General features: G+C 47.0%; 2 protein-coding genes across 2 annotated transcripts in view; both read right to left on the bottom strand.

The window, feature by feature from the left end:
* The window catches only part of LOC139326277 (vomeronasal type-2 receptor 26-like), a gene marked incomplete at its 5' end in the record, with an annotated part of 9,472 nt that extends 9,240 nt beyond the window's left edge, over positions 1 to 232 (bottom strand). Inside the window, one exon of the mRNA XM_070956433.1 lies at positions 68 to 232. Within this exon, the coding sequence (XP_070812534.1) occupies positions 68 to 232 (165 nt within the window). The remainder of the gene's footprint in view (positions 1 to 67) is intronic.
* An 18,293-nt stretch (positions 233 to 18,525) lies between these two features.
* Positions 18,526 to 53,656, bottom strand: LOC139326272 (vomeronasal type-2 receptor 26-like). Its single transcript, XM_070956427.1, has 4 exons — positions 53,228 to 53,656; positions 22,248 to 22,374; positions 19,391 to 20,262; positions 18,526 to 18,609 (listed from the first exon to the last, which is right to left on the bottom strand). The coding sequence occupies exons 1-4, from the start codon at positions 53,654 to 53,656 to the stop codon at positions 18,526 to 18,528; spliced, it is 1,512 nt and encodes a 503-aa protein (XP_070812528.1).
* Positions 53,657 to 71,724: the final 18,068 nt, after the last annotated feature.

Genomic DNA, 71,724 nt, shown 5'->3' on the forward strand with positions numbered 1-71,724 from the left:
TGCATCTATTGCTAATCCACCACCACCCACCCCTCACTTTACCAGAGGGAGAAAAACACACACAAACCTGAGGGACTTTGTAGGTGCCTCCTAATGTTGACATCTGGTTGGAGATGTCACTTTTAGCTCCATCAAGAAGAGCCAGGAGGTTCTCCTTCCTTCCACAGCCGTAGTTGGGGACATTGGCTTCTCCAGTGGAAAGAATGTCCAGCAAGGTATCTGAAGTGCGGAAAGTGTTTGAATAGTTGTCATGGATGTTGTAGCCCAGTGTGAGGTTGTGCAGGAACTGGGAATTCTTGTTGACCAGTTGAATGTTGAAAATGTATAGTAAGCAATACAAAAATTTGTAAGAAATCCTATTGAAAAAAAAGTTATTATAATCCACCGCCACAACAAATACTTTAGTTATATATAATATATATAATCTTCCACAAGCCTACTGAGCCTTAAACCAACATTGATCTAAAAGCAATCATGAGTTACACAAGTATGGAAATGGGCAACTACAACTGATTCCACCACTACTTTAAATAAAATCCATTATTCAAGTGTTAAATTAATATTTGAACTGAGAGAGGAAAATAATTTGCAGCCCTTTCAGCTTTTTTTCAAACCCATTTTTGGATTTGAGTCTCTTTCACAATATCAGACCAAAGAGAGAAGCCATGGAAATCAAAATCATTCAGGAAATTAGACATATTCCCCAATATAGGAATAAATGAAGAAATAAAAAACAGAAAAGAAGGAGAGAGTTAGAATGGAGGGAGTGCAACTCCATCACCCTGAATGACTTACGGATCATGGAAAACAAACTGAAGAGAAGGAGCCACGTTGAAAAGCAACTTTGTATGCAATCTTTCACTTCCAGTGAGGACTATACCAATGAGATGATCTCCTGGTCTGTAGTAGCTCCATGGTTTTCCATCCTGGTTCTCCAAACTCAGCGGGCATTTCATTCTCAGCTTCCCAGAGACTGGATGGGACAAAAGCAGCATCAGAAGCAGAAGCAGGAGGTCCATAATTCATGGCGTGAATCAATGAATCCCTTTCCTGTTTCTAAAAAAGAATTAGAAGAATTCAAAGGACTCTCACAAGGTGGAATATGATCCAGTTGCTTTTTCTCATCACAGAGAAACACTCAGCTTCACCTGGAAAGGAGAGAGACATATATTCAAGAGCACAGACTCTGCCTGTCCCAAAACTCCATATTTCTCTGCCCAAAGTCTCCCCTGGAGGATTCGGCCAAACAGCAGAGCTGAAACTTTTATCATAATTCTCCCTCTCAGGAGGGATCCCTGGATCATTCAAGTAGTTCTTGCAGTCAAAGATTGTTGGGAAATTCTCTGGAGAGAAATGAAAGGGAAATAATCCCCATGTGATTCAAAATAACAGGAGCAGAAATGGAATTAAATCCGTCATCTAGAATTGAGAGTTTTGGAAGCTCCATGCAGGGAATACATGGTACATGTGGCTGAAATAACAAATAAATCTGATATTTATTTGTGTAGTGATGAAAGACAAAACTGGGGGGGGGGGAGTTAATGCTAGAGCCTGCCACAGAGCTGAAATAGCTGCCAGCTGAGTTGGAGCCAAATTTTACTTTATTTAAAAAGCTAATGCTCAAGGGCATGGCAGAAAAGGGCTGATGCAATAGTGCAACCTCTCTTTAAGAAGAAAATCAACTTTAGTGAAAAAATAGTTTTTCGAACTTTGCGGAGTTAAAATAAAATCACAGGGAGAGGGAGAGGGAAAGAGAGAGGGGGAAAGGGGGAGGGAGGGACGGAGGGAGGGAGGGAGAGAGAGAGAGAGAGAGAGAGAGAGAGAGAGAGAGAGAGAGAGAGAGAGAGAGAGAATTTAGAGAAAGCCAAGTGAAAAGAGATGGAGAAATCAAGGCTGCCTCTCTCCCCATGTGGGGAGGGAGGGAGGGACGAAAGGAGGGAAGGGGAGCTCAGGATCCTTGTGTTGCAGATGGAAAGCTGATCTGCAAAATCCAACTTCCATCTTCTGAGTCCTGGGAAGGGGGGAAACCATATCCCATGTTGCTCAGCCACCTCTTTCCACGCATGGGGCACTCAGGGGGGGGGGAAGCAAAGGCCAGACCCCAAAGCCAAGGATGGCCAGGAGGAGGAGGGGATCTGTAACATATATATTGTGCTTTTGTATCACATATATTATTCCTTTCTATTTGTATCTCCTGTTACAAACATATTGTCATTAGGAAAATGTATGTATCTCTGAAATGTATCTGGTATTTGTCAAATGTATTTCCCTGCCATTTGACCTGAACTCATATCAATCTAAAAGCATGGTACGACTAGCCATCAACAAAGGAATAAACTATACCTCAGTCCTAATTTATGCCTGATCTGGATAAGATCTGGTCTTCCAGAGCCAGGGGCTAAGTAGCCAATTAAGTAAACAAAGAAATGCTTAAGATAAGACTAATTGGAAGTTTAGATTCCTTTGCAGGGCAACAAAGAATACACAAACATAAATTAAGGGGCCAGAGTTGGGGATCTAACTGGTGCTTTAAAGGTATAAAAAGAGGTTACATCTTCTCTGAAGGTGTGAACCCTCCCATATACATATCTCTTTGTATGTGTTTGGAATGGTTTTACCCAGCCTTTTGTCTTTGATCAAAGATTAAATGTTGATTCTTATTCAAGCCTCCGTTTATTTATTTATTTATTTATTTATTTATTTATTTATTTATTTATTTATTTATTTATTATTTCAATTTGTATACCGCCCTACTCCCGAAGGACTCAGGGTGGTGAACAGCCATAAAATAAAACATATGAATACAAAATTTAAAATAAAGTAAAACGAATTAAATAATTTGGCTGAAAATTTAAAACCCCAATAATTTAAAACCGAATTTAAAATTTCCATTTAAAAAGGGGAAAAACTTAGGTCAGGCCAGCCTGATGAAATAAGAACGCCTTGAGCGCGCGATGGAAGGTACGCAGATCCGGGATCCTCCGTATCTCCAGGGGGAGCTCGTTCCAGACAGTAGGTGCCCCCACAGAGAAGGCTCTCCCTCTGGGGGCCGCCAGTCGACATTGTTTGGCCGACAGCACCCGAAGGATCCCCTCTCTATGGGAGCGTACTGGCCAGTGGGAGGCTATTGGTGGTAGCAGGCGGTCCCGCAAATAACCAGGTCCTAAGCCATGGAGCGCTCTAAAGGTGCTAACCAAGACCTTGAAGCGCACTCGGAAGATCACCGGGAGCCAGTGTAGCTCGCGCAGGAGAGGTGTTACATGGGAGCGCCACCTCGCTCCCATTACCACCCGCGCGGCCGCACTCTGCGCCAGTTGGAGCCTCCGAGTGCTCCTCAAGGGGAGCCCCATGTAGAGAGCATTACAATAGTCCAGACGGGAGATGATGAGGGCATGAGTGACCATGCGTAAGGAGTCCCGATCTAGAAAGGGACGCAACTGGCTGATCAGGTGAACCTGATGAAAAATCCTCCCGGTCACGGCCGTCAAGTGCTCTTCTAAAGACAGCTGTGAATCCAGGAGGACACCCAAGTTGCGAGCCCTTTCCGTGGGGGCCAATGATTTGCCCCCAATAGTCAGCGATAGCACCAGCTGACTATATCGGGACGTCGGAAACCACAGCCACTTTAAGTCTTTCTTTTTGGTTCACTGAGAGCTTAAGCGTATAGTTGGACCTTACAAGACTAATCTGGTTTATGGGTCCCAGGGTTGCATGATGGGGGGGACGCAGCCCCCCGGGGTTTCTCCAGCCTCGCTTGGGCTCCGTGTCTTTCCAGGAGAGGCTCCTGTGGGGGAGAAGCCATGCAGGGCTGGGTCTTCCAAGGGGGATCCGGACTTGCCCTGGAGGAAAAGGAGGTCGGCCTCACCCTGGAGGGGACCCTCCATGACTCTGAGGAAGATGGAGGTCCCCTGTGGCCCCTTCAGAGCCCCCAGCTGAGGAGATCCTCTTCATTGCAGCCTTTTCTGGGGAAGGGGCTTAAGCCCCCCCTCCCTCTGCAATGCTGGGAGCTTTTGCCCTTTTCTCTTCCCCCTCAAAGCTTTGAAATTTGCTCTTTATTTGACTCCCCTCCCCTTTGGCTTGGCTTCTTCAGCCTCTTCTCCATCAGGCTGAGGGCAGAGAAGCTCCCAGGCAACTGGCTCTTCCCCCTCTTTGATTGGCTACAGGGTTGTCATGACGAAGGGGGCGGGCCAGGAATAGAAGCAGCCAGTAGAGAGAAAGAGAGACGGGACTTTTGTCGTCCCTGAGAACTGGAGGATTTGAATGCAATATCTGCTTTCTTTTACAAAACCATTTATATTATTATGGAAAAGTAAAAAGTTGAGATTCGATTTTAATGCTTTATTTTACTGCAACAGAGGAAGTCTGAAGTCAGCACTTTTTTTTCTCCCTCCCCCCACTTCTCTTTCTCCTCCCCCCATTTCTCCCTCTGCTTGGTTTTTTTTTTTTTGTATTTTATTCTATAATCTAATAAAATGTTTAAAAAAAAAAAAAAAGAACTGGAGGATTTGAATGGGAAATCTGCTTTCTTCTTTTCAGATGCAGCCCAGAATCAGAAGGAGGGAAGGGTCAGAGAAAATGAAGGAATATTTAAAAATATATTTAAAAAAACAAAGGAAAACTTAGACTTTGACAGAAGAAAAATAAAAAGGGAACACCAAAAAAAGATAAATTATCAAACTCTGTAGAAAAAGTTCTTTAGCTCTGTAGAGTGTGATCTGTGAGATATACAGAAATTAAAAGCAAAGAATGATAAAAGTCAGCCTTAAGCAAATCTATTGGAGAGGCAGAGCAGAAAGATCGGAAGATGAAGTGAAATTGGACGTTTAAAAAAATAGTGTCGTCAAACAGCTTATAGAAAATAGCTAAAATAGTTACAGCGTTAACTTTGCTTTCTGCATAGGTTGAAAGGATGTAGAATTTAGAATTTTTCTTTATTTTGATAAAAAAATGTGTAAGCTTTCCTATTTCTGAAATAAAACTCTCACCCCAGCCATTGAAGGGAGAGACAAAAAAACCCAAATCAAATTTAAGTTTCTAGTTTGTGAGTATGGAGTATGGATCAATCTGTTCTTTGGTGGTTTATATATATATATATATATATATATATATATATATATATGGAAAAGAGCCTCGGCTGTCGGAGGGAGAGAATTTGGTGCAGGGAGATCTCATCCCCTCCAGGCAACGGCCTCCCAAATACCCGGAGCTTCTCCTGGGCCTTCCGAGATGGGAGAGGCTGAAGAGGGAGCTCTTCCAGGCCAGGAGACCATCTCATGGGGAGAATCCTCAGTTGAACAAGAAGATTGCATACAACAAGGACTTCCAACCAGGCCCCTCCTTGTCAGTTTCATTCCTGAGTCATTCCCTGTGCTGGAGTTTCCTTTCCTCTCTTTGCATTCCTAACACTTTCCTCCTTTTCTCTTTATTTCACTTACTCCTGTATTGACGGACCTGTCTAATTTCCTGAATGGTCTGGATTTCCAAAGCTTCTCTCTTTTTCTCTTATTTTCTGGAAGTCGCTGGAATCCAAAGATGGGATGGAATAAAAACCGTAACAACTCCAGATTATTTTCCTCTCTCCATCCAAACTTGAGTTCATCACCTGAATGCTAACTTTTGTTTAAAGCAGTGATTAAAACAGTTGTAATGGCCCCTGCCCAGCCCAGTCCCATATTTTTATAACTGCTGATTGATACACAATTCCTGATCCTTAGAAATAGAATAGGATAGAATAGAGTAGGAACAGGAATGGAATGGAATGGAATGGAATGGAATGGAATGAAATGGAATAGAATAGAATAGAATAGAATAGAATAGAATAGAATAGAATAGAATAGAATAGAATAGAATAGAATAGAATAGAATAGAATAAGAAATATTCTAGAAAGAAAAAAATTCTTTTTTTATTCCACAGACTTTGCCTGAGACCTCCCAGGATCTCTACCTGGGCTTGCAACCCCTTCCTTCTGGAAGGCCCAGAGCTGCCCAAGGGGCACCCCTGGCCTCTCCCCACAGCTGGGCCAAAGGTTGTGACATCGTAGCCCGTGTCATAGAAGGTCTCCTGGGCTGCTCTGGGTCACCCAAAGGGTTGAGTGCTGAAGGAAAGAGCATTTCCTCTGTGACAATGGCAGGCAATTTCCTACAACGGATGAGAATGAAGAGGAAATTCTCAAATAGAGGTAGGATGAAATTAAAAAGAGACTTATTATAACACTTGACTTTAGCAGTTAGAATAGTAATTACCCAACCCTGTAATGAAAAGGAAGGGAAAGTCTACAAATAGAGGTAGAATACAATTAGAAAACAACATTTTCTCCTTAACTTGAGCAGGAAGCGTGAAGAGTTTAGATGCCAGAAGTATCAGCTGGCTCCTAATATTGGGGAATAAAGAACCCAGATCAAACTGTGGCTGAAAAAATGAATGTCTTTAATCGCAGTCAATAAGTTTGTGTTTTTAAAGAAGTCTATTTTTTTCCCCAGTGGTACCAGAAGAGACATTGGATTTGGGCTTATGGAGGCACACGGGGGTATATAATATATAGTTCCAACCCATCTATAGGACCCAGGGTGCCTGTGTTAACTGGGCTTGGGGGTCTCCCTCGTGTCCAGGCCCAACCTCCTCATGACCTCCATGGCTTTTCAGCAGAAGGCTTCAGGTGCCACCAGCTGCCCCCCATCCAAAAAGGGCCTCCTCCTCAGCAGTCCATCACCCCCGCCCCCCTCAGGTAAGCAGTCTAAATCTTCTGGGGATGGTTTAAGTGTCCATTACTAAGGATGGCAAATTTTCACATTATCCTTTTATTATGTGAACGAATCAGGCTGAGACAGTGGTGAAATCCAAATTTTTTTACTACCAGTTCTGTGGGCGTGGCTTTGGTGGGCGTGGTGTGGCTCGGTGGGCGTGGCTCGGTGGGCGTGGCAGGGGAAGGATACTGCAAAATCCCCATTCCCTCCTCACTCCTGGGGCCAGCCAGAGGTGATATTTGCTGGTTCTCCGAACTGCTCAAAATTTCCGCTACCGGTTCTCCAGAACCTGTTAGATTTCACCCCTGGGCTGAGAGATCAATTCTCTCACGTAACAAATAACCTTGTGAAAACCCCATTTTTCTTTAACCAGGAGAGGTTATACCTGAAAAATTGTTCATGTCATAATAAGATGTGAGGGTTGGGGATAGCGGAGGGTGAGTGAGCTGATTTATAAGTATATTCCACACCTGTTATTTATTTTAACTTTTCCAGGCTCCTACAACATCCGGGGGGGAACCGCTGAGGAGTGCGAGGGAGAAGAATGCCAGGTAAGTCTACATTGCATCTCAAAAATATAAAATATAAAATTCTGGATCAGCGTGATCTGCTTCCACAGGTTGCAGAGTTATCTGTGCAGGGCTGAAAGGCAGGAGAACAGGGGCGAAATCGAAACATCTTCCCTACGGGTTCTGTGGGCGTGGCTTATTTTGTGGGCGTGTTTTCTGGGTCAGCGGCTGCTTCTTTCCCCTGCTGCTCTTGCTGGGAATGGGAAAGAGTCTTTTGCAGCACAGCGAAATTTAGCTTTGGGTCCGACTTCACTCCCAACAGGAAAGCTCTGCTGCCTGCAGCGTTTTCTGGACTGGGAGGACCCAAAGCGGCAACTCCTGGCTGTGCGCTTTCCCTGGGCCCTGAGGGCTGCCTTCCCGGAGCACCACTGCCACCGCTCTGGAGCTCTCCTTCCGCCACCGCTGCCGTGGCTGGAGCTCACCATCAGGATCAGGATCGGTAAGTTCTTGCTTTGCTCCCTGGGAAGGGCTTCATCATGGAGGGCTGTGTGCCCAGACCAGGCGCTTTCTCTCGGGCCTCCCACCTCGCATGTCTCGGGTGGGTCTCTCTTTCCTAGCCTTTGAAGGAGGAAGGAGGGAGGGAAGGGAGGGGGGAGAGAGAGAGAGAGAGAATGAAGAAAGAGAGAGAGAGAGAGAGACAAGAAAGAAAGAGAAAGAAAGAAAGAAGAAAAAGAGAGAAAGAAAGAAAGAAAGAAAGAGAAAGAGACAAAGAATGAATGTGAAAGAAAGAAAAAAAGGAAAAAGAGAAAGAAAGAGGAAGGAAGGGAGAGAGAGAGAGAGAAGAGGAAGGAAGGACCATAAACCGTGGCACTAGAAGTGGCTTCAGAAGACGCATTGAAACAGGACAGCAATCTAGGACTGGAAGGGACCTTAGAGGCCATCTAGTCCAACCCCCTGCTGCACCAGGAAACCTTACATCGTCTGGATTATTTGGGTGCCTCTAACAGAGAGGAAAAGTGCCAGAAAGGAGAAGGAGTTTACTTCCTCCTGCAGAGGAAGGCAGAGATAGTCCTTGATGTACGATTACAATTGAGCCCAAAATTTTGGTTGCTAAGCAAGAGCGTTGTTAAGTGAGTTTCACCCCATTTTACTCCCGCCATGACATCACCTGGCTCTAACAGTCAGGCTAGGGAAGAAGATCTGAAGGTGTCTGGAATGTTCTCATGTACAGAAGTTACAGTTAAATGGGTGGCAGAAAGTGGACTCTGGGTGGGTTTCCCCAAATGCAGTAAGTGAGGCTGAATGTGTATCGTTTTAGAAGAGCTGTGTGTGTGTGTGTGTGTGTCTGTGTGTGTGTACATACACATACAGTCTATATAGTAGATAATGAATCTTTTTGTGTGCCTATACACACTCTATACTATGTAATATGTATGTACACATATGGCATATGTACATAGGATTACATAGTATATTTTGGATGTTCAGTAGTAGGAAATAAATAGACAGGGAAATTGTATCTCGTTGAGGCCTTTGAGGCGAGGAGAGGCCAGGCAGCCTAACCCTAACCCTAACCCTTGACGTGAGTGATGTCAGGTTAGCCACGCCCACTCAGTCATGTGCCCAACCAGCCACACCCACCAATCAAGCCACGCCCACAGAATTTTGAATCCCACCACTGCACACAGGCATGGACAGATACACATTTCCCTCACTTTTCTGGGCTCTAATGTTAAAATTTAGAGGGACTCAGCTCAAAACTCAAACCTCCCTTTACTACCCTGTTCCAAAGGGCCAAGCTCCAGAAAAAATCCACCCAGAGACTCAATGGGTCCGTCCAGCAAGGGAGGATTACCCGGGGAAGGTCCGTTGGTCAGGTTAGCTTGGAATCCCATCTTGGGGAGCCAAATTGTTGGAAGAAATATCCATCTGGCTCAGTTCCATGCCGGGAGGAAGGCCCTGGAGACAAAATGGAGGCTGGGAGCTGATCGGAAAGAGGGTCCCTTTACTGATGAAGCAGAACCACGTGGTGGTTTGTGATTCTGGGCAGCTGACCACGTAGAGTGGGGAGTCAGGGATATTGATACCTTCTCTTGGGCTTTGAACTTGAGCTTCCTGTTCCTGTGCAGGAACATGTATTCTATTGGCTGTTGCCAGATTCCAATTGGGCCATGTGGGGTCATGTTTGTCTGAGATAAGTTTGGTTGAAGTTTGCCAGGTGATGCTATGTCCATAGGAGATTTTGCAATGCAGGGAGGTCTGCTACTGGATAATCCTATTATGTCCTGGAGGGTCATGTCTTAATCCCCTCACCCTGGAGCTGAAGGTCTTTTGGCTTGTAGATAGGAGGACCCAGTCTTTCTTCATGGGCACCAAACATCTGCTGGGGAGAGGGAGCTAGTTTCTGTCTTTAGAAACATGTTTCTCCTTTAAAGAAATATAATATTCTGACTTTTTAAATATTTCTCAAAAGATTTCATTCTTCTAGGAGGGTTGACTTCCCTCAAGCGTATATGGAATGTCTACACACCTCTGACAAAATGCCCAGATTTTGACAAGTAAAACAAATCACCCCAAGATAAATCTCTTCGTTTTCCCCCCACCTTTAATATAACACATAAGCTGTACAATTCAATTGAAAAACGGAAATCTTTTAGGAGGAAAAATGAGAATACAAAACTTACAGGAATGTGGCTGCACAAAGAGGCCTCCTTTAAAAGAATCCTTTGTTGAAACTCCTTTGGATTTTACGAGATCATCCAGTCTTTCGGCCTTAGAGCCGATCTGCATGGCACATCCTGCCTTGGAAATCTTTGCCCACTCTTCCTTGCAAAAGGGCTCCAAAATTGTCAGATTCTCCTGTGCCCAGCCCTCTTCCGGTCCCCTCCCCAGGTCTCCACTTGGATTCGGGTCCAGGGCTCTGCCAGGGCCATTCCGAAACTTTGATCTCCTTGTAGGGAAGCCATTGTTGTGTTGACTTGGAGGCCTGGTTTGGGTCCCTGTGGCATCGAAAGGGGGAAATTCCTCTTCATCTTCAGCATTTTAGCAGAAGCCGGAAGGTTTTGTGCCGAAATTGACTGATACTTGGAACTGTTCATAATTCCCTCTCCTTGGCTGGAGCCCCAGTTCCAGCGGAAGAAAAGCAGCCCCAGAGCAGGATGCTGCCCCCCCCACCCCCAATGCTTCCCTGTGAGCCTGGTGACTTTGGTGGCTTAGAAGAGGTGGAGACCAAGGCTGTTGCTGTAAGAGGCACCTGAAGAAATGTCAGAAACCCCCTACTCAACAGCTGAACTCGATGGGGGCTTGAGCAGAGTCCCCTTAATGGATTTTTCACATATTTAATGACTACTATTTAACATCAGTTTTTTCCCTTCAAAGATTTCTGTTGTGGAGGTTTTATAGACCGCAGACTTATCTGCTTACAAATGCACCAAACAGGCGAGCCAGAAGAGTTTTAAAAAAACTAGTTTAATAAAAGCAAAGAAAACAAAAAAACAAAGAACATCAGCAGCCATCTCCCTCTCAGCCATGTCCATTCAGCTCTCTTTGCAGTTGCTCCATGCGGTTGGAGCCCAGGATCTTCCTTCCTGAGAAGGAGGCTAAGTGACTGCAGCTCTTGTGTGGGACCCGGGAGAGTAGTAAGAAAGCAATGTGCAATGTGCAATGTGTGCTCTCAGCAGCCAGAGCAGCTCCTTATAGACCGAGTGAGTGTCAGTTACAAAGCCCGGGAAACTCAACACCTGCGCTCTGATTGGCTCATTCAAACAGTCAAACCAGAAACCAATCAAAGCCAATCAATAGGCACAGCAAACCATGAGAGAAGTTTTCTCTCACAACTTCAGTTTGTTTTTCGACTTGAATTGTACATCTTATATGTTATGTTAAAGGAGGAAGTACTCTGAAGGGATTTATCTTGGTCTGATTTTTTTTATTTTACATTTCCAAAACCTGGCCTTTTAATAGGGGTGTATAGACTTTCTTTGCTAAATACTGAAGTAAAAATGTAAGTAATCCAACTCTTATAAACAACTCTTATCAACACATTAAACCTTAATATTTAAGTCACTAATAAAATCCCTTAAGACTACCCTGGAGGTGCATCTAAAGTCCCTCAAACTGTACCCATTGGCCATTTTTACGGAGGCTTTCTAAAAGACCCAATAAATGGTGAAAGGATTGTTGGTAGAAATAGCAACACTGAATTTATACACCGACACAAACATAAGGGTATTTTTAATATTTTTCAATGGAAGAAAATGTTTGATGAGTCAAGTAAAAAACTTAAGGGTCTAATTTCTCTCTGGTTTTCCTATTTACAGCAACAGAAAGCAGAAGTCGTTCTCCCTGAATGAGGAGCTCCTGCGTCAAAATGCCCAGCTTTCGGAGAAGAACGCAGAACTCTGCAGGGAGATGGAGGAGAAACTGCAGAGGTGAGAAACCCTGACTTTCTCTTCCAGGATTTCCTATTCAATTCTCCTTAGCTCCCTACCCTGGACACACATTACACAACGTTCTGCGTTGAATTACGTTGCCTGGATGGGTAGGAGACATCATGAATCTCTTGACGGGGACTTTTCCTGGCCAAATCCTCTGAATTTAGGAGGTCCCTGCTTTGATCTCCTCCTCTGCTGCTCACTGACCTCAGTTCTTGGCTCCCCCTCGGCTCTCACCAGTTCAGTCTTCTCCCCCTTCTGTCCCCATTAGAAAGTTTGGAAATTGTTTTGAATTGGTTGGTGCCTTTTCTGGTATGAAAGCCAAAAAAGAAAAAAAAAAGGTTTTAAGATCTGAAGATTCCTTTGTGGTACTTGTAAATTATGTAATGCTAAATACTGAAAGTAAAAATTCATTCATTTGCACTTAAATAATGTTGTGAAGACTGAAGAAGCGAATCAAATCCCTTCAGAATATGGTGGAGTTGTAGACAAATCTACCGATTTGTCAGTTTTCCTGAGCATTTCTGAAGTGCCTAATAAATCATTGAAATCCTTCCTGCTTTGGTTCCTGTGAGAAGAACTTGGCACTGCAGCTGTGGTAACAGAAATGGAAAAACTCAAGTAATTAAAAAGTAAGGCTGGGTAAAACAAAGGAAGTGCCAGGCATTTTAGTTAGTTTTCATTTTAAAAGGGTTTGATGATTCGGGTGAAGACCTGAGGGGGCTCATTTCCCTCTTGTCTTCCTATTTTACAGAATCCAGATGTTGGAACTCCAAAACCTCCATCTCCACTGCAGGGTTCTGACGGAAGCTGGAGCGAAGCAGGAGCTCCTCGGGGAGAACCAAGAATTGCGGGAACAACTGGACAGGTAAGAAATACCCTGTTTCCCCGAAAATACAACCTTCCCCAAAAATAAGTCCTAGCCTGATTTTTTGGGGTGGGCCTAATATAAGTGAAGGGGTGGGTGTGGCCAGCACAGGAGGCAGCCCTTCCCTTCCCCGGTCACTTCATGGAGGCTCGGCCCCTTAATTGCAGCCCGTGAATCAGCTGAGCCAGCGAGGGCTGGGCAACTCAGCCCAGATCTTTGGAGCACCTCCCCAGCCGCCGGCCTGCCAGGGCTCCCTTCGCCAGCAGTCGCGGTCTCCTGCATGAGCTCCATGGCAGCCCTGCAGCGAAATGGAGGAGGGAGATCATCCCTTCTTCCTTTGCACCCCAAAACCCCATCTTCCCTGGCCACCAAGCCCCCTGCATGCCCCCACTCTCACTGGAGCAGGACATGCAATTCAATACCGGTATTACCCATGGAGCCTCCCAAGTGCAACGCTCTGCTGTTGCTTCGGAGCAAACCTCCTCCTTCCCTGCACAGAAAAATCCCCCCCCCATTTTCCTACCAATCGTTCTTTCCTTGGGACCAGAGGACGTCCCCAAAATGTTCCATCCGAAGGCTTCAGCTTTTGGGAGAGGCCTCTGTGCTGCGATCCCAAATAAAGGACAGTGTGTGTGTGTATGAGAGAGAGAGAGAGAGAGAGAGATTCAACCTCGGAGAATTATCCAGGACTGGCAGCAATGTGCTCTCTCTCTCCCTCTCTCTCACACGCACACACACAAACACACACACACAAACACACACATACACACACAAACAGGGGTCCCTCAGCCCCCCCCACTCCCACCCCCAAGGCAGCCTCATCCCTTCACTAACCTGCTTTCCAGCTCCGTTCTCCGCTGCACATGCAGGGAAAGGACAGAAGTCTCGGACTCCAGTAAAAGAAATAGTTGAGACCTTCAAACTTTGCGAGATTTTTTTTTTTTTTTTTTTGCATGAAAAGTTGGAAGGTCTCAATTATGGTGGGTTTTTTTACCAGAGTCCCACAGACTTCTTGCCCCACATGCTCAGCGGAGAACGGAGCTGGAAAGCAGGTTAGTGAGGGGATGTCGCTGCCATGGGGGGATGGGGGGGTGAGAGACCAGTGTGTGTGTGTGTGTGTGTGTGTGTGTGTGTGTGTGTGAGAGAGAGAGAGAGAGAGAGAGAGAGAGAGAGAGAGAGAGAGAGAGAGAGAGAACATCACCACCAGCCCTCCAAGGTTGGATCGGATCTCTCTCTCTCCCTCTCTCCTTCTCTCTTGCAGTGGCAGAGCTTCAGTGGCTGGCCGGTGGGGCGCTTCTCACTCACCCTGCCTGGGGCATGCCGCAGCCGAGAAGTGCCCAGCAGTAGCTGGGTCAGTAGGCAGGGTGAGTGAGAAGCTCCAGGGCCTGATGCTGGGTGGCTGGGAGGCTTTCAGCTCAGCTGGCAGTCCTGCAGTGACTGTTAAGGTGGGGGTAAGGGAGGGGCTTCCCCTGGTAAGGGTGGGGCTCGCATGACTCTCCTGGCACACTGGGTGGCAAGTCAAGGGAAGGGAGGGGAAGAGTCTCTTTTCTTTCTCAAATGGGTAAAAGGCCCCCATTCCTCCATTCCAGCTATGGGGAGAGAGTGTCAGCAAAGTTCTGCCATGTGCTGGTCACTCAGGAGTGCCAACATCACTTCTGAAGAAGCCCACTTGGCTGGTGACCTCTCTGTGGAGATCTTCTCTGACTTTCCCCAAACGCCTGTCCTGCAGCTCTGATTCTTGGATGGCCATTCTGACCTGGTTCACTCCTTCTCTGTTGTCCTCCAGAGTTTTCTGCTGGTCTTCCATTGTGGCCTGGTAAACACAGCTCTGCTGCTGATGCCGATTGTTGAGGTGCTTCTTCTCATTTCCCCTCACATTCTGAAGAGGGGGGACTTTCTGCCTCAGTTAGCTGGAGGGGCTTTTCTCCACAAAGTGGAACTTTTGTCCTTCTCAGCCAGTTCATGCTGAAGACTCTAGAGGTGCTCCTTAAGTTCTTAAGAAGGTTCCAGACCTCTTTGAGGAGTTTTTCAGAGGTTCTAAGGGAGCCTTCTCAAGTCTGAGGAAGCCACTTGGCTAGTAACCTCAGACATTTCTTTCTGGAGTTCTTCAGTGTGTTTCACCAAAGATATCTTCTCTACTTCTAACTGATGGATCATCGTGTTGGCATGGTCCAACCTTCCTTTGTTTTCCAGCAGAGTTTTCTGCAGGTCTTCTGTTGTGGTCTGAAGTTGATCCAATGTCTGTTTGAGACAACTGTGCTGCTCTTCCATCCGTTGTTTGTCCTTCTTGAATTCCTGGATCTGAAAGTCAAAGGAATCTCTCAGCTGGTTAATCTAGAGATGGAGGCCATCACTGCTCGCTGAGAGATACCCCAAGGATCTTCCCTCAAGGAGCTTTTCTTCCCTGGTGCTGACCTGTTTGAAAAATGGAGAGACACGGTCACTTCCTCTCTCAGTTCAGGGGACATTTTGCTAACTGGCCTTAAGTCCACAGATGCCTTCAAGGGGCCCAGTTTGAGAAACACTGACAGAATCCATCACAACTGGTCTCCCTTCAAACTGTCCTGACTTCCCATTTGATTCTGGCTCCAATTCGAGGCATCTCATCTATCAAAACTCTCCAAAGGAGTCAGAATCAGCGACCGATCAATTCGGCCATCTCTGGCACTGTTAGGGGGCTTCTGATCACAGGGAAAGGGGGAGGTGACCATTCGGATTGGGAAAGAGCCCCCCCTCCAAGAACTTACCAGTCCCATCCAAGGCACGAAAGCCTGGAGGGTCACCTTGGGCCAGTCCCTCCCTCTCAGCCGTAGCCTACCTCACAAGCTTGTTGTGAGGGCAAAGGCGTCTTCAGTATGTTCATGCCTTGAGCTATTTAGAGAAACAATAAAGGTGGATAAAAATCTGAATAGTAAAAAATGAAAATATATAAATAAATAAATCTCCAGGCCAAGTCTGCTTGGGAAATAACTACATCTGGCCAACGGAATCTCTTTTTAGGTTAATTTCCCCAGGTCAGTTTCCAGCTTTGGGGTCTCAATGCCTCTCCAACTGGGACATCCTGAAGCCAATTTTTTCCCTAGTTCATATCTCTGCCCCCCATCCGCCCGGCCCCAGCCCCTTTCCCGAGACAAGGACCTTCGAGATGGTGGATGAGGAGTTTGGTGACAGGTATGGAGGCTGCAGACACGGCAGGTATCAGCACATCTCTCGTGTTTGGTTGAACCCCATTTCACTCATCTCCCCCCCCCTTAATTCTGCCTTAAAGGGGAGGATCTCTCCCTCCTGAGGAGCCCAGGCGAGGGAGGCCCTGCGATGCCCCCAGTGCTGCCATCCAATCCAGCCACTTTCCAGGGATGCTGAGCAGAGCCTCCATGATGTGGTCCAGACTCCCCAAGGATGCTGGTGGTTGCCATGGTGAGCTCCAGCCAATGAGCTCAGGAGGAGCCTCTGTCGTCACAAGCCAAGGCTCTGATTGGCCTGGGCCTGAGATTTGAAAAATGACCACCAAACAGCTGCCTTCACCTGGGGGCGGGGCTTATCCACTGAATCTTAAAGGGCTCTTACAAGGAAGCCCTGAATCGCGTCAACCAGAGCTCGTCCATCTGAACAGACAGCTGTCAGTTGTCTGGAGAGCTGGGAAGCCACAGGTTGTTCCCCTTGTTTGGGGGTGCAGTCCAAATTGAAACGTTGTCCCTTGTATCTGGAGTCCGGCATTAGAGAGCCAGGGAATCCAGGTTTTCCTCTCCAGGCCCAGCTGAAGAGGAGTTGGAAGAGAAATGGGAGGAAGGATCAGGGATCATTCAGCTGAAGAAGAGATGGTGAGAAGGTGGCTGAAGAAACGCAGGGATTCAATTTCACACAGTCCCTAATCAAGGACCCCATAGTCGTCTTCTGCTTACAACCAGGAAAGTCCCAGGTTCTGATGGCCCTGAAAAAAGGGATTTATGACGGGTCCTCGCAAGTATGACTGAAAGCAGCATCCCCATGGTCACGTGCTCCTGACAACGGCATGGAAATACGACAAGCAACATCAAAGGTCGAAGCTGAACTTGCTTAATGACCACCTGATTCACTAAACAATGCAGCGATTTGCTTAATAAGCATGGCAGAAACATTGCAAAACTGAGAGCAACTCACTTAACGACCACCCAGCTTAGCAATTGCAATACTGGTCGTAAGTCAAGGACTATCTTAAGGATGCAGCAGCGGACGGATCTGGAAAAGCTGAAGCAGGCTTGGATTTAAACAGGGTTGGGAGACCACCAGGAGATGCCAGGGTTCGGTTGAGAAGGGAGCCGGAAGCTTTTTCTCCCTTTTCCCTCCCCCGTTTTCCCTCCCATTTTCTCCTGCATTTCTGCATTTTATATTATAAACTGAGAAAAAAATGAAAAAGCAGAGAGAGAGAAAAAGGCAGAGGCCGACCTCTCATGCTCTCAAGAAAACCGCCTGGATGCAGCCATCCTATTCATGGGGCTGATCCCACCACACCAAAGGCAGGTGGGCTTTCATTCCTCTGGGACCTGCAGAGTGACCAGCCGAAATACTCACTTAATGACAATGACTATTGCAAGGACCCACCTCCAGAACCCAAGGCGTTGGGGGGGGGCTCTCTCTGTGTCCTGGAGTTTCTCTCCTTTGCTCTCGGATGGGGCTGCTCTACCCCAGAAAGACCCAGGGGGGAGGGGGGACTTGGGGTCCTGCTGGAAGACGAGGTGGCAGTGGGGACCAGCAGGGCCTTTGCCCAATATCCGCCCTGCCTTAACAGTGACAATGGTTAAGGCATCAGTCCAAGTTGTAAGAGATCCTGAGTTCAAGTCCTGCCTTAGCCCTGAAAGCCTGTTTGCTGACCTTGGGACAGACGCTCTCTTTCAGACAAGCCCACCTCACAGGGCGATTGTTGTGGGGAAAAGAGGATGAGGAAGAGTTGGACATGTTCACCTCCTTTAGTTATTTGAAAAAATAATAAAACACTGGGGAAAAATCTAACAAAAATAAAAACTGACTTTCCTGCTTCTGCTTGCATGGAATCTGTCACAGCCTTGTACAGATACAGGAATTTCTCTTCTCACAAGGAGGAAGAGTTTTTTTTTTAATCATCCCTTCCAATTTCACTCACTTCCTTTTTGCACAGCCTGTGGGGGCACCAGTGGGGGCACCAGACCCCCTCCCAGCCCTGGGACACAGAAGGTTTCCCTGTTTCTTTGGGAAGGATTCCTTCCCCAATGAGAGTCTCTGTCAACTCGCGAAGCCTTCCCGACCTGCTCTCGAGTTGCCATAGGCAGGGGGTTGGGTAATTGAGCCTCGCAGCTGTATTGAGGTATTTGCACCTCAGTCAAAACAAAGCACATTCCAGCCAGCAAATGTCAAGGCCATCTCCATAGAGATGCAGAGTAGCTGGAGGGAGTGACTTCTACAGCCCATGAAACTGCTTCATTGGGGAATGAGACTGATGACACACCTTGGGGGGAGGGGGAAACAGAGCCAAGACACAATTAAATGAGGTCAGAGTTGGCTTCACTTGGTCCGTGCCTACATGAAGCTCCTAATCAATACCTGGATTTCTTTTGAAACTCGGCTTGAGGCTCATGATTTAATTAGGGCATCGGTTGGAACCCTGCCTGAGCCCCATCATCCACTTCCCTCCCTGCCTGCCTGGGATCAGCTGAATTCCTCCATTCAGACAACAGGAAAAAGGGTGTTTGAACCAAGTCTCTGGGTCAGCCTCCATTCTTCCACACAGAGGGTCCCACTCACTCCACAAACCCAAATTTCTGGACACCTCCGGCCATCACTCAGTTGAGGTTGCAGCCAGGACAGGGCGGCTGAGAATTGGGATGGAAGGGACCACAAACACCCCACAAACCTCCCAGCCACAAGAGACTCTTAGACACAGACGGTGGCGTCCCACACACACTCCTAAACGGTGCCTTTAGGTGGCAGTGGGAAGGGTTATGGGATCAATATGGGATCAACACTCATCCTGTAGGGCTGCTCCATCTCTTGTCCCTGGTGACAGATCAAAGATTGTGAATCTCACTCCTGACACCAGTTTCTGCAGAAAGAAACACAGGATCCAAAAAACCCTCAAATAATCCAGGCTCACTGCAGTTATTATTTATTCAGTGTCCACTGGAGGAATTTCTCGCCAGAAAATAGTGGGAGGAAATCCTACAGACAAAAGGATGCACTCATATTTATACATTCCAGGAAAGGAGGAGAAAAGGACAATCATACATATGCATATTTCATTTAATAGATGATGTAAGCACGAATACTCAGAATTAGCAAGACTCAAGTTATCTCCCCACCCTTCTATTGTTGCTACCTCAAGAAAGAGTTATTGTGTAAACAAAAAGAAATGTCTCAGTTGCATTGCCACAGCTGTTTGGGTGAAATGTACTGAGAAATGAGGGCATCAACGTTGCTCCATACATTCCTTCTATATTTCTGTCTTGCTAACATGCTCCCATTTCTCCAAGAAATTTGTCTCCTTACAATCTTCCACACACCCTTTACTTATTTCAAGAAAAATAGTTGTCCCACTCATGCATGCAGAAGAGCTTGGACCATTTTCTATGTTTGGACTGTGGAAAATGTTAAAAGTTGAAACTCCTCAGTCTCACATTTACACATTTCTTCTGGCTGTAAGCTGTGAAGAATTCAATAATTTCCAAATTTGAAACATATACATATGATTTTCATTGACTCCTGCATACTATCTAAATGGAAAGAATATCTCCTTTCAAATAAAAGAACTGTTAACAATTCTTCCAATATCACATTTGTGTTATATCTCATGTTTTTACATTTGTTCTGCCCGTAAGATGCTCCTTTGTGTTGAGGTCTGGCCTCACAAGGATAATGTAGCACTTGGGGATGAAGATGCAGCCCAGCAGACCAGCACTGGAGGCCAGGATGGAGAAGACCTGCACAGCCACCATGGATTTCCCTTTGGTGCTCAGGTAGGTGGGCACAAAAGTCACCCAGACACTGCAGAAGACCAGCATGCTGAAGGTGATCAGCTTGGCTTCGTTGAAGGCCCCAGGCAGGTTCCTGGCCAGGAAAGCCACCATGAAGCAGATGGCAGCCAGGAAGCCCATGTAGCTGAGGGTGACGTAGAACATGACAACGGCCCCTTCGTTGCATTGCAGGATGATCTCTCCAGGCTGGGAGTGGAGGTCAGAGTCAGGGAAGGGGGGAGAAACTCCCAGCCAGGTGGAGCAGATGAGAATTTGGACAGCAGAAGAAGAAAAGATGATGGAGTTGGCCAAGCTCTTCCCCAACCATCTCTTCGCTCGGTTTCCTGGTTTTGTGGCCAAGAAAGCCAGCACCACCGTGATGGTTTTGGCCAAGAGAGAAGAAACGGCAACTGAGAAGATGATGCTGAAAACTGTTTGCCGGAGAAGGCAGGTGGCTTTCCTTGGTTGACCAATGAAGAGAGAAGAAGACAAGAAGCAAAGCAGGAGGGAGACCAGGAGGATGTAGGAGAGGTCCCGGTTGTTGGCTTTGACAAGGGGAGTTTCTCGGTATTTAATGAAGATGATTAAAACAAGGTCTGTGATTAAGAACAAGATTAGGGCAAAAGCGACCAGGATGATTCCCAAAAATTCTTCATAAGACAGGAAGGTTATAATTTTGGGGATACATTGGACTCTGGCCTCATTTGGATATTTATCATCTGGACACTTGGTGCATTTTTCTGTATCTGAGAAAGCAAAAAAGCAATATTTCTTTAATATACTGGTTTTTTTACATTTCAAGAAATACCTTTTTTGGATGACAGCTGTTACCATGGGCATTTTTCAAGAAGTATTTCTTAGCTATTTCATTAAAAAGAGCATAAGAAGGATATTTTTTTAATTAAAAAATGTAGCTAGGTATATGAAGTTGAGGGAGGTTCTAGGATGTTACTTATTTCTGGTGTAATGAGTAGAATCTTCATAGGAACCTACATTATTAGAGGTAAATAATGAATCATATACCGTATTTTCCGGTGTATAAGACGACTGGGCGTATAAGACGACCCCCGAATTTTCCTGTTAAAATATATTTAGGCTATACTCGCCGTATAAGACTACACCTCTTCCAGCACACACCAAATAAAAATTAAAAAACATCAACTGGCTCACCCACAATGTAAAAGCAGCTGTGCTAGACCCAAAATGGCCCCTGCAACAAGCAGGAACCTCACACAGCCACAAAAAGCCCAAAACCCAACTTTCACACTTTACACACACAAAATTCCACATACAGCTTTGTGAGATTTTGTGTGTTTGTGTAGTGAGAGTGAAACACTACAAAAACATACTAAATCTCAGAAAGCTGCACAAATATTATTTTATTTTATTTTATTTTTATTTTTATATGAAAGCTAAATTTAAAACTTCCTAAACTTTAAATGGCTAGGTCTAAGAAAGAACAACTAAAAAAAAAACCCAATTAACTATTTTTTTTTAAAGCTCCCAAAGGGGAAAAAAACTTACCCAATAGAACAGGGGTCTCCAACCTTGGCAACTTTAAGACTTGTAGACTTCAACTCCCAGAATTCCTCAGCCAACTTTGTTTTGCTGGCTGAGGAATTCTGGGAGTTGAAGTCCACAACTCCCTGCCTGCTTGATTGCAGGCAGGGAGTTGCTTGCTGATGGAATGGATTCAGGCAAGTGAAGCAAGGCAAGCAGCTAAGGTAAGCAAGCTGGAGGGGGGAAACTTTTGCCCTTCTCCATGGCTCTGGCGATCCCAATTGAGTTGCCTGATTAGCAGATCGTCAGGGCTTGGATCGTCAGAGACATTTAAGGCTCGTCAGAGCATTTCGGGCTGGTCTGCCTGGTTACAGGAGAACGACACCCGGCGTATAAGACGACCCCCGACTTTTGAGAAGATTTTCATGTGTTAAAAAGTCGTCTTATACACCAGAAAATACGGTAATCTTTTTAGGAAAACATCCTGAGTCCTGCCACTTGGCAGTTAATGTCCTGGATTTGGAAAATACCTACAGCATCTTGTAACATCTGGAAGCAACCTGGAATTAAGGAGAAACTTCCTATCACTGAGAGCAATTAACCAGTGGAACAGCTGGCCTCCAGAAGTTGTGGGTGCTTCAATATTGGAGGGTTTTAAGAAGAGACTGGACTGTCACTTGTCTGAAATGGTATAGGGTGGATTAAGAGACTCCAAGGTCCCTTCCAGCTCTGTTCTATTCTGATTGATCGATCGATCGATCGATCTACATGACTGGCAGAATATCTCTGTAATGAGTTCCCCCCATAATGATCCACAGCACAAGATTATGGACCAGTGACACCTTCTCAATGATCCTCAAGGGGAGGATCCAATATACAGTGGATTGCAAGGTCTTTCAGAAGGTGGACCTAAAACAATTCATCTAGTTTCAAAGATCTCAGATGTTCCTAGAAAGGTAAACTTAGCAGCACATATCCAAACTAAAAAGCAGAAGAGATATTTCCTCTGCCATTAGTAAAACCTACCCAGTCTGCCACTCCCTCCTCCCATCTCTTCCCAGCCTCTCCTTCCAAGTCTTTTTGGTTTACTTCCATTTAGATAAGAAATTGTGCAGATTAAAAAAAACAATGACAGGTGAGCTTCAATGTGTCTTTTAACTTGCACTTTCATTAAAATGTTCTGGATGGATCCAGTTCCACAAAGCCTCCCATTTTCCTCAGTGTGACCCACCTTCCTGAGTGGAGAAGGTCCCCCCCGGACAAGGAAGGCAGTCATAACAGCAAACTGGCTCTCCTTCTCGAGCCCTCTTGACAAATCCAGGATGACAACTTTCCACACATTTGGACTGAGGCAGGGACTGAGAAGAAGAAAAGAAATGCCAAAGAAAATACCTTAGGATCTCCGTCCATGGAAAATGGAGGCAGAAATGGATGGAGACAAGTAGTCTCTGGTCTTTACTGAGGTGAATATGAAACCTCTGACTCCTTCTAAACAGATGCAGGAGGTAAAACAACTGGCAGATTCTTCATTTAGTTCCTCCCTTTTGCTTTCAGAATTTAACATTACAATAAAATACTTTTCTATTTAATGTAGTCTAAAGGGATGGAATTGAAAAAAGATTTATGTATGATGATATATTCTTATTAAAACTGAGAAGAAAGTTTACTGTAAAATATTTAGGAAACTTTTATTCCATTAGATTTTTTAATATGAAATTAAACTGTCGTGAAGAAAGAAACCTCTGACCAGTAAGATCTTGAAAGGTTTCCATAAAACATGGCAAAGCCACTGCACTTACCGCATTTTTCGGAGTATAAGACGCAGCTTCGTTTTTAGGGAGGAAAATAGGGGGGGAAATCTGCCTACCAGGTATTCTTCAGGCTAGCGTCCTTAGTCTGGTCAGCTCAGCACATTAGTTTGCTGGTTTTTTATTCCCTGCTTGGGGATGAAAAACAGCTTCTAAGGCACAGCTGAGAGGAAGCAGCAATGAGAAAAGCAGGCAAAGCACGGGGGGAGATCGCTTCACTCGGCTGGGGCCTCATTAGGGCTGAAAAAAAAATCTTCAAAAAAGCTACATTTGGAGTATAAGACGCACCCAAATTTTCAGCCTCTTTTAGGGGGGGGGAAATGGTGCATCTTATACTCCGAAAAATACCGTAGGTCCCATCTTTTGAAGAACTTCCATTAGATGACACCAACTGGCATGGGAGGCCAACCACCCTGGAGACTCTGGGCTTTGCCCACTGGAAATGGGACCTCAGGCTTTGGAAAACAGAGAAAAGACATTAAAATTTGTCCCACCTTATTGACCAACTTTATCTGTGAAAGAGCACCTTCTCTGATAGTAAATCTCTGTCTTTTAAAATACGCCACAGTCTCTTCTCTGGGAGACTCCTTGGGGAGAACCAATAAGCTGTCAATTCTCAGATCTGCTTTTATCTCTCCATTTTGGTCCAAGTACAGTTTTCTTCGAGAAATATTCCAAAATTCATTCTTCTCCAGAAAGGGATGAAACTAGAATGGGAACATCCAGGAATTTGAAAAACAGAAAACTTTGTTTCTTATCCCACATTGAATCTTTCTTCCACAATTGTCTAATCTCCAAATATGGTTAAATAGGATACAAATACGGCCATTATCTTCATAAGTGAATGAAAAGGCTTGAGAAAGATTTGTCCATCATATACTGACAAAGCATAGAGAAAATATCATTGACACAATTGGTCAATTATAGGGAACATTCTAGAGCAGATGACAAATAAAATGAACAGACAACAAAAAAGGTGATTCATAAATTCTTTGAAAACAAGAGGTTGATTCCCAGAAAGCATGGGTTGATCAAGAAGAAAGTTGTCAGGCTAATCTTCTCCCTGGTCATCCTGATGGAAAACAAATCCAGATGTGCTAATTCTAATTGATTGTAATGCAACATTAACAAAATGTTGCAGATCTGAAAGGACAAATCTCCCACCAACTCTTTTCTCAGCCTGAAAAGTTAACCAGGATCCTTTCGAGTTTCTTTCTCTCCCATTATGCAGCTGCAGGATTCTCCCCTCTTCTCTGATCCTTCCCTAGGCAGCCTCTCTTCCCCTCATCCCAAAAGTCATTCTCACCCATCATCACACTTCCTAAATAGATTATGGGAACTCTGGTGACATAACTGCATTTCAGTAAAGGACTCACAAACAATTTTGTGGTATGATTAGAAACCTGACTGTATGGTCTGAAGCCAGACTCCCTTTTCTCTCAGCCTTTGGAGGAGACGGAAGCAGCCAGTTTGACCAAGACACATGGTCATCCGGAGGCCTCCGTCCCTCACACGGAGCATAGTTCCAACTGCTTCTTTGTTGGCTGTTAGTTAATGCTGCCTTTCTACTATTTATATTTATATTTTCACTCTTTGCACTTCCTCAGTTTCTCCGTGCCCTTTTCTCCCAATGAAACACCCAGATCCACCCCAGGCTCCCTTTCACTGGAGGAGAAGAGGGGGGTTTAGCTGCCTGTTGAGCTGCACACAGACCCACCTGCAGTGGGGACGGAACAAAGGGGAAATTCCACCATGCTCATCACAAATACGGGAATTCATTTAAGAAAGAATACAACATTTTCAAATGAGCAGAGTTTAATATTAAAATGCCATGGTATCTACTCTTTGGAACCATTATTCCCTGAGTAATTGATTTGGCCAGATCTGTTGAGTTGGTTCCCCTCCTTCTCCTCTGGATTCCTCCTCCAAAGGATCTAAGATTAATGGATCCATATTGGGACCCCATACCTGCCACGGCTGCAGCCTTGGAGACCCCAAGATCTTTTCTCCCTCCTTCCTTCTCCTCCTCGATCTGGAGGAATAAGCGGCATTCAAGGCCTGGGCCAGAGTCTTCATCATACTGTAATATTGATCGTGATTTCTGAACCTTCCTCTGTTCTCTTTCTCCTGGGACTCCAGTGGGGTTTTCTGGGTGCATCTTCTGCGGCCTTTGAGAGAAAAGACATTCTTTGAAAGAGAACAGCGGAAATAAGGATCTTGAAACTTTTCTTCCACAAAGAAATTGGGTTCAAAGGCAGAATCCTTTGGCCTTTTTTTTGCCAGATAACCAAAGTTCCAAATACTATGGATATATTTGAAAAGTCTACGCTTGTTCATCCTATACCCTACAAAACTTGTGAGGATCCAGACTTTCCCTTCAATGGGTCCTGGCAGACGCCTAAGTGTTAAATGGAAAGGAAGAATTCTATCCCAAATGGAATCAAATTCTATGAAGTGAACAAAGACGTTGATTTGTCTCCACTTAGAGAGGGAATCCCTGAGAGCTACTTTATGTTCTATTTGTGAAAATTGTTGTGATATAACAACACAAATTCCATTCCTGACAAGCACAGGAGGAAAAATCCTCATGAAATTCTCTCCATTTTCTGTGCCTGAAGCAAAGAGGCCAATCAGGGTCCATCTGAAATGGAGGAGCAGCTGGACAATTGCTGGGTACTGGAATCCTTCTTTGGGATTCATCCGGTGGAAAAAGGGGAATTTCCTTTTATTACTCAGAGCCTCTGAAGTAATCGTACGACTGATCTGAAAAAGCAATGGAGAATGCTGTGTTACATTTGGGATCAGATCAAGTCCAAAATATTAGATTTTAATAAATCCAACCTGGTTCTCATGAATGTATTAGAATAGTTTGTTAATTAGACATTGTTTAAAATATTAAAGACAGAATATTAACAAAATTGTATCATAATAATGGAAAATAATAAACAAATTAAAAAACTATAAATAATGTAAATCATATTACTGTATCACCCCTACAATTTATCACAATTAAATTAACACGTGCAAATTTCTATTCCAATAAAGGGTCTATAATAATTTTTGAGAATTGCTGCATCTTTTTCTGCTTCTATATCCCAGAATCTTTCTGGAGGAAATTTTTTAACTTCTTTCTCCAGTTGTACAAGAATCAGGCAGACCTCAAAGCCTAATAAGATGTGTTAGTTGCTTTACTAATTGTCAAAAGAAAAACACCTCAATTAGCTGTTGTTGTGTGAAATATTTTTTTATGTTTTTAATGTAATAAAAGTTTAATAAAGTGATTATATATAAAAAAGATTTGTTAGTTCCATAATCCAAGTTTGGTCTTTAATTGAAGTTTTGTCCGTTCCAACAGCCACAATTGTCAGAGTCTGTCACTTTCTATAGATTAAATTTTATGCCAATGCCCATATTTTCTGAATTTAGGCAAAGCAGAAATTGTGTAAATTCCCAAATCAGCTCTGAGGGCAGCAGCTGGAGTCCTTTTGCCCACCCCAAGATATTCCTCAGAGGCTGAGATTGGGTTGGTTCTGCTGGTGGTTTCTCTCTGGAGCCCCAAACATCAGATTGATGTAAGAACATGGGGGAAAACTGGGCCTCCGATACTTTAATAATTGGAGCTGAGGAAGCTGGAGAGCTGTGAGGTTTTCATTTAAGCACCACTTTCACTCCTGCCCTTTCTCTAACGGAGCTCCTTGGATGATGAGGGAGCCAAGATTCAGCCTCAGAGAAAACAACCCCAGGTAAGGAAAGGTGTTACTTGCTCTAATGGCTGACCATCTATGGCTATGATGTCATTTCCCAAAGACCATAACTTTTGAACTTGCTTTATAAATTATCAGATAATTATTAAGACAAAACAATCCAATGTCTAAGTTTGATAATATGACATTATCTGTATAAATCAGTGTATTCCAATATAAATTTAGCAGGCTAAACATGTGTACCTATAACAGAATTTATAACAAAATAAAAGGGTTGGAAGGGACCTTGGAGGTCTTCTAGTCCAACCCCCTGTTCAAGCAGGAAACCAGGCATAATAGCAGTAACTGTGAGAGGGATCCTGGAGTCTTAGTGGACAACCAATTAAATATGAGTCAAGAGTGTGCAGTGGTAGCCAAAAAAGCCAATGTAATCCTAAATTGCATTAACAGAGGGATACAATCAAGATCAAGAGAGGTACTATTACCACCCTATAAAGCCTTAGTAAGACCACACCTAGAATCCTGCATCCAGTTTTGGTCACCACACTATAGAAAAGATGTTGAGACTGTTAGGGTGTGTGTAAAAAGTATTTGTTGCTTGTGCAACGAGCAGAGCAGAAACACACAGGGAAGGAGATAAACGTCCAGCTCGTGTGAGAAAAATACTTTATAGATAACAAGCAGTCTCAGTGTAAAACAGTCCAAGGTCATAAACAGTAATATCAGTCCAGTAAGTATCTTCCCTTACCAAAGCAAACAGACTTTAGTAACTCTTGGTATTCAGTACCATATAACAGACGCAGTAAGCAACAGGATACAATCAGGTATCAATCCGGAAGAAGCAGGAAGAAGGAACGCTTCTCTGTGCTGCTTATTTATGCACTGTAGCCTAATTGCAGGGTTCAGCAAACCCTGATTACGTGGCTCAGTTGTTTCTTAAAGAAACAGATATATTGCCTGACCAACAAGTTAGGAGTAAGCTGCAAGCTGAACCTAACATTCTCCCCATTGGGCAGGACAATATACACAATAGATACAGAAACAAAAATACACATCCAAATCATACATTGTACAGTGGTATCAGTTACATTTCAGATTCTTAATCCAAATCTTTCACAACAATTGGTGTGTTTAATGGCACCTTGCGCTTTAGTAAAATTATCGGCAATATTGTCCTCTGATGCGCAATATTCCAATGTAATCATGTTATCCTTAACACATTGCCGAACATTCAGATAACGTATATCAGTGTATTTAGTCCTTGTCTTTACAGCAAGATTCGTTGCCATTTTAATGGCTGCCTGGTTATCCTCATAAACCATAATAGGATAGTCCATTTTGAATCCAATATCTTCCATCAACTGTTTATAATAAATCAGTTCAGTACATGTAAGTGATAGACAAGAAAACTCCGCTTCCATGGTAGACAAACTTATGTGTTTCTGGCGAATTGATTTCCATCCAATCAGGCAGTTATCCAACATGATTGCTATTCCAGACGTAGATTTTCTGGCAAAACTGGCATCAGCATATGCCTTTAATATCATATTGGCATTTGGTTCTAAATACATAGCAAAATGTAATGTTCTTTTAAGATACCTAAGAACACGTTTAGCAGCCTGCCAATGCCTATCAGTAGGCTCTGAACTATATTGTGCTAGTTGATTAACACTAAAAGCTATATCAGGCCGTGTCCAGTTACTCAAATACGACAAACTGCCTATTAATGATTGATACAGTTCTTTACTGAACTGTGGACTCTGCAAACTATCATGGTGGAATTCCTGTGCCATAGGAGTCTTGGCAGGTTTACATAATTCCATCCCATATTTTTTCAACAATTTGCAGATCTTATTAGATTGTGAAATTTTAAATCCTCTAGATGTTTTCAGGATATCCAGCCCTAGATAATGCCGTATATGTCCTAGATTTCTAAGTTTAAATTTTGTTTGCAACTGACTGATAATCTCTCTGGCCTCAGCGTCAGTTCTGGTAATTATGGCAATGTCGTCTGTAAAGAGTAACAAGAATGAAACACATCCATCCTGTTCTTTTTTAAACAGACATTTATCTGCTACGCCCTCATAGAACCCAATGTTATGTAATTCCTGCACTATACATTGGTTCCACTCGTAACCTGATTGCCTTAAACCATATAGGCTTTTTTGTAGCCTCCAACACTCAGTTCTATCCTGTGTATCATAACCAGGAGGTTTCTTCATATATATTGTATGCCTCAACGGAGCGTTCAAGTAAGCTGTCTCGACATCTAAATGAGTAATAGAGCATTTATTTCTAGCTGCCCAAACAAGCATCGTTCTCAAAGTGCTCGCTCGTAAACTTGGAGCAAAAACTTCATCATAGTCTCTATCTGTCTGTGAGAACCCTTGTGCAACAAGCCGAGCTTTATGGGTTACTACCCCATCTACACTTTTCTTTACCTTATAGACCCACCTACAGCCTATAAGTTTCTCATTTGGTGGTATTCTTACAACTTCATAGACACCAAGCCTCTTCAAAGAATCAATTTCTCTATCCATTGCCTCTTGCCAGGCTTTTTGCTCCTTTTCTGGATATAATCTTATATCATGATAACTGGATGGTTCGATATCTACTTGGCAAACCACTGTGGCTTTATAGCAATCTGGTGGATGCCGGTCCCTGGAAGATCGTCTAGGCATAACAGGACTAACATCAGGTATATTGGGTTCATCCTCCCCTAACCCTGATTCCTGTTCCTGTTCTTCCACCTTAATAGATGGTTTATCATCCATCTCAGATGAACTATCATCAGGAATATGGTCTATCTTAACATCCACATCTGTAAAACCATAGTCTGCTTTTTCTAACCTATCCCAGCCTTCATGTTCTAGGAATTTAGCACTTGTGCTACACAAAACTTTTGTTGTACCTTTTTCCCAGAACCTATAGGACCTATGGTTAGCCTCATAGCCAACAAAAATCATTTTCTTTGCTCTCTGTTGGTCCTTCCTTCTCTGACTAACCGGTATATGCACCCAGGCTGGTGCACCAAAAGTATGTATATAACTTAAATCAGGCTTCCTCCCGTGCCATAAAGTAAAAGGAATTTTTCCTGTAGAGGAGTGCACCACATTATTTAAAATATGATTGGCACATAGTATTGCTTCTCCCCACAATTTATCAGGTAAACAAGCATCAGCCAGCATAGTCCTAGTCATAGCTTGTAGGGTCTGGCCTCTTCTTTCAATAAATGCATTATGTTCTGGCCGAAAAGGGGCAGAACGTTTATGCTGTATCCCAGCATCCTTCAAAAACTTAGCCAACTGATGGTTAGTAAACTCAGTTCCATTGTCAGTAACAATGCATTTCACCTTAAACCTCTGCTTCCTTTCTACAAAACGAAGCCAGTTTGTGATACATTGGAACGTATCACTTTTGGACTTCATAAGGTAGCAAAAACCATATCTGGTAAACTGATCAACTATACTCAAAATATAGCATGCTCCCCCTAAACTGGGTTTCTTTGGCCCTATTAAGTCTAAAAAGACTACCTCCAAAGGTTTAGTTGTTTTAAACCCATTGCAGCGGTTTGCAGGTGTAACTTTACTCTTATGCTGGTTACAAGTATTACAGTTCAGGTATTTGCTGCAAGCCCTTAACTTGATGCCTTTAGACTGCTTAACAGTTGAATTCAACAACCTGAAATTCAGATGACCAAGCCTTCTATGTAATAAATGTACGCATTCATCATGAGGCTTTACATTTCCAAATTTAGCTTTTGACTGAACTAACAGTAATGACTTATCCCTAATGACAAATAAGTCGTTTTCTAATTCTGCAGTAACTACAGTGCCTTCACATTCCAGCAAACATTTGTTGTTTTTAAAAGTTACTGTAAACCCAGAATGTAGTAATGACTTTACAGATAAAAGGTTATATTTCAAACTAGGGATATAAAGCATGGGTAAAGGATGCTTACTGATAGAACATTGAACAAGTCCCTCCCCAGCTACAGTCACATTCCAGCCATTAGCTAATTTGACCTTTTTAGTACTTTTCTTCATGTTTAGAAACAGTTTTCTGTTTTTTGTTATTGATTGAGAGGCACCGCTATCAATCACCCACCAATCATCTTTTATATTATTAGATGAACTGGTTGCTAAATTACACCCTTTCCTGGGTTTAGCAAAGTTTCTAGCAGACACTTTCTTATTATTACAATATTTTGCAATGTGCCCCTTAGCCCCACATGCATAACAGTGTTTAACAATATTGACATTCTCATATACAGCTTCCACTTTTGGTTGCTGTTGCATCCTTAACTGGTCTCGTTCTTGCCTACGTTTGGCCTCATCCAGTAACCTACCAGTTATACTGGCCAATGTTAGTTCATCTCTAGACAATACTTCTAATGATGAAACAAAAGAGTCATAACTGTCATCCAACGATGAAAGAATAATATAAACTTGCTGCAGTTCAGTAAACACAAGGTCTTTCTCATGTAGCTCCTGGAAAAGCCCTGTCATGGAGTCCAGGTGAGCCATCATGTCTCCTCCTTTCTGAAGATGTAAGCGAAATAATTTCCGTGTCAGGTAGATATGGACACCCACAGAGTCACGAACGTAGAGCTTCTTTAGCTTTGACCAACACCTCGCAGCAAACTCTTCGCCCCGGAAATGGACAAGTTGCTGGTCTCCCAGTGTCAGGCCAATGATGCATAAAGCACGCTCGTTGTCCCTGTGAAACTTCGCTATCTTTTTGGCATCTTCTTCGTCAGCAGCATTCAATGCAGTTATGTCCGGTGGATTATTAACCATGTCCCACAGTCCTTCTTTTCGCAAAAGTAGACAGCATTTTGTGGACCAGGTAACATAGTTTGTTCCATCCAACCGGGTTATAGTAGAATAACTGGTACCTTGCTCAAAAGCCATCATCTTGACTACTACACCCACTGCCTGCACTTCTCACTTCCACAAAAACAAATTAAAGAGCCCTGGAACGTTCTGGGCCCATAACCAATGTTAGGGTGTGTGTAAAAAGTATTTGTTGCTTGTGCAACGAGCAGAGCAGAAACACACAGGGAAGGAGATAAACGTCCAGCTCGTGTGAGAAAAATACTTTATAGATAACAAGCAGTCTCAGTGTAAAACAGTCCAAGGTCATAAACAGTAATATCAGTCCAGTAAGTATCTTCCCTTACCAAAGCAAACAGACTTTAGTAACTCTTGGTATTCAGTACCATATAACAGACGCAGTAAGCAACAGGATACAATCAGGTATCAATCCGGAAGAAGCAGGAAGAAGGAACGCTTCTCTGTGCTGCTTATTTATGCACTGTAGCCTAATTGCAGGGTTCAGCAAACCCTGATTACGTGGCTCAGTTGTTTCTTAAAGAAACAGATATATTGCCTGACCAACAAGTTAGGAGTAAGCTGCAAGCTGAACCTAACAGAGACTCTAGAAAAAGTGCAGAGAAGAGCAACCAAGAGGATTAGGGGATTGGAGGATAAAACATACAATGAAAGGTTGCAGGAACTGGGCATGGCTGGTCTAGTGAAGAGAAGGACCATGGGAGACATCATAGCAGTCTTCCAATATTTGAGGGGCTGCCATAGAGAGGAGCGGGTCAAGCTATTTTCCAAAGCACCCAAAGGCCAGACAAGGAATAATGGATGGTAGCTGACCAAGGAGAGATTCAACCTGGAAATAAGGAGAAATTTTCTGACAGTGAGAGCAATCAACCGATGGAACAGAAGCTGCCTTCAGAAGTTGTGGGACCTTCATCACTGGAAGCTTTCAAGAAGAGATTGGACTGTCATCTGTCAGAAATGGTGTAGGGTCTGCTTGGACTAGATGACCTACAAGGTCCCTTCCAACTCTGTTAATCTGACTTTGTATAAATAAACAAAAGTATGAAGGCTATTGCTTAATGCATTGTAAGCCGCCCTGAGTCTCCGGAGAAGGGCGGCATATAAATCAAATAAAATTTAAAAAAAATCTGTATCTATCTATACTACTCCGGACAAGTGGCTGTCCAGTCTCTTCTTAAAAGCCTCCAGTGATGGACCACCCACAACTTCTGAAGGGTAGACGTTGCATTCCTCACCATTAGGAAATTTCTCCTTAGTTCTAGGTTGTTTCTCTCCTTGATTAGTTTCCACCCATTGTTTCTTGTCTTGCCTTCTAGTACTTTGGAAAATAGGTGGACCTCCTCTTCTCTGTGGCAGCCCTCAAATATTGGTACATTGCTATGATGTCACCCCTCATCCTTTTCACTAGAGTAGATATACCCAATTCCTGCAACTGTTCCTCATATGTTTTAGTCTCCAGGCCCATAATCATGTAAGTTCCTCTTTTCTGCACTCTTTCCAGAGTCTCTACATCTTTTTTATAATATGGAGACTAAAACTGGATGCACAATTCCAAGTCTTGTCTTGCCAAGGCATTAAAAAGCAGTACCAATAATTCATGTGATCTTGATTTTATCCCTCTGTTAATGCAATCTAGGACTGAATTGACTTTTTTGGCTGCTGCCACAGACTGACTCCATGTAGGGGTGATGATGTCAATTCAATTCAATTTTATTTATTGATTAGCCCTTTGGGCCATATCAAGTGCAGAATTACAAAGACAAATCATTACAAAGGTTTGGTAAAACAAATTAAGTAAGATTGGAATAACTCGCAATTAAAATACAATTAGAATAAAATACGATCTAAAATAAAATCGGGATAAAATACAATAATTTAAAATACCATTTAAATATAATTAAATTTATATTATAATGTCGCCCCTGCATCTACCCAATCAGTGTTAACTGCTATTAAAATTACATTGTTAGATCAAGTGATCATTCTTACAATCTACCGCATTTTGCTGCACCAACTTTGTCCTCCTTCCCATCAACTTTACCACAAATTTAGCAATCCATTTTACCAACTGCAAGTTGGAACCTAACAAACAATATCGCAAAAAGTGCTCTTTAGACTTAGGGGTGCTGGTATAAAAGATCCTGCCCAGTTGATGTTCCCTCAGGTCTGAATATAGGGGGCAATCAAACATTACGTGGGACGTTGTTTCGACTTCCCCCGTCCCACATAGAGAGACCCTTTCCCTTACAGGAATACCCTTATATCTACCCCAGAGCATATTTGTTCCAAGTTGGTCCAACCTCAGTTTTGTAAAGAATCTTCTCAGGACGGGAAACAAAGGCACAGCTAAATATTTTTCTATTTTGAAAATTTGTTTATTGGCTGATAACCAGGGGCAAACTTTTACTGCTGTCACCTGTGCAATATCCGATTGGGCACTTATGTCCTTAAATCTCTGTGCAATCCAATTTCGGATCTGCCTATAGTCGTACTGCTGCCAATTTAAAGGAATACCAGAGCTAGATACCTGCTTCAGAACTCTTGATAACCAGTTATTTTTATTACTTGAGATAATCTGATCCATTAACGCTAATTTTGGTAACCTCCCTTCCTCCATCTCGATTATTCTCAACCAATAATAAACAGTCTTCAACAAGGCCCTAGTGCCAGTCGCATGGACTCCCGTTTCTGCCCTTACTACACATGCTGGGGTTCCAGGGGACACTGCCAGAATTCTCCTCAGGAACTTATTTTGAGGGGTTTCCAGCCCAGGCAGCTTAACTGACCCCCATATTTCTGCCCCATAGGTAAGTACTGGTTCAATTTTCGCCTGGAAGACCTTTAGCACTGGGATTAATGAAGATGGAGTTTTCTCTAAAATAAGTTTGTTTAATTGAGCCATCCGAGCCATGGCCTTCCGAGCTCCGGCTTTTACCTGCTTATTCCATTTGCCATTTGTCTGAAATACTAGCCCTAAATAGGTAAATGACTGAACTTGTTCTATTCTTCTCTCATTTAAAACCCAACTCCTCATATTTTGTTGCCTGCTAAATATCATTACCTTTGATTTCTCTATGTTAATTGTCAAGCGATTTTTTTATACAATATGCTGCCAACCTCCCGAGTGACCTTCGTAGCCCCACCTGTGAGGCCCACAGCAAAATTATATCATCGGCATATAACAAGTAATTGACCTGTCTTGTTCCTATACTAGGCCCATGGAGTGATGTATCTCCCAAACATTTTGGAAGGTCATTTAAATATAAGTTGAAAAGTGTTGGGCTAAGATGCAACCTTCTCTGACGCCCTTCTTTATTGGGATTGCATTTGTTACCGATCCTGTCCTATTCACTCGAACTCTTACCTGGGTTTCCGTGTATAACAATCTAATTAGATATAACAATCTAATCTTCTTTTCAATTCCCATGGCCTCTAATTTATCCCATAAAATTTGTCTATCAATTGTGTTGAAGGCTGCCTTCAAGTCTATGAATGCCACGTACAGAGGTTTTTTCCAAAACTTAAACTTTGTTATTAAATGGTCCAGCACAAAACAATTATCCATAGTAGATCTTCCGCTCCTGAAACCTGACTGTTCTTCAGCTAGAATGTTATTTCTCATTATCCAGGCCTCTAATTTATGAAGCAAATGCTTAGCATAAATTTTTGCTGAAATATCGATTAGACTAATTAATCGGAAATTATCCGGGTTATTTCTAGAGCCTTTTTAATGTAAGGGGATAATTACTGATGAATGCCAACTGGCAGGAATTTGCCCTGTTCTATTGATAAAAGTAAAGAGACCGTCCAGGACAGGCGCCCACCAGGCTGTGTTGTCTTTAAATAAGGATGCTGGGAGCGCATCCTGTCCTGGAGCTTTGTTTCTCTTCAGGGAGGAGATTAAACGTGATTGACACTTCTTCCCACTGGGGTAAGGCTTCATATTCCGGTATCAAGCTCGGAGAGGATATAGCCTCATCAGAGCTTTCCGCTACTGCTGGAGTGGCCAAATGCTTCTCCCAACTTTCTGCACTAATGTTTGGGTCACTTATTAGTTTTCTATCTCTAATAATTTTTGAGACCTCCAACCAGAATAGTGTGGGTGAGGCCAGCTTTCCTGCCTGTTCTAGGCCAGCCCATAAATTGTCAATATAAGAGGCCTTTTTTCTCTTCAATAGCTGCTTATATTTCTGCCTTATGGTAATATACTCCTTCTGTAATTCCATGAGAGGATCCTGGAGTCTTAGTGGACAACCAATTAAATATGAGTCAAGAGTGTGCAGTGTTAGCCAAAAAAGCCAATGCAATCCTAAATTGCATTAACAGAGGGATACAATCAAGATCCAGTGAGGTACTAATACCACTTTATAAAGCCTTAGTAAGACCACACCTAGAATCCTGCATCCAGTTTTGGTCACCACACTATAAAAAAGATGTTGAGACTCTAGAAAAAGTGCAGAGAAGAGCAACCAAGAGGATTAGGGGACTGGAGGCTAAAACATAGAATGAACGGTTGCAGGAACTGGGCATGGCTGGTCTAGTGAAGAGAAGGACCAGGGGAGACATGATAGCAGTCTTCCAATATTTGACGTGCTGCCACAGAGAGGAGGGGGTCAAGCTGTTTTCCAAAGCACCCAAAGGCTGGACAAGGAATAATGGATGGAAACTGAACAAGGAGAGATTCAACCTGGAAATAAAGAGATAAAGTTGCCTTCAGAAGTTGTGGGAGCTTCATCACTGGAAGCTTTCAAGAAGAGGCTGGACCATCATCTGTCAGAAATGGTGTAGGGTCTGCTTGGACTAGATGACCTACAAGGTCCCTTCCAACTCTCTTAATCTGTATCTATCTATACTATTCCAGACAAGTGGCTGTCCAGTCTCTTCTTAGAAGCCTCCAGTGATCAATTTCTGAAGGATAGATGTTCCATTCCTCAATATTAGGAAATTTCTCCTTAGTTCCAGGTTGTTTCTCTCCTTCATTAGTTTCCATTCATTGTTTCTTGTCTTGCCTTCTTGTACTTTGGAAAATAGGTGGACCTCCTCTTCTCTGTGGCAGCCCCCCAAATATTGGTACATTGCTATGATGTCACCCTTAGTCCTTTTCACTAGACTAGACATACTGAATTCCTGCAACTGTTCCTCATATGTTTTAGTCTCCAGGCCCTTAATCATCTTTTCTGCACTCTTTCCAGAACCTCAACATCTTTTTTATAATATGGAGACTAAAACTGGATGCACGATTCCAAGTGTGGTCTTGCCAAGGCATTATAAAGCGGCACTAATACTTCATGCGATCTTGATTTTATCCCTCTGTTAATGCAACCTAGAATTGCAATGGCTTCTTTGGCTGCTGCCACAGATTGCTGGCTCATATTTAAGTGATTGTCCACTAGGACTCCAAGATCCCTGTCACAGTTACTGCTATGGAGCAAGGTTTTACCTAATCTCTAAGTGTACATTTGGTTTTTCTAGCCTAAGTATAAAACCTTACTTTTCTCTACAATGAATTTCATTTTGTTAGATAGGCCCAGGGTTCAAGTCTATCTAGATCTATCTGGATCTTCAGCCTATCTTCTGGGGTGTTGGCTATTCCTGCCACTTCAGTGTTGTTTTCAAATTTGATGATTTCCCCATTTCTCCCCTCATCCAAATCATTGATGAAGATGTTGAAGAGAACTGGGCCTCAAATGGAACCTTGGGGTCCCCCACTTCTTGTTTTCCTCCATTCAGACGTAGTTCCATTGAGGACCACAGGCTGAGCCCATCTGGGGGTGATGCTGTCTATCCCACATATTTTCAGGTTACCGAGAAATTGGTTGTGGTTTCCTTTGTCAAAGCCTTTCTGAAATCCAAGTACTGTATACTACATGCACTGCATTTCATTGGTCCACTAATTTAGTCAGTTTTGTCAAAGAATGAAATAACATTTATTTATGATCTGTTTTTTGACCCTGCATTAGTCCTAGTAAGTCATTCATATCTAGACTGAAGAACAAGGGTTCAAATATGCATCTTTCCCTTCCCCCTTGGTAAGCATAGATCCTTCTTCTCAAGGCTCCATTGAGCCCAAACCTCCCTCTCAAACAAGGGCTTGGATCAGGGCCAACAGGCTGAGCTCCCTTTTGTGGGCAAACATTTTCTCCATGTTTCTCTGTTTATTGAGTCAAATGCTGCACTAACATCTAGAAAGCAGCAAATCTTGTTTTACCTCGCTGATATAGATTACTTTACTTTTACTTTTACTTTTATTTGATTTGTATACCACCCTACTCCCGAAGGACTCAGGGCAGTGAACAGCCAACAATAAAATACATAAATACAAAATTTAAAAAGCAGAAATAAAATCGAATTAAATAGTTTGGCCCAGACAGATTAAAACCCCAGTCAATTTAAAACAAATTTAAATTTGAGGATTAAAAATATTAAACATATTAAAATATTAAAATTATTTGTTGCCAATATTAGAATATTTGTTGCCAATATTAGATTATTAATCTATTCATTATTTCTTATAAAATCTATATAGCATTTAACTCTACCTAAAACATTCTGGTTCTTCCACAAGGAATGCATTTTTCTCAAGTTTAACTAAGAGGATCATTGCATAAATTTTAGCCACAATATCTGCTTGTCTATTTGGTCTATAATTGCTAGAGTAATTTTTATTCCATATTTTAGATGGATAAAATGCTACTATTGCCAACTTCAATCTGACTGGATAGGGCAGGCAACATTTATGTGTGAAAATGAAGATGCCAATAGAGGCCCCAACAACCAGGGATATTTTTTGATCAGTCAAATAGTTGTTAGAGTATCTTCTCCAGAGAATGTAGTGCTTGCATTTCAGGCCTTTTATGATTAATCTCAACATGAACATAATGGGGTAAAATATTGACATTTTTGCTAATATGGAGAAAAGCAGCTCTTGAATTCCATGGAGAAGACATGATTGCATCTATTGCTCACCCACCACCACCCACCCCTCAGTTTACCAGAAGGAGAAACACATACACAAACCTGAGGGACTTTATAGGTGCCTCCTAATGTTGACATCTGGATGGAAGTGGCCCTACTAGCTCCATCAAGAAGAGCCAGGAGGTTCTCCTTCCTTCCACAGCTGTAGTTGGGGACATTGGCTTCTCCAGTGGAGAGCATGTCCAGCAAGGCATCTGAAGTGTGGAAAGTGCTCCAATAGTTGTCATGGATGTTGTAGCCAAGTGTGAGATTGTGCAAGAGATGGGAATTCTTGTTGGCCAGTTGAATGTTGAAAATGAATAGTAAGCAATGAAAAAATTCGTAAGAAGTCCTATTGAAAAAAAAATTATTATAATCAACAGCCACAACAAATACTTTTGTTATATGTAATATATATAATCCTCCACAAGCCTACTGAGCCTTAAACCAACATTGATCCAAAAGCAAAGATCAGTTACACAAATAAGGAAATGGGCTGAGATACAGCAACTACAACTGATTCCATCACTACTTTAAATAAAATTCATTATTCAAGTGATAAATTAAGGATTGAACAGGGAGAGGAAAATAATCTGCAGCCCTTTCCGCTTTTTTTCAGACCCCTTTTTGAGTCTCTTTCACAAAATTCTGAATTCCTGAATGATGTTGATTTCCATGGCTTCTCTCTTCAGACAGAAGAGAGAAGCCATGGAAATCAACATCATTCAGGAAATTAGACATATCCCCCAATATAGGAATAAATGAAAAATAAAAAACTGAAAAGAAGGAGAGTGTTAGAATAGAGAGACTGCAACTCCATCACCCTGAATGACTTACGGATCATGGAAAACAAACTGAAGAGAAGGAGCCACATTGAAAAGCAACTTTGTATGCAACCTTTCCTCTCCACTGCTGACTATTATACTGATTAGATGGTCTCCTGGGCTGTAAAAGCTCTGAGGTTGTTTTCCATCCTGGTTCTCCAAACTCAGCGGGCATTTCATTCTCAGCTTCCCAGAGACTGAATGGGACAAAAGCAGCATCAGAAGCAGAAGCAGGAGGTCCATAATTCATGGCGTGAATCAATGAATCCCTTTCCTGTTTCTAAAGAAGATTTAGAAGAATTCAAAGGACTCTCACAAGATGGAATATGATCCAGTTGCTTTCCTTCTTCAAACACAGAGAAACACTCAGCTTCATCTGGAAAGGAGAGAGACGTACATTCAAGAGCACAGACTCTGCCTGTGCCAAACCTCCATATTTCTCTGCCCAAAGTCTCCCCTGGAGGATTCAACCAAAGAGCAGAGCTGAAACTTTTATCATAATTTTCCCTCTCAGGAGGGATTCCTGGATAATTCAACTAGTTCTTGCAGTCAAAGATTGTTGGGAAATTCTCTGGAGAGAAATGAAAGGGAAATAATCCCCATGTGACTCATAATAATAGGGGCAGAGATGAAATTAAATCAATCAACTAGAATTGAGAGGTTTGGGAGCTCCATGCTTGAAAGTGGCCCCGGAGGGAATACACGACACCTGTGGCTGAAGAAACACATAAATCTGATATTTGTTTGCATAGTGATGAAAGACAAAACTCCGGGGGCCAGTTAATGCTGGAGCATGTCACAGATCTGAAATAGCTGCCAGCTGAGTTGGAATTAAAATTTACTTTATTTTGAAAGCTAATGCTCAAGGGCATCACAGAAAAGGGCTGATGCAATAGTGCGGCCAGACTCCTAGAACAAAATCAACTTTAGTGAAAAACTAGTTTTTCAAACTTTGCAGAGTTAAAAAAAAAAAACAGAGGGAGACAGAGAGGGAGGGGGGGACATTAGAAAAAAAACAAGTGAAAAGAGATGGAGAAATCAAGGCTGCCTCTCACCCCATGTGGGGAGGGGAGGGAGGGAGGGAAGGAGGGGAGGGAACTCAGGACCCTCGTGTTGCAGATGGAAAGCTGATCTTCAAAATCCAACTTCCATCTTCAGAGACCTGGGAATGCAGAAGCCCATGTCCCATGTTCCCCTGCCACCTTTTCCCATGCACAGGCCAGGCAAGGGGGCTCTTGCAGGGATGCCAGACAGACCTCTGCCCGGCTGAGTGGGGAGCCCCTCTTGGGAGAAGGAAGCTGGGGAGCCTCATAGTGGGGAAGGGAAGCAGATGTGCAAAATCTCCCTCCAGGTTCCATCTTCTGAATCCTGGAAACGGGGATACTATATCCCATATTGCTCAATCACCTCTTTCCATGCATAGGACACTCAGGGGAAAGCAAAGCCCAGACCCAGGGAGAAAGCCCAGGATGGCCAGTAAGGAGGAGGGGATCTGGGCCATTCCTGGGAAGAGACTAACCTGGTTCATGGGTCCCAGGGTTGAATGTTGGGGGAGGGAAATGCAGCCCCTGGGGATTCTCCAGCTTTGCTTGGGCTCCGTGTCTTTCCAGGAGAGGCTCCGGTGGCAAGAATTTTGCTCTTTATTTGACCTCCCCCCCTTTTGACTTGGCTTCTTCAGCCTCTTCTCCATCTGTAATGATTGCCTCTCCTTCCAACTTAAGAAAGTAAAGACTCTTGAAACGTGATAGTTCAAAAGGATCTTTTTATTAAGCAGAAGTGATAGCAACCCGGTTAAGGATAGAGATGAATATCCTTAGGCAAGACACGTAGGATTAAAGCAGTAGAGACCCTCCCTTTAAATCAGAATGCAGATTTTAGTCAATACACAAGTGTGAAGATGTTTTCTTTACTAGTTTCCCTGAGAACCCGAACAAACATGCATTCCCACCGTTATCCTTTAAAGTGAAACAACCCACATGGCTATCATAAACATCCCTCCATGTTAAGAGGCTCTCAGGGCTCTTTGGCGCCAGGATATAGGTTGTAAAATATCTGTTGACCCAGGCAATTCTAGAAAATCGAATCCAAGTCTCCCCCTTCTCCCAATTGATTGGCAGTATCACTTTTAGGGATCTGACAGGTGATTTAAATTCATTGGTTCACGCTACAGGTGGGAAATTCAAGAGATCTCAGTGGCTGAGCTGTCAGACAGCTCCCTTTAAAAGAGGGAAGTGAGCTGTGACATTCACTCACTCACTTCTTGTACCGGTCTACCAAATAAACGAGCTCTTGTCTTAGCCGAGAGTCCTGCCTCTTCACTCAACCCACACTTAACACTTTCCACACTCTGTGCATGGATCTGGTTTCCTCTTGAGGGGATCCTTTGATGGAAAGGGAGGGATCTCTGTGACAGAATCCATGGATCAGACCCAATAACAGGCACGAGTCAATCATTTGAATAAGTCTCTTTTATTTACAGGTTCATCATTACATTGCATGCTGCATCTGGAAGTGAGGCTCGGGGAAGGATGTGTCTACCTTTTATGCATGTGGGCGGAGATTCAGGTAAGGAGTGGTCAGTGGGTGGTACTGACCAAGTGAGCATTGTAATTAACCCCTGCACTTCTGTGTCCCTGCTAACCCCTGGCATGGGTAAGGCATTTATTCCTGACAATCTCCTCTTCCTGAGACTCTTTCCACCTTTCAAGGGTTGAAATGGCTTCTCCTGGGTGTGTTCGGTGGTGTGTGTCTCATGTGTCATGTTCTCCTCGCTCTCTGTCTCTCCCTCATTCACCTGTTCTTCCCCATCTTTGTTCTGGTCAGTGTCCTTTGTGCATTCTGAGTTGGTGTATATGCTGGGTGTGTTACTCTCATGGAATGTTATGTATGGTAGCCCTTGCTTGACTGTCACTCTACCTACACTTTCTCTACCCTTGCTAACGTGAGCCTTCCCTTCTGCGAAGGTTATCTTGATCCCTGATTCTTCACTGAGTTTTAACACGGCCAATATGTTGTGGGGTATCTCCAGGACCAGTAGTACCCCCTCTATTTTCCCTATGCCTGGCAGTGTAACCATTCCCCTGCCTGTTACCTTAACCTCGCTTTGGTTTGCGACCTTGATTGAAAAATTCTCCTCCGTGAATGAGGAGAGCAGACTTTGGTTATAGGTCATGTGATTGGAGGCCCCAGAGTCCAGGAGCCATGAGTTGGTCTCCCCATCCTGACATGTCATGTGAGTGCACTCCCCTATCCCATATAATGATCCTGTTCTGCTGTCCCGTGAACTATCTGTCAAGTATGGGGGAACATTTGGCAACGCTTAAAGCCATGAGGGATGAGCTTATACAGAGGGGGGAGCCTGTTTCTGAATCCACTTTAATTAGTGTGATGTTGAACTCCCTAGACAAATCCTGGAGTCCCTTTATTATTTCTCTAGAAGGGGTTTCTAGGGAACAAAGAAATATAGAATACTTTTCTGGCCGCTTTATTGAGGAAGATTTAAGGCGCATATCACAGGCCTAGGCCTCAGAGGAGGCGCCAGGACACAAGTGAAAGGATTAATACCCTTCCCACCTGCTTTGACTGTGGCATACAAGGTCACTTTAAAAGGGAGTGCCCTCGCTCTAGGGCCAACACGGCTGGACTTAAGCACAATAAAAATAAAAGAGGCCGTGGAAGAGGGGGAGGTGGTCATAAAGGATACCAATACTGTAGTGTCACTAGTGACAATCACACCTCCCAGGTAAAGGATGCTGAGGGGCTGTGGCTCCTTGATTCAGGTGCATCAACGCATATAGCCAACACGAAGCAACGATTTAAGGTTTTACACCCACTCAAGTCCTCAGTAAAAGTTGCCACTGGGGACAAGGCAGAGGTAACTGGGGAAGGCGTGATCAATGTGCCTGGTATAGGAGATGTCACAGAGGCACTGTATGTTCCCTCAATCAAGAACAACCTTTTAAGCATCTTAAAATTGACTGAGGATAAAAATGTAAAACTGGTTTTTGAGAAGGGTGGAGGTTATGTTTCCGAAAATGGGAGTGTTGTTGGCGATATTGTAAAAATCAACAATTTGCCTTATTTTTCCCCAAAAGCACAGGTCAAAAGGCACAAGAAACCTAACAAGAGGGCTCAGGGAGCTAACGCCCAGATAGAGCAGAAAGCTTCTGTGCCAGCCCCCAGGTTGTCCAAACTCAAGGACCCTGGACCTAAAACCAATGAAGCTTTTAAACCAGCTCCTAGGACATCCAAAGCCATTAAGGCTGAGCCCATTAAGGTCACAACTCCTCAGCCAATCCTGAGGAACTCTAAGGTGACCATTAATCCAGTGCCTACTCTCATTACTGAACAGACCAAGGCTTGTAATGGTAAGATACATAAGGTTGACAAAGTATGCATGGGTAAACCTTTACATTTGGATTGTGCTCATATATTACACCGCAGGCTAGGCCATGCCAGCTTCCCGGTTATTAAGAAAATGCAAGATTTTTCTGATGGGCTTAAGATAAAGAATTGTAATACCTATTTGGAATGTGCCATCTGTAAGGCAGCAAAATCTAAAACTGCTGCTATACCTAAGGTCTCTTCCCATCGTGCAAGGTACCCTTATCAGCTGGTACACATGGATTTGGTTGGTCCTTTTAGACCCTCCCTTGGTAGGGGGCGTTATTTTTTAACGGTAGTAGATGATTACTCTCGTTATGGCCATGTATTTATTTTAAAGGACAAAACTGAAGTCTTTACCAACTTCAAATATCTTTACAACCAGATCCAAACGCAACACAAGGTGTGCATCGCTCAGGTGCAGAGTGATAGGGGGACTGAGTTTACATCCAAGATTTTTGAAAAGTGGATGAAGGAGAGAGGTATCCTCCATTTTAAATCATCCCCTCGAACTCCGTCCGAGAATGGTATTTCAGAAAGGAGAAATGGAGTGCTGCAGAATGTCATGAACTGCCTACTTGCAGATGCTGACATGAGCCAAGTTTTTTGGGCAGAAGCGGTCAAAATGGCTAATTATCTAGTCAACAGGACATGGAGTAGTGCCATTAACCAAACCCCATACTTCCTGGTCCATGGAAGGAAACCTAGTCTCTCACACTTGAGAATTTTTGGTTCCTATGCCTGGGTCCATATTCCCAAGCACCTCAGAAGAAAGGGGGGCAAGGCATCAAGGAGGCTCAGATTTATAGGTTATGCAACCGGCAGCAAGGCCTCTAGGTTTGTAGACAAAAATAACCTTGTCATTGTCTCTAGATCAGCTTCCTTTGAGGAGGGGTCAAATTGGTCAAAAATTCATTCCAATGAACCCGGTTATTCCCCTATTAGAAGCGACACTGAACAAGCAGCACCACCTGAAGAGGATGAACCAACAAACTCCAAGCAACTGACCAGCGAAGATCCAGATGGTGATGAATCCCTACCTGACTCTGACGATTCAGACAAGGAATCCCTGGGTGACTTCACACCTCCTGCCTCACCTAAACGACCATATCTTCGCAGCGCCTGGGACAGAGGCCCGCCCCATTTTGATTGGAAAGATACCTCCGGCAGCTCCAATTCTGACACCGATGCTCCGGATGACAATGATGATGGTGAGTGGCAATTTCCCAGACGATCAAAACGCTCCAATAAAGGGGTGCCACCCAAAAGATTGGACATTGGCTGTGTTGCCTCGGTCAACAGCGTTACCATGGCCCCTAAAACGTACTCAGATGTCCTCCAACTTCCCGAGGAAGAACAGCGCAGGTGGAGGGTGGCAATGGAGCGGGAAATGGACAGTCTCAAAAAATTGAAAGTCTTCATCCCCATGGAAGTCCCCAAAAAGAGGAAAGCAATTGGCACCCGTTGGGTCTACAAGGTCAAGCCAATGCCCAACAACAAACTCCTCTATAAGGCCCGGCTGGTAGCACAAGGCTACGCACAGCGCTTCTTGCAGGACTTTGATGAAACATACTCCCCCACCGTGAGAGCGGAAAGTGTGAGGGCTGCTTTGGTCACCGCAGCAGCACATGGGGAACACATTTTTCAATTTGATGTGCAAACTACTTATTTACACGCACATCTAAAACAAGAAATTTACGTCAGAGGTGCCCCCGGATTTCAACGGCAGGAAGGCCACACCTGGCTTCTGAAGAAAAGTTTGTACGGCCTCAAACAATCAGGCAGACTGTGGTACAAATGCCTGACTAAAACTCTCAAATCACTGGGTTTCCATCCATCTCCAGCTGATAAATGTACCTTCACAAGGGATACCAAAGGGGGGCTGGAGAAAGTCCTAGTGTATGTCGATGATCTTTTATATATAGGGCCTGACAAGGGGGGAAGTATTATATTTGCCAGGACCCTACAAAAAAAGTTCACTCTAAAGTCTTTAGGATATGTGGACAAGTACCTAGGCGTACAAATCATCACTACACCAAAAGGTTTTGCTCTCTCACAAAAGGAAAAGATAGAGGAACTCTTGGTGAAATGTAAAATGGAAGATAGCAAGCCAACGGCTATCCCAATGCAGACCGACTATTATGGGTTGGCACACAAGGATAGCCCAGAGTTCCAAAATAATACTCTATTTAGGTCAGTGATTGGCTCATTACTATATATAAGTAACTGGAGCCGTCCAGATATTGCCCTGGCCGTAAACCTGCTATCTAGACAAGTGGAACATCCTACCCAGTTCCACTGGTTAGCCATTAAAAAGCTATTAAGGTATCTCAAGACCACAGCAGATTACATGCTTCGCTTGGAACCTGAGAATAGAGACAAGGCCCAATTAAAATGCTTCGCAGATGCGGACTGGGCCGGAGATACCAAGACACGTAGGAGTACTTCAGGCTTCTTGGTACTATTAAATGAGGCACCCATCCATTGGCATGTGGGGCAACAGAAATTTGTTTCGTGCTCCACCGCTGAGGCCGAATATGCATGCTTATCAGAGGCAGGGAACGATCTGATATGGTTTGATGCCTTAATTTCTAGCATCTGGACACCACCGACTTTGCCCATCCAAATTATAGAAGACAACACCGGGGCCATAGGCATTGCCAAAGCCTATGCGGTGGGAAAAAGGTCCAGACATATTGATATCCGCTATCAAAATGTTAGGCAACTAGTAGAGATGGGGTTTATATCTTTATCACATTGTCAGACCAAATATCAAACAGCTGATATTTTCACAAAACCTCTACCAGCAGATAGGCACAAAGATCTGTGTAAAAAGTTATGTCTCACAGGGTAAAATCTGTTGTGCATTGCATTTGTATGTTTGCATGCCATTGGCTCGCAAGGAAGGGAACTGTCAAGTATTTGCAAGTCATTGGCTCATATATCATACAGACACTAGTGGAGGCAGGAAGTGCCCCCACCCCTGTGTGGAGAGGAGGGGCTTACACTGAGTATAAAACCCCCTCTAACCTTTCCACCTCGCTCTCTCTTTACGTTTGTTCTCCGTGAGACATGATCTTTGATAGGGGTAGTCACGCACGCTGTGTGCCCCCTACCCTAATGGATATTAAGACAGCCTTTGTATATAGTTAATATGTTTTGTTATATGAATAAATACATTTATCACATTTATTCATGCATCTGCCTTTGGACTCTTCTATGCTCCTGGGTGTTTTCTACGATCCCAATTTCCACACTATCCCTGTTTCCCCTCCTGTCTCTGGGGTTGGGAGAGTCCCTGCGTCTGTACCTCTCCTCAGAAGTGTGTCTCTCTGTCTGTCTGAACCTATGTTCTGGTCTACTTCTCTCTCTGTAGTTCTTGGGGCAGTCTCTCTTGAGATGTCCCCTTGATCCGCAGCTATAGCACTCTGTTATACTATGCTGCCTGTCTTGGAAGGCTACTTTCTTTTCGTGTTTATGTTCCCTGGAGGAGCCAGAGCGGCTCCTCTTCAAATTGTCTTCAGCGATCAGTTTGTTAGACAGCTTCTCAACGGATAGGAGGCCTAGTGTTATGTCCTTATAAGGACATCCGCCCTGATTGGCTGCCAGCCATCGGGCGGGAGATTTGAATCCCTGTCTAGGGGCGGTGCGTCTGCCGGGAGCGAATATAAGGAGAGCTCTGGCAGCGCGCCAGCAGTCTTCTTTTACTTGTTACATTGTAAATAAAGCTGTTACATGTATAGAGCTGGTCACATCTTCTGTTCCTGCGCCTGATCTAACACTGGCGACGAAGGACTAGAGAAGAGAACCTGAGAAAGACTCAAGGCACGATCGCCCAACGAGCTGAAGTCACTACACCACAGCGACTTCCAGAATGGCTACCCCGCAAGCCCCGATGACCGCGCTGAACCCGTTCGACCCATCCCGGGAGAAGTGGAGGTCATACATGGTCCGATTCCGGCAGTTCCTGCGAGGAAATGGATACCAGAACCTCGACGATGAGAGGAAAAGAGCCCTCTTTCTGGCTCATTGCGGATCGGACGTCCTGGAGATGGCGATTGACCTCGTGGCACCCAGGGACATCGAGGAGATGTCCTGGAACGACCTACAGGAAGTCCTACAGGAGCACTATGCACCTACAGGCACCCCCATCGCAAACAGGTTCACCTTCCAGCAAAGAAACCAGCGGGAAGGTGAACCCATCAAGGAATTCATGGCAGCGCTTCGCCAAATCGCTGCCAACTGTGAGTTCGACAATGTGGACAATGCCATCCGGGACCGCATTGTTTTTGGAATGCGAGATGTGGGGCTGCAAAAGAAATTCCTCAGCCGGAAGAGGATCCCGCTTAAAGACGTCCTCGACGAGGCAACAGCGGCTGAAACGTCTGAGCAAGCAGCCGCCGCAATGGTAAAAGCAAGAGGGATCCATAAGATCCATAAGTCGGGCCCGACCTCATCAGACGAGGCAACCACTCAATCCGAGTCTGATGAGGAAATGGCCATCCACAAGGTGTCCCGCCCCCCCAGGCGGGAAAACCCACAGCATGGCGACCGGGGAGAGCGATGCGGCAGCTGCAGAGGCGACCACCCCAGGGCAAACTGCAGATGGAGGGACGCGACCTGCCGCCGATGCCTGAAGAGGGGCCACATCGCCGAGGCCTGCAGAGCCACAGACCCAGCCCCGGAACCGCCCAGACCACGATTCCGGGAAAATCGCAAAGATAACCAGAGGACATCCAAACGGTCCTCAAACCAGTCTCGGCGCGGGGAGGAGGAATATCCCCGAAACAAAACGGTGCACCAGACCACCACCATTGCTCACACAAGCGACGAGGGGACCACCAAGTTCCACGTGACGCTGCTAGCAGAGGGGTCTCCATGCAAGATGGAGGTAGACTCCGGATCCGCCTTCTCCATCATGGACTGGCAGCACCTACAACAGCTGAAACCGGCATACAAAAGGACCCAGCTGAAAGCCCCGAAAGACAAACTTGTGGACTTCAACGGAAACCCCATTGAAATCCTAGGCAGAGCCACCATCCACGTGAAGTACAACGACTTTGACGGAAAGCTACCCATCACCATCGTGCAGCACAGCCGACCGAACCTGTTGGGCGTGGAGTGGTTCAAGCCGCTAGGACTTTCACTTCAGGGCATCCACGAGATCCGCAGGGACGAACTCGACTCCATCATCGAAGAGTTCAAAGAAGTCTTCGATGGTAAGCTGGGGAAATTTGTGGGGAGGCCAATCTCTTTTAATCTGGACAAGGGAATCACCCCAATCAGGCTCAAGCCCCGCCGAGTTCCATTTGCCCTGCGGCCTAAAGTAGATGAACAGCTGGATAAGCTGATCGCCCAGGGCGTCCTGGAACCGATCGATCATGCCTCATGGGAGACCCCCATTGTGACCCCACTGAAGCATGATGGGTCTGTGCGCATCTGTGCTGACTACCGTTGTACCATCAACAAGGCGTTGGCACAGAGCGCATACCCAGTCCCAGTGGTGCAACATCTGCTGCATTCCCTGGGATCTGGATCAATTTTCGCGAAACTGGACCTGGCCCAGGCTTACCAGCAACTGCCAGTGGATGACAAAACGGCGGAGGCTCAAACAATTGTCACGCACAGAGGGGCATTTAAATGTAACCGCCTCCAATTTGGAGTCAGCGCTGCCCCTGGTATCTTCCAATCCATGATGGAACGCCTTCTCCAAGGCGTTCCAGGGGTGGTGCCTTACTTCGATGATGTGCTCATCTCCGGTGACTCAAGAGCCCAACTCCTTGAAAGGCTCAGGCTTGTCCTGCAGCGGTTCAAGGCCAAGGGTTTGAGGGTCAGGCGGGACAAGTGCATCATAGGAGTACAGGAAGTCGAGTTCGTGGGCTTCCTCATTGATAGCACAGGCATACACCCCACCAAATCAAAAGTGGAAGCAATCCATGAAGCTCCAAGCCCAAAAAACAAAACAGAGCTTCAGGCTTTCCTTGGGTTGCTCAACTTCTATGCCATTTTCTTAAAACAGAAAGCCACAGTTGCTGAGCCACTCCACCGCCTGCTGGGGAAATCGGCTTCCTGGAAGTGGGGCCAGGAAGAGGAAGCGGCATTCCGGGCCATCAAAGGACTATTGACTTCCAAAAGCGTCCTCATCCAATACAGCGAGACGCTCCCCATCAGACTGACCTGCGACGCGTCGCCTTACGGGGTGGGGGCAGTTCTCAGCCACGAACTGCCCAATGGCTCGGAAGCCCCAATAGCGTACTTCTCAAAGACTATGTCCGGCGCAGAACGAAACTATAGCCAGCTGGACAAAGAAGCCCTGGCCATCGTGGCTGGAGTGAAGTGCTTCCACGAATACCTCTACGGAAGACGTTTCACCATAGTCACAGACCACAAGCCTCTCCTGGGACTCCTCGCAGGCGACCAACCAACCCCGACCTTCATGTCCCCAAGAATGACGAGATGGGCCATCTTCCTAGCTGGCTACTCCTATAGGCTCGTGCACCAGCCAGGCACAGCCATAGGGAACGCTGACGCCCTCAGCAGATGCCCGTCGAAGAAGCCGGTCGAGGACCCAGCCCCCACGCTCCACCTACTTCACATTGATGACGACGCCAGCTGCCCGGTGTCATCCGCAGATGTGGCCGTCCACACCCAAAAGGACCCCACACTCCGCCAAGTGAAGTCCTGGATCCTCAGAGGGTGGCCAGCGGAAAAGCCAGAGGAAAGGTTCAGCCCGTTCGCCAGGAAACAGGAGGAGCTGTCCACCATAAAGGGCTGCCTGCTATGGGGAGACAGGGTGCTGATTCCAAGCACTCTGCAACGGCGGACGTTAGAGACCCTGCACAAGGGGCATCCGGGCATCGTCCGCATGAAGGCCCTGGCACGGAGTTATGTCTGGTGGCCCTCCGTGGACAGAGACATTGAACAATGGGTCTCCAGATGCGACCCGTGCCAAGAAGTTCGCCCAGCGCCGCCGCAATCCGAAGTCGCGAAGTGGGAGACCCCCAGCAACCCCGGTCGAGGATCCACATCGACTTCGCGGGTCCGATGCAAGGGCGACACCTCCTCATCGTGGTAGATGCCTTCTCCAAATGGCTCGAGGTGGTGCCCATGGCATCTACCACGACAGAGGTGGTGCCCATGGCATCTGCAACGATCCGAGCCCTGCGCCGCCTTTTTGCCACACATGGTCTACCGGATGTGCTGGTCTCAGACAATGGCCCCCAGCTCACATCCCTGGCCATGGAGTCCTTCCTGGCAGGACTGGGCATCCGCCACGCCCTGTCCGCCCCCTACAGGCCGGCCGGAAACGGACAAGCCGAACGCATGGTCCGACTGACCAAAGAGGCCCTCACCAAGATGGGCCCGGGGAACTGGCAAGAGCACATAGACAACTTCCTCCTCACCCAGCACATCACGCCACACGCCACCACCCACAAGAGCCCAGCCGAACTGTTGATGGGCAGAAGGTTGAGGTCACCCTTGGACCGGCTGCACCCCCAATACAGCCCGGAAGTGACCGCAACCGCCAGCCGCTCGCTTCGCGCCTTCAGCAACGGAGATTCAATCTTCGCGCTAAATTTCAGCGGCTCCCCTAAATGGCTGAAAGGAAAGATTGCCAGCACAACCGGCAAAATCCTACAACCCCAAATCCTACATCGTCGAGTTGGAAGATGGACAGTTCACGAGACGCCACATCGACCAACTCCGAAAAAGGTGGGGGGGAGCACATGAAAACCAGCCTGACAAGGGAGGCCTACAACACCCCAACGAGGTAGGCCTCCAACACCCTGGCGAGGTAGACCTACCACACCCAGACCAGGTAGGCCTACAACACCCCGACGAGGTAGGCCTACCACACCCCTGCGAGGCAGAGCAGCACCACCCCGACAAGGTCGGCCCAGCCCACTACCAGATGCTGTCACGTCGACAGCCCAGCGAGGTAGACCTGGGCCAACCGCACGGGGGATGGCACCACCAACCCAGCCAGGTGGGCACCGGGCACAACAGGGCCAGGGACCACCAACCCAGCCCGCAAGTAGACCGGTACCTGCCCAGAGGCGGAGCGGCGCACCCCACCAGTGACAGCAGCCTACGCCAGCCCAGCCAAGGAGACCACGGGTCCAGGCGAGTAGACCGGGACCCATCCAAGACGGGCACCCCCCGACCCATGGGCAAGGGTGGCACACGACTCCCCGGCGAGAGGGACCCCCGCCCATCACAAGAGGCAGCCAGGAAACAACACCCCGATCCGGATGACCCCAGGCACCACCCGACGGTAGACCAGGGACTAGGGGGAAGGGAAAGCCGACAACAACCCGGCCAGGTAGACCTGCACCACCCCGGCAGGGGAGACCTCCGCCGCCCCGCAGAGGTAGTGCCGCAACAACAGCCCGACCAGGTCGACCACCACCGACCAGACGGGGTAGACCAACGCCAGCCCGACCTAGCAGACCAATGCCACCCCTGCGAGGTCGGACAACGCAACACAAGCCAGCACCACCCGCAGCCGGCGGGCCGGTCCAGAGGGCACCAAACAGAACCACCACCCACCCGGCACCAGGCCGAACCGCAACCGAACCGCAGCGCCCGGGAGACCAGGGAGGAGCAAACGATGGACTTACCGAGACTCAGACGCTCTTCCCGGGTCGGAACCGAGCCACCGAGACGAGGCGACAGATCCACAGGCCAGGAAGAAGACCATCAGAACCAGCCATCCAAGGTCTGCGGTCCGGCCGGAGGCGCTGAGGGTGACCCCGCTCACTCGACAGCCGAACCAAGCCCGGTTCCGGAGAGGGAGCCGGGAGACGACAGAGCCCCGTCCATCCAGGTCGGAGACGGAGAACAAGTGAGACTGCGCAGGTCAGCTAGGGTGCCGAGGCGTCCTACGTACCTGCGTGATTACGTGACTTTTGTGAACGAGATTTGACAGTCCAGACTAAGGGGGGAGGAGTGTTATGTCCTTATAAGGACATCCGCCCTGATTGGCTGCCAGCCATCGGGCGGGAGATTTGAATCCCTGTCTAGGGGCGGTGCGTCTGCCGGGAGCGAATATAAGGAGAGCTCTGGCAGCGCGCCAGCAGTCTTCTTTTATTTGTTACATTGTAAATAAAGCTGTTACATGTATCGAGCTGGTCACGTCTTCTGTTCCTGCGCCTGATCTAACACCTAGACTAACAGTATCTAAGTGTGCTAAGAAGCTGTCCCATGAGTGATCTAAAGAGTTAATTATTACACTCTTCATGATCTGTTCTGATATGACTTCCCCCCTAAGGTGTAGTTCTGCCCTGGTAGCGTTTAGGGACACCAGATGCTCACTTACGGGGGTCCCCGGTTTGACTCTGGCAGAGAAGAAGTCTTTGGAAATCTGGGTACTGGTTGCCACACTTTCACTGTAAAATAACCCAAACATTTTTTGTATGATTTCTGACACAGTAAGATTGTGACCAATGCTATGGTAAATAGTGGGAGATATGCTGGCAATTAAAAGGTAAAATGCCCTATGGTGCATACAGTCCAACTCTAAAGTCCATGGTCTCTCTGGGGGGTCATTAATAAAATGTGACATGTTTTCTTTTAGGAACACCACCTGAAGCTGCTTTGACCACTCTAGGATATTGCCCCCATCCATCCTCAACTTGGGAAAGTCACTTGATAAGTTCCCAGCATTATTTGTAAAATTACTTACTGCAGGCTGCTGTCCATGGTTCTTTATGTGCCTATAGCAGCAAAACGGCATGGGAACGCTTGCCGGCAGTTTAAAAGTCCCGCTTTGCAATTTTTTTCTTTTTTCTTCCTCTAGGCGAAAGAGCGCATGCGCGAAGTCCATTTCAGCTCTGCCGTCGTCGTAGAAGGACCTGTCCATTGCGGCTCCGGCGTAGAGGCCTCTGTCGGTCGGGTAGGCCTCGGCTTTGGTCTTGGGGGTCCAGATGTGCTCCGGAAGGTGTCGTCCCGCAGCGGCTTCTCCGATGTGAAGGTCCTGGTGGCGCTGGGGTCCCGGCGACGAATGCAGGTAGCTGCCCCAGTCCCTGCGTTCCGGGGTGCGCGGCCTGGGCGATCGGAGGCGCGGTGTTCTTGGGGTGCGTAGGGGGGTTGGCGCGCTGGTGTGGGCATCCATGGCCCTCGGGTGGGTGTTCCGGTGCCCCTCTCCTCATCTCCCCTTTCGATTGGGCCTCTCTGGTCTCCCTTTTGCGATTTTGAGGCCTGGGCCGAAGGCGGCGGCAAGGGTCTTCATGGCCTTATCGACTTGCCGCTCGGTCGGGGTGTAACTGGGGCCTGAATTGGATTCTGTCCCCTCTCCCCGGTCGCTTTCTTCATCGCTTATGGTCGGGCATTTTTCGCGCGCCGGCCATTTTGAATTCTGGCTGCCGATTGGATGGGGGTCAGCCATCTTGTCCGACCACGTGGTCAAAGATGGCCGCCGTTTCAAATTTTGAGCGGGGCTTCGGGGCTCGGTGACTGTTGAGGGGTCCTTTTGGGGCGATCCACTCACCGAGTCCAGCTCCTCGCGCTCCGGATCCGAGTCTTCCTCGCTCCTCGCCACCTCGCGGTCCATTATGAAGCTCCGCAGGTCTGCGAGGAGGTTCTTGTCGCTGGCTCGCTCCTTTAGTAAACATAGGACGTCAAGCCGCAGCCTTTCTTCCTCCCGGTCATCATGGTCTGCTACTTTTCCTTTCTTGATCTCCCCCTTTTCTTCCATTGCGGTGGCTTTGGGGGTGATTGAGGTTTCTACCTTCCCTGGCGATCCCGTTGGGTTGCTCTCTCGTTGCTTTGGAGGTGTCGCCATCTCGCAGGTAGTGAAGTGTCCTCGTTGCGTGATCTGGAGTTATTGGGTCATAAAACCATCCTCTGCTACCATATTGTGACAGAATCCATGGATCAGACCCAATAACAGGCATGAGTCAATCATTTGAATAAGTCTCTTTTATTTACAGGTTCATCATTACATTGCATGCTGCATCTGGAAGTGAGGCTCGGGGAAGGATGTGTCTACCTTTTATGCTTGTGGGCGGAGATTCAGGTAAGGAGTGGTCAGTGGGTGGTACTGACCAAGTGAGCATTGTAATTAACCCCTGCACTTCTGTGTCCCTGCTAACCCCTGGCATGGGTAAGGCATTTATTCCTGACAATCTCCTCTTCCTGAGACTCTTTCCACCTTTCAAGGGTTGAAATGGCTTCTCCTCTTGGCTCTCTGGCTGCTTTTCCTCCAGCCTTTTGAGGTCCTCACTGAGATGGAGGGGAATCTCCTCCCGGGTTACATCCTGTTCCTGGCAAGATTTGGCTCCTCCACTCCTAGACACAAATAAAGAAACTCCCATTAAAATACAAGAAGAGATCCGTCTACCTACTTTGTGTGTCTTCTTTTACACCACCAATATATTTTTTCCCTCTGCTTATAATTGGAGGACCCTGAGGTTGTTTTCCTTCTGACTCTGTCCCAGACAATTTAAGGCCTCCTTGCTGGGCCTTTCCTGTTGGTCACAAGAGAAACTGATTTGTCTCTATTCCTAAGTGGGTCCCACTTCCGTTAGACTCAGAGAATGAGGGAGTGGCAGGAAAGACCGGACTAAAGAGGAAAAAGTCACCTCTAAGAAACCATAAACCTTTTTTCCATCTCCTGCAGAGGGGAGTGAAATGTGGCCTGAAGGAGCTTTTCCTCCAGGAGCCCCTCCTGCTTCTCTAAAGCCCCCTCCTCCCTGAGCTGGTGGCCTCATCCTTGTTTCTGCCCCTCCACAAGGGGAGACTTTGCTTCTTGGAGCACCCACAACTTTCCTTTTCTCTCTTTGGGAAGGCAAAGGGGTCCCGGGAAGAGAGACCAGGGTCCTTGTCCAGTCACCTGAAGGTCTCAGCGCTTTGGATGGGGACAAAACCTTTAGCTGAACCTGGCAGGAGTGAAGGGTCTCCTGAGTTGTTTTCTCCTTTTGGTTCTGGGATTTATCATCTCTGAGGATGGATGGGGGGCACCAGCCCAGACCTCCGCCCCCCGGGACTGATCCAGGGGTGAAATGCTCCCGGTTCGGACCGGCTCGGGCGAGTAGGTAGCAATGATGGCCAGTGGTTCGGAGAACTGGTAGCAATGGCAACCTGAGGCTCCGCCCAGTCGCCATTACTTCCTGCTTTTACTTCCAGAGAACCGGTAGTAAAAAAATGCTTAAAAAGTTTTAAAAAAAGTTCCGACGATCAGCTGAGCGATGCGTGATCGTGGGAACTTTTTTTTTTTTTTTTTTTTTACTTTTTAAACATTTTTTTCTACCAGTTCTGGAGAAACAAAGTATCTGGATCTGTTCCAGTCGGGCTTCAGGCCTGGGTACAGCACAGAAACGGCATTGGTCGTGTTGGCTGATGGTCTCTGGAGGGCTCGGGACAGGGGTTGCTCCTCTGTCCTGGTCCTATTAGACCTCTCAGCGGCTTTTGATACCATCGACTATGGTATCATGCTGCACCGGTTGGAAGAGTTAGGGGTGGGGGGCACTGTATTACGGAGGTTCTCCTCCTTTCTCTCCGACCGGTTGCAGTCTGTGTTGGCAGGGGGGCAGAGGTCGACCCCGAGGCCCCTCATATGTGGGGTGCCACAAGGGTCGGTCCTCTTGTCCCTTTTGTTCAACATTTATGTAAAGCCTCTGGGTGAGATCATCCGTGGTTTCGGGGTGAAGTACCACCAGTATGCTGACGATACCCAGCTGTACATCTCCACCTCGGACCACCCCAACGATGCCCTTGAAGTGATGCCCGGTGTCTGGAGGCCATGCGGATCTGGATGGGGAGGAACAGGCTCAGGCTCAACCCATCCAAGACCGAGTGGCTGTGGTTTCCGACGTCCTGATATAGTCAGTTGATGCCTTCGCTGACTATTGGGGGCAAATCGCTGGCCCCCACAGAGAGGGCTCGCAACTTGGATGTCCTCCTGGATTCATGGCTGTCTTTAGAAGAGCGCTTGACGGCAGTGATCAGGAGGATTTTTGATCAGGTTCGCTTGATTCGCCAGTTGCGTCCCTTTCTGGATCGGGACTCCCTACACACAATCACTCATGCCCTCGTCATTTCCCTCCTGGACTACTGCAACGCTGTCTACATGGGGCTCCCCTTGAGGAGCACCCGGAGGCTCCAGCTGGTGCAGAGTGCGACCGCGCGGGTGGTTATGGGAGCAACATGGTGCTTCCGTGTGACACCTCTCCTCCGGAAGCTGCACTGGCTCCCGGTGGTCTTCTGGGTGCGCTTCAAGGTTTTGGTTACCACCTTTAGAGCGCTCCATGGCTTAGGACCTGGTTATTTATGGGACCACCTACTATCACAAGCAGCCTCCCACCGGCTGGTACGCTCTCATAGAGAGGGGCTCCTCCGGGTGCCGTCAGCTAAACAATGTCGACTGGCAGCCCCCAGGGGGAGGGCCTTCTCTGTGGGGGCACCTACTATCTGGAACAAGCTCCCCCCAGAGATACGGAGGATCCCGGATCTACGCACTTTCCGCCGTGCTCTTAAGATTCTCCTATTCCAGCAAGCCGGCCTGGCCTAATTTTCTCCCCTGTTTTAAAATTCTTTTAAATCAAAATTTTAATCTGTTTTAAATTATTGTGTTTTTAATTGTCTCAGGCTAAATTATTTAATCTGGTTTTAATTATGTCTTTTAACTTTTGTATCTATGTATTTTATTTTGTGCCTGTTCACTGCCCTGAGTCCCTCGGGAGTAGGGCGGTATATAAATCTAATTTAAAAAAAAAAAAAAGTGCTCGGCTGCTCCTCCTTTTCACTCACCCTGAGCTTCCTGCTGTGGATTTTCACGCCTTGCTTCACACACCCGGGATTGTCGCCCTCATCTTCTTCTTCTTCCTCCTCCTCTCCAAGTGGAAAAATGCCAGGAGCGCAAAAAGAAGCGCTTTCTTGCTCCTGCGGTTTTTCCATTTGTAAGGAAGCTTTAATGAAGGCAAGTCTGGCTTCCTGTGCTGCTCGCTAAAAACTTCACCAGTACTGCTGTGCACATCAGCCTGTGCCTGCCATCCCATCCCCAGCCGGCTGAACCAGAGTTGGGGAATTCACCCCTTCAATCCACCCCCACCTTCATTCCTCTTTTCTTCAGAGACCAACCTGAAGGAGCCTCAAGTCATTCAAAAGGTCTTTTAAAGCGTGTGTGTGTGTGTGTGTGTGTGTGTGTGTGTGTGTGTGCGCGCTGCACTGAAGGTCGGTGTGGAGGCAGGGAGGGAGAGGGAAATGACCATTCCAATCAACCCCCGCCTTCATTCAAAGGTCTTTTAAAGCCTCTCCCACTGTGTGTGTGTGTGTGTTTGCTCCTGGTCTTCGCAGCAATCCATGCCCAACATCCGCACACACACACACAAGCCGCGCTCACAGCGGTACTGGTGAGATTTTTAGCGCAGGAAGCCAGGCTTGCCTTCACAAGGTACGAAAGCTTCCTTACAAATGGAAAAACGCCAGGAGCAAGCAAGCACTTCTTTTTGCGCTCCTGGCATTTTTCCACTTGGAGAGGAGGAGGAGGAAGAAGACGAGGGCGACAATACCGGGCGTGTGAAGCAAGGCGTGAAAATCCGCAACAGGAAGCTCGGGCTGAGTGAAAAGGGGGAGCAGCTGAGCAATTTGTTTCTCTCGCTCCCCCCCACACTCCATCATCTCCCTGACTCGGTGGCCGAGGTAGAAAGGCTTGCAATCTTTGGGGCTAGGAGGTGTTGGATCAGGCTTGGTGAGGGGGGTCAGGCTGGTCAGAAACATTTTTTTTAACTTTTTAAAGCATTTTTTACTAGTTAAAAATGCTTTAAAAAATAAAAAAAAAATGGCCAAGCCTGCCCAGTCACATGACCACCACTAGGCCACGCTCCCAAGCCACGCCCACAGAACCGGTGGCAAAAAAAATTAGATTTCACCCCTGGACTAATCTGGGGGTCCTTCTGGAGCCACAACTCCTGCCTGAGGATCAGGGGGCAGCCGTAGTTAGGAGGGGCCATGGCAGAGTTTTGGGTTTTGCCCAGTCGCTCCCTTTCCTGGGCCACCTGGCTCCCTTCACGGCCACTCACGCCCTGCTCGCCCCCAGGATGGACTACTGCAGAGCTCTCTCTGTGGGGCTGCCCTTGGAGAGCATCCGGGGACTCTGACTGAGGCAGAAGGCAGCTGCGAGGACAGTTGTGTTTCTGCTGAAACAGCGGTCGACAAAGAACAAAGGGATCTCGACTTGCAACGGTTCTTTTAGTGGCGGTTCAAAGTTACAAGGACACTAAAAAAGGACATGACCCTTTTTCACGCTTACAGTTATTGCAGTATCCCCATGGTCACGGGATCAAAACTCAGATGCTTGGTAACTGTCTCAAATTTATGACGGTTGTAGTGTCTCGGACTCAGGTGATGGCCTTTGGGGACCTTCTGGCAAGCAAAGTCAATGGGAAGCCAGATTTGCTTAATAACTGTGTTGCTAACTTAACAACTGTGGTGATTCACTTAACAACTGAGACAAGAAAGGTTGTAAAATGGGGCAAAACTCACTTAATGACTGACTTATTTAGCAACATAAAATTCTGGCCTCCATTGTGGTCATAAGTCGAGGACTGTGTATAGACCTATTTGGAAGCCTCCTTCGCAAATGGTGAAGTGACATTTGACACAAAGACACACAATTGCGCACAAAGGGCCAGAGTGCGACTGTGACAGAAGGGGATGAATGGAGGCAGGTGGGAAGTCCTGGGACTTTGCTGCCTTCAGACGGAGTCCTTCCTCCCCTGGGATGAGACCCAAGTTAGATCCCCCAGGAGTAACACACACACACACACACACACACATATACACAGAGTGTGACTGTTGGGGGGGGGGCTGTGGAGGTTCCCTCTTGCCTGGGTGGGGTTCCCTCCCTGACAGCCTCTTCACCTGGAAGCCAAGAAAAGGGGGAGTCAAAGGCAGCAGCCAAGAAGGGCTGAATTCGAACTCTCTGCTGCTATTTTGCCAGCTCTGAGCCAGCCGGGAGAAGGGAAACGATCCGGGCAAAGCAAAGGGGAAGAGAGATTTTTTCTTTCCAGCCTCCGTCCCAGAAAAGACCATCAGGGAGGCATGGAAGATGCAGGAAAACGGATCAGCTCTTCTCCCCTGTTGGGAATCCTCCCCCTGCGGCTCCTCCTCCTCTTCCGGGCTGAGGAAGAAGCCTTCTGCTGGGGAAAGGTCTCCTCTCCCCCATCCCAAATCCTGCTCTGGTCTCCAGGGACAGGATGGCCGGAGCTGCTCCGGGACCCCCAGGTGCCCCATCTGAGCTTCTGGGGTCTTCCTGCTTCAGCCACAAAGGATGGTGGAGGCAGTCGCCATTTTCCCAGGGCCCCTCCGGGTAACACAACTCTTGAAGTGGGATGTTGTAGACCAAAACTTGTGTGGTTCTTCCTGTGGATTATTTGTCCTGAGGCTTGGCCAGAATTTTCCCTGAGACCCAGGATGGTGGGGGGGGCTTTTCCCCACTTCTGCTGCCCTGCAAAGCCCCTTTTCCATGGGGCTGACATGGAACCTCCTGGACCTGCCAAGAGGAAAGTGGTTTCTGGAGACCAAGAATTCCCTCGGCCTGTTCCAGGAGCTCTTTACCCCTCCAGACAGGGAGAAGCTTCCCTTGTCACACGAGATCCTTTCCTCTCTCCAACCGATCCCACGGATCACCTCCAGGTTAAAGAGTATTTTTGAGGGTGCAATCCGATGGGATGCAGCTGCCCCTCTTCCCCCCAAATAACCAGCATTTCCCCCAACACAGTCCTGGCTAGGCTGTTTTCTCCTTTGGCTTTGCAAAGGGGGATTTTTCTCATTTCTCTTGATCTGAAAGGGTTCGGGGCAGCCAGCAGCACATTCTGGGGCCTCTGCCCACCTGCTCCAGGCACAGAATCTGCCTCCAGCCCTTTGGGCCAGCACCAGCGGTTCTTCCAGGATCTCTGGTTGAGAAGGGCGTCCAAAATTCCTGGGATCTCTGGTCCCTCCAGGCTGGCTCTTCAGGACCAAGCAAGCATCCCTCTCTGGGGTCCCAAGTGTGTCCCCTAAGTGGATGGAGGGAGTCTGCCCAGGTCTCCCTTCCTTGGAGTTGGGCAGAAACGGCCCTTCCCAACCTTCTCCCTCCCTTTTGGCCTCCCATTTGCGGAGGGGAGGGGGATCCAGACAGGCTGAGTCTTGGATGGGATTAGCCCTCCAAACTCACAGTCCATCTAAGGGGCCATAAGGGGTCAGGCAGGCAGACTGTTTGACAGATTTAATGATAGGGAGGTTTAGATCCCACTCCTTCCCATGAGGATCCCCCAACCTCACTCCACTCTGAGTCTTGGAGAGGATTGACCCACCCAACTTTCTGCTGGAGTGCCATAAGGGCCCCAGACAGATACACAGACACACACACACACAGAGGGAGGGGAAGGCTTGTATCTCTCTCCCTCCCAGGAGGGGTCCCAAAACACCCCCCTCCCAGCAAGGAACCCCCAGCAACGCTGCCAGCAGCTCCTTTCCTGAAGGAAAATCCTGGATTGTCCGGGGGGGAGAGTGGGGGGGACAGTGACCACTTTGGGGGTCTCCCCAGCAATGCTGGGGACACCCCCAAAGGGCAGGAGGGATTCCTTCCTGGTGCTCCCAAAGAGCATCCAAACATTTCTGGCAGGGAGAGGAAAAAAAGCCTAAAAGGAGAGAAATTCCTGTGTTGGCTGTGATTGTGGCTGGGAGGATATAGGAAACCCCCCTCCTTGCAAGAATCCCCCCCTGCAGTCTTCCATCTGGTGGGACCCTGGGGATGCTCCTCCTGGCCCCTCCCTCCTGCCAGGTCCCCTTGCAGCCTCTTGGCCCTGTAGGGGGGGCTGGAAGGTGTCTGGGTGCAAAGGGCAGGGGGGAGAGGGGACCCACATGTCTTTCCATCAGGCGGGGGAGCGAGAGAAGCAGAGACGGAAAAAGGGCAGAAGCGCATGCTGAGTTCTCTTTTGAGGGTCGCAGGCTGCCAGGACTTCACTACCTACGGAGGGCGCCCCCTGCTGGTCCCTGCTGGTCATGGCAGCTCTGCTTGCAAGAGACGTGCCTTTTGCCTCCTTCATGCTGCCATCCAAGCGGGGTTAGATCTGATGGGTGGGGGGAGTGTATGAGGGGGACACAGAGGAGATGCCAATTGACAGTCTTTAGTCCACGTACATAGGCCGCCTCATTTATGCTGGTCTGATTGAGGCACAGTGCAAGGGTTAAGGCCAGAGAGGTGTTGAGTCCTAGAGCGGAAAGGAGTTCCAGTTTCCTTGCAAAAGATCCTCCCATGTGGAATTCTTCCCCCTCCATCCAGGAGCGACTGCGGGCAACGTTCTCTCGCGCATGCTCCGTTTGTCCTCTGAAGCCACGGAGGCCACTTCTCCAGGGCGTTCTGTGAGCAAGGCTCGGAGGCTTCCCTCAAGCTGGGGGGGGGTTCTGAGAGGGGGGGACTCACGAGGCAATCTGGCTCCACTCTGCACCCTCCTTTTCCCTGCGTTGAACTGTTCGGATGGGTGCCACCGGGGGGTTTTTTGGGGGGCTGTTGGGGGGGAGGCTACAAGGGGCCTTTCTGGCAGGTGCTGCTAAAAGGGCCTGGCTGCCCCTCCCCATGGGAAAGGAACAGTGGATTCTCCCAGGGGGTGGGGGGGAGAAGTCTGGTATTAAGAGAGAATTATGGGTTTTGTGGTCCAGGATATCTGTTGGAGGGTGGAGTTCTGGGGTTGTTCTAGTGTTTCTTTCTCTTTCTCTTTCCCCTCCCCCCCTCTCACACACACATAAACTATCACAAATCTCAGAGTAGAATATTAATAACTACCCAGCTCAGCAAAGTGACGTCTCTCCTCCACATCTGGAGGAGCCCCAAAGGTACCATTCCCAGCCAACTCCCCAGTGGAAGAGGGAGAAAGTTCTTACCCCACCATGTCTGGAGGGCCCAGGACCCCCAACCCTTCTACACAATACAGATGGGGTTGCAGGGGGGCGTTGAAGGGGGACAATACAAGGGACTCAAGAAGAAACTTGCACCAATTGGAAGAAAGCAGAGCTCTCTTTTGGGAAAATGGAAAAGGGGGGTCTTTTGGGGGGTGATCCTGGGTGGCAGAAAGAGGGCTCCCTTTGCCCTCAGCTCTTCTTTTCCCCTTCCTTTGATGGGAAGGGATCCAGGCAGCCCTGATCTTCAGTGTGGAGGGAAGTGCAGAGTCTGAAATTGCTCAGTGAAACTTTTTGCCTGAAGCCAAGTTCTCTGGCAGGAAAGTTTTCCATTCAGGGCCTTTGGGGCCAAGGGGGAGAAGAGAGAAGCTGCCTCTGACTCCCTGGGTCTCTGCCCAAAGTTTCCCAGGAGGATTCGGCCAAAGAGCAGAGCAGAAACTTGGAGGGTAATAATTCTCCCTCTCAGGAGGGATCCCTGGATAATTCAATGACTTCTTGAACTCTGAGATTGTTGGGCATTTCTCTAGAGGGAAGTGAGAAGGAAATAATTCCCATGTGGTTCATAATGGTAGAGTAGATATGGAATTAAATCTGTCATCTAGAATTGAGAGCTTTGGGATCTACAGCCTTGAAATTGGGCCCAGAGGGAATACTGGCTGAAGATAAAAAGAAATGTGACATTTTTTGGCATAGCAATTAGAGAGAAAACCTCGGGGGATAGTTAATGCCTGAGCATGTCACGGATCTGCTTGTTGAGTTGGAGCCAGACTTTACTTTACTTTGAAAGCTGATGCTCAATGACAAAAGGGCTGATGTAATAGTGTGGCCTGACTCCAAGAACTAAATGAAAAAATAGTGAAGAACTACTTATCAGAACTTTGCATAGTTGGGGGAAAAAAACCCCACATGCAAAGACAAACAGAGAGAGCGAGAAGTGAGAGAAAACCAAGTGAAAAGAGATGGAGAAATAAAGGAAGCAACTCACCCCTGGAAAGGAGGGAGGGAGGGAGGGAGGGAGGGATATGGAAAGCTGTGATGCAGAATCCCCTTCAAACTTCCATTCTCTGAGACCAGGGAATGAGGAAGCCCATGTCCCATGTTCCCCTGCCTCCCTTTCCCATGCCCAGGCCAGGCAAGGGGCATCTTGCAGGGATGCCAGACAGGATTCTGCCTGGATGAGTGGGGAGCCCCTCTTGGGAGAAGGAAGCTGGGGAGCCTCATGGTGGGGAAGGAAACTGTGGAAATTGGGATCGTAGAAATCACCCAGGAGCATAGAAGAGTCCAAAGGCAGATGCATGAATAAATGTGATAAATGTATTTATTCATATAACAAAACATATTAACTATATACAAAGGCTGTCTTAATATCCATTAGGGTAGGGGGCACACAGCGTGTGTGACTACCCCTATCAAAGATCATGTCTCATGGAGAACAAACGTAAAAGAGAGCATGGTGGAAAGGTTAGAGGGGGTTTTATACTCAGTGTAAGCCCCTCCTCTCCACATAGGGGTGGGGGCACTTTCTGCCTCCACTAGTGTCTGTATGATATATGTGCCAATGGCTTGCAAATATTTGACAGAAACAGAGCAAAATCTCCCTCCAGGTTCCATCTTCTGAGTCCTGGAAACGGGGGAGACCATATCCCTTGTTCCACTGCCACTTCTTTCCATATATGAGGCACTCAGGAGAAAGCAAAGCCCAGACCCATAGAGAAGGCCCAGGATGGCCAGGAAGGAGGAGGGGATCTGGAGCAGCTCCCCACCCTCCACCCCCCATTCCTGGTGTTGGAAGGGAAAATCCATCTGGGTCAGTTCCAATCCGGAGAAAGACGCTGGAAATAAAATGGAGGCTCCTTGGGAAGAAGGTCCATTGATTGATGAAGCAGAACCACCAGGGTTCTGGACCAGCTGAACAACTAGCTGGACGAATGCCAGGATTTTGTGCAGGTCCTGAAATGCTGCTTGGGGGTGGGGGTGGGGTGGGGGGGTTGTTCAATGCCTGAAATGCCCTTAGGAAATTGTGCCATGTAGTGAGCTCTGTGTCTTCTGCTAAATGGTGGTGGGTTAATTCTGAAGACCGAGTCTGCTTTCTGTCTTTAAAAGCCTCTTTCTCCATTTCTCCTTTGGGGAAATATAATATTCTGCCTTTTTAATATTTCCCAAAATATTTCATTCTTCTAGGAGTGGGTGGGGGAGGGGGGCTTCCCACACTGGGAAGAGACGAACCTGGTTTATGGGTCCCAGGGTTGAATGTTGGGGGGATGCAGCCCCCGGGGTATCTCCAGCCTCACTTGGGCTCCGTGTCTTTCCAGGAGAGGCTCCTGTGGAGGAGAAGCCATGCAGGGCTGGGTCTTCCAAGGGGGATCCAGAAGAGAGAGGGAGAGAAAAAATTGTGTCTGTCTTATTGAGCAACATGTGAGTTGGCCAATTCTTGGTGCAGGGCTTTAATTCCTTATAGAAGGGAGGAATGTAAACCAGCATTTTTCAAACTTGGAATTTTAAGATGAATGGATTTTTAATTCCCAGAATTTCCTGGCCAGCATGATGAAGTCCATGCATTGTTGGGTGGGGAATTCTGGGGGTTGAAGTCCATTCATCTTAAAGTTTGAAAAACATGGATGCAGGCCAAGAACTCTCCACATGTTGCCTCCATTTTGGAAAACAACAAGCACACCTGAAGAGACCACCAGTGATTGCATAATGCAGAAACCGTGATTTGTTATGGCCATCAGAAGTGCCACAATTAATTGGACTGACATATAACTCTTAAGACCCTGATCCTGGTTTGGAAGCCATCCTGGTTGGTTCTTAGAACTCTCTAAGCCAACATTGAGCAAAGCCTGGGATGACCTGTGAATTCAGCCCCTTCCTGGCCCTTCAGACTCTGGCAGAGTCACAAAACCTTCCCAGATATTCCAAGTGAGGCTCTCAGGCCCAAAACCTCCCTGGAGCAGGAATGGCTGGCAGGAGCTTCCAGGAGAGCCTCCTTGGCTCTTTCTCTCCGGCTGTAACCACTGAGCGCACCGGCTCCTCCTTGGGGGACAGAACAGCCTCCTCTGAACCTCCATCTTTGGCATCTGCTAACGGCATAGCTGTGTCTGAGGATGATGGGAGCTGAAGTCCATTCATTTGGAAGGGGAGGATGGGAATTCACTCCATTCAGGCAGGACAGAGATCCATAAAGAGGACTTGGAAAAAGGCTCTTGAAAGCAGCAGCCTCCATTCTTCCTCCCAATGCCTGGCAGGGGAGAGAGAGAGAGAGAAGGGAACCCAGGGAGGGTCACAGCCACTGTTCTGAATTGAGAACGGCGGATAAGAGACCAAGATTAGCAACACGGTTTATTCACAGCAACAAACACAAGGGTTAAAATGTAACCTGACATCGGTCGTGCGCAGCCGCTATTTATATTGCAGCTGGGCTCGCACGGCCAATAAAACACTTTAAAACATTCACACCTCCCGCCGGCCGAGCTATCAGCTCAGCTGATCAGGAAGCCTCCCGTTGCTGGGCTGCCGCTCATCAGATTGTAACACTCCTCCCCCTTTAGATAGTACAATAATCGTCCAGATAACCCGGGCGCCTGCATGTACACCCGGACCGGCGCAAATCGCCGTCCAAGTGATCAGGGGGTAACGCCGTCTCCGGTACTTCCTGAGATGTCATAGACGGAGGTAGTTGGTCTGAAGACGGTGGAATATATGATGATCGTGCAAGAACATCTACGGGTACCTCTGGCAATGAAGGAGCTGTAATTACAACAGGTTAACGTGAAGACCCCAACGACGGAGCCTCTAGAGTACTATCGTCCACCGGATCAGCCATCGGAAGTGCACCAAACATATCCGGCTCCTCGTTACCCCGGGTCCGAGCCGTAATGCGACTCCTTAGCTGATTTATATGGCACCGCCAGGTCCGGCCATCCTCACGTTCGACCCTGTAGGAACGGGGTCCCGTGACTAAAATAATACGTCCAGGAAGCCACAAGGGATCACCCCCATAATTCCTGGCATAAGCGCTATCACCAACCCTGAACACCCGGGTCTGGCTAGAGGAATCCATGGGTGCCTCAGATGTATAATCCGGATGTAGCCTATCTAACACAGTCCTTAGTCGCCGGCCCATAAGAAGTTCAGCTGGGCTACGATTGGATACCAGGCACGGGGTCGAGTGCTGCACCAAAAGGTACCGCTCCACCTTCTCTTGCCAATCTCCAGGGCCGAAACGGGCCAAAGCGTCCTTGGCCGAGCGGATGGCCCTCTCCGCCCGGCTGTTACTGGACGGATGATAAGATGCCACTAAGGCGTGACGAATACCCAACCCCATCAAAAACATCTGAAACGCTGCCGAAACAAATTGGGGTCCATTGTCTGAGACAATTACATCGGGAAGTCCATGTGTGGCAAATATGTTACGGAGAGCTTTGCTCACAGCGTCCGACATGGTTGATGCCATACGAACAACCTCCACCCATTTAGAATACGCTTCAACCACGATTAGAAAAGTCTGGCCCTGAACTGGCCCTGCTAGATCTATATGCAGCCTGGACCATGGATTCCTGGGTATCTCCCATTCCCTAGGTGTGGCAGCCGGGGGCCCTGGCCGGGATGACTGACAAACTTGACACCTTGCTACCCAATCTATGATGGCCTGATCAAGCTTAGGCCACCAAACATAAGTACGGCCTAAGGCCTTCATTCTCCCAATACCGGGATGGCTATCGTGCAGCCGTTTCAGAATAGTTGGCCACAATACAGGGGGAACCACCACTCGGCAGCCCCACAAAAGGCACCCCCGGGAAATAGAAAGCTCGTGTTGGTGGATGGAATATGGCTTAACCTCCGTGGGTAACGGCCCACGCGGCCATCCCCTACGCACCCAATCCATGACCTGTACAAGGGTAGGGTCCTTAGCGGAGTGTTTAGCTACATGCGCAGCCATCACAAGGGACGGAACATCATCTATCAAAAAACCAGCTGGTCCGGAACGGGATCCTCTACAGCCAAAGGAAGGGGGCAGTGGCTAAGGCCGTCCGCATTTCCCAAGGCGCTCCCGGGGCGATAAATTAACTGATAGTTATAGGCGGCCAAGAAAACAGACCACCGCGCCAAATGCGGGGAGATAATCTGGAGAGTAGGCTTATCTCCGGCCAGCAAACCCAAAAGTGGCTTGTGGTCCGTAACTAATTGAAAGGAATGGCCGTAAATATAATCGTGGAACCGCTTTACGGCGGCCACGAGTGCCAACGCTTCTTTATCCAGTTGACTATAATTCCTCTCTGTCATCGACAGAGTTCTGGAATAATAGGCAACTGGAGCTTCGGACCCATTGGGCAAAACATGATTCAGCACAGCGCCGATGCCATATGGGGAGGCATCGCAAACCACGGTGAGGGGTATATGGTCACTATACTGGACTAACACGGCATCAGAAGTAAGTAGATCTTTAACAGCCCTGAAAGCAGTAGCTTGGGCTTGCCCCCACTTCCAGGGGGTCGTTCTGTCCAATAGCCGATGGAGTGGTTCCGCCACAGATGCCTTATGCAGCAAAAATATGCTATAGAAATTAAGCAGGCCCAGAAAAGCCTGAAGCTCGGCCCTACATGATGGCGTTGGAGCATTCTTTATGGCATCGACCTTAGAAGGTGTAGGATGAATGCCAAACTTATCAACAAGGAACCCTAAAAATTCAACCTGGGGAACGCCAAACTTACACTTAGATTTTTTTAAGTTTCAGGCCCTTTTGTTGAAATCTGCGTAGCACCTGGTGAACACGTTCGACGAGGTCGTGTTTGGTGGTAGCCGAGATCAAAACATCATCGAAATAAGGAACGACGCCAGGAATTCCCTGGAGCAACCGCTCCATAAGGCTCTGAAAAATGCCAGGAGCTACACAGACCCCAAATTGTAATCGGTGGCACTTAAAAGCGCCCCAATGCGTGACGATTGTTTGGGAAGCGGCCGTGGCATCATCAACAGGAAGCCTGGGACATATCCAATTTAGCAAAAATAGACCCTTTACCCAAAGAATGTAAGAGGTGTTGAACTACCGGGACCGGATATGGGTGGGCCTGCAAGGCGCGATTAAGGGTACACTTAAAGTCACCACAAATACAGATGGAACCATCCGCCATAGTGGGGATAACAATAAGGGTCTCCCATCGAGAATGATCCATAGGCTCAAGTACACCCTGAGCCAGCAACTTATCTATCTCAACATCCACCTTAGGGCGAAGGGCAAAAGGGACCCGTCGAGGCTTAAGGCGTATAAGTGGCACCTGGGGGTCTAAATTAAGAGATATGGGGGTACCCTTATATTTACCCAAGGTTCCGTCGAAAACCTCAGCGAACTCTGTCGTCAAGGTTTCAAAATCATCAGTAGACGTGGTATGGATGCCAGCAATGGAAAGCCCCAACGCCCCGAACCAGTCTAAACCCAAAAGGCTAGGGAGCCTGCCCTTGACTACCAAAAGTGGGAGGGGACCTGCAAACTCCCCCCACTCCACCATAAACTGGCTGCAACCCAAAATGGGAATGCCATTTCCTTGGTAGTCGTGGAGACGAGTAGAACAGGGTTGCAAACGATCATAAGCGAAGGACGGCACCAGCTCTTTAAGGGTCTGCCAGGCGATGATGGACTTAGATGAACCAGTATCCACTTCCATCCTGCACGGTTTTCCTTCGATACGAACAGTCAGAAAGATCTTCTTGTGACCCAAGACAGCATGGCTGCCAGACGAGAGAAGATCACAGCGGGAAATAGCGAAACAAGAGTCCTGAGGACTGTTGAACCCTTCCCGGCCTAATTTAATGGAAGATGGTATGCCTGTAACGTCCACGGAGGATCTCGAACGGCAAACCTTTGCCAGGTGACCTTTCTTTCCATAGTGGCGGCAAACGGCATTTCGAAAATGGCAAAAAGCACGAGGATGTGAATCCCCACAACCCAAACAAAATGCTGGAACCCGTCCTTTGGAGGGTGGGCGTCGATTGAGGACCGACACCTTGAGGCGATCCACCTCCTCTTCGCTATCAGCAACGGTATCAGAGCGTTCGTAAGACTCCCCTAGCTGTATGGCTGCACAACGAGAGGCCAGTGGAACGTGCGGGAAGTTTTAAATTTCCGCCGCAGACCAATCAGACATCTCAAATGCAGCCACTTCCTCAACAGCAGTCTCCAAATTGATGACAGATTTGGCCAAAAGGCGGCGCTGCAACCGCAAATCACGCACACCACAAACTAGTTGCTCGAGGAGGGAGTCATCAAGGTTTTCAAACTCACAATTTATCGCCTCAGTCCGAAGGGCGGCGAGATAGTCATTAATGGACTCCCCTTCCTTTTGCACCCGTTGTTGAAACATGAAACGGCGAAAAATGCAGGAAGGTACGGGTGCATAATGGCCCTTCAATTTAGCCAGCAAAGTAGGCCAAGAAACGGTGGACAGCTGTTGGGGTGCTACAAGCGCCTGCACCATTGCAAAAATCTGTGGCCCACACGCATTGAGAAAATGGGCTCGCTTCCGGTCATTGGAAAAGTCAGTATAGTTATTTGCCGGAAAAAAACACTCGAAACGCTCAATATAAGCATCCCAAGTTTCTGCGCTGGGCACAAAAGGCGTAAAGATAGCCAAATTACTCATTAGAAAGAGTTGCAGGCCCACAAGGAACGAGAGAGAAGAGAAAAAAAAAATATTTGCCTCACGTAGTTACCTTCTGAAATGCCAACAACAGAACAATTCTTCTCTCGTGGCTGTACTCAGTGGGAGTCATCCATCCTCGTCGCCAGTGTTCTGAATTGAGAACGGCGGATAAGAGACCAAGATAAGCAACACGGTTTATTCACAGCAACAAACACAAGGGTTAAAATGTAACCTGACATCGGTCGTGCACAGCCGCTATTTATATTGCAGCTGGGCTCGCACGGCCAATAAAACACTTTAAAACATTCACACCTCCCGCCGGCCGAGCTATCAGCTCAGCCGATCAGGAAGCCTCCCGTTGCTGGGCGGCCGCTCATCAGATTGTAACAGCCACATTCTCCCTTCTTCAGTTTGATGGGATTCACGTCCAGCCTTTCTGCTCTGGGGAGCAGCCCCAGTATCCTGAGCCATGGCCTCACTGGGAATTCTGGAAACCAGCATCCAAAGCCATCTCTGGGGCTCCAAGTGGGAGGAGGAGAATCAAAGTGACCGGTGGATCCTCTGAAGAGACACGGAGAGATCTCTGGAAGTCTCCATGAAGGTTTCCAGTTTCACGGTTCCCATTGATTTTCAGGGTGATAATCAGGGCTTATTTTTTTCTTTAAAGGCCAGAGGTCCCTGGAATAAAGAATGGAGTGAGGAGGGTTCAGTCTGGGATAAGAAGGAATGGGATGGATAGAAAGTCCGTATCTTTCCTCCCCAAACAGCCGGAAAAAAGGACAAGGCCTTTAACTCTCCTGACTCTCTTCTCCTCCTACGTGTCTATTTGGGTGTGTTTGTCCTGAAGCCTCACACAGAGTCATTTTTCTTTCCCTTCTTCATTGACGCTGCTTTGGTTTAATCAGGGTTGGAAGATCAAGCAGGAGGACTATTCCGGCTTCTCATTTTAAGTGGAAAGTGCAGAAAAGATGAACAGCAGTCCTGTAATTCTTCCATTAGCCACCTGCCCTGGTCTCCCCCTTCCCCCTGCCCCCCCTTTGGGGAACCTTCCCGACTCCGAAAATCTCCCCTCAACCTTTTTCTCCCCTCAAAATGGAGGGAGGGAGAATCGCCTCAGAAAAAAGAGGCCACAAAATGGAGGAGGCTGCGGGGTCTTTGCCCGCTTTAGCTGTCCTGCTCGCTGCCTGTGGGGGCCAGCTGGGGCTTAAAGGCCGGACTGTAGGCTGCCCCCTATAGGCAGCGTGAGGGACAGCTAAAGCGTGGAAAGAGGACAGAGGACCCCTAGTGCTGAACAGGGGATTCTGGGAGTTGAAGTCCAGAGGCCTTTGCTGAGGTTGAGCCACCTGCCCTGGGAGGCCCTGCACTGGTCACTCGGACAGATGACCTCCACTGAAGGGCCCCCAAGGGGGGGGAGGCCCAACCCCCCATCCCCTTTTCCCTGACTTCACGGGGGCAGGAGGGGGATATGGGACACTGGGAGGGCAACCAGGGAATGAAGGATTTTTCCCTCTTTTTTAACATATACATATATATATATATATTTCTTTTTCGTAGGCTTTTATGTGCATATTCTTTCTAGCCAGGTTCTACCTATGTAAACTTAGTTGTTCTTCAGCCCTAGGTTCTGTGAAATCTCATTCACAAGTTCTTGGGCCCTTTTTCTGCT

Source organism: Pituophis catenifer, unplaced genomic scaffold (assembly GCF_029215685.1).
Source record: "Pituophis catenifer annectens isolate HBS135680 unplaced genomic scaffold, rPitCat1.0.hap2 SCAF_25, whole genome shotgun sequence".
Classification (NCBI taxonomy): Eukaryota; Metazoa; Chordata; class Lepidosauria; order Squamata; family Colubridae; genus Pituophis; species Pituophis catenifer.

Coding starts and splice junctions, on each gene's coding strand:
- LOC139326272 (XM_070956427.1), bottom strand. CDS start 53,656: ATGGATGCCCACACCAGCGCGCCAACCCCCCTACGCACCCCAAGAACA. Junction 20,263..22,247: donor GACCTTCTCCACTCAGGAAG/GTGGGTCACACT, acceptor TTGCTTTCTCAG/ATACAGAAAAATGCACCAAG. Junction 18,610..19,390: donor TGAGGCCAGACCTCAACACA/AAGGAGCATCTT, acceptor TTCTTTCTGCAG/AAACTGGTGTCAGGAGTGAG.